The sequence below is a fragment of the Lissotriton helveticus genome, chromosome 3_1 (genome assembly GCF_964261635.1).
Source record: "Lissotriton helveticus chromosome 3_1, aLisHel1.1, whole genome shotgun sequence".
NCBI classification, from domain to species: Eukaryota; Metazoa; Chordata; class Amphibia; order Caudata; family Salamandridae; genus Lissotriton; species Lissotriton helveticus.
This window is the reverse complement of record NC_136061.1, coordinates 188,459,083-188,531,171: the sequence shown is the minus strand read 5'-3', so window position 1 is coordinate 188,531,171 and position 72,089 is coordinate 188,459,083.

Genomic DNA, 72,089 nt, shown 5'->3' with positions numbered 1-72,089 from the left:
CTGCGTAGAGGGTGTTTCCGTAGTCCAGTCGGCTCGTGACTAGAGCGTGGGTGACTGTTTTCCTTGTTTCGGAGGGGATCCAGCGAAATGTTTTTCTGAGCATGCGAAGAATGTTAAAGCAGGAAGAGGATACGGCGCTGACTTGTCTGTTCATTGAGAGTGAAGAATCCAGGATGACGCCAAGGTTCCGTGCGTGGTCTGTCGGGATGGGTGCATTTCCGAGGGCTTCCGGCCACCAGGAGTCGTCCCATGCAGAGGGGGATTTACCTAAGATGAGGACTTCTGTTTTGTCTGAGTTCAGTTTCAGACGGCTTTGTTTCATCCATTCGGCGACTTCTTTCATTCCTTCGTGTAGGTTAGTTTTGGCGGTGCTGGGGTCCTTGGTGAGAGATAGGATCAGTTGGGTGTCATCCGCGTAAGAGATGATGTTGAGGTTGTGATGGCGGGCGATGGCCGCGAGGGGGCTCATGTATACGTTGAAGAGGGTGGGACTGAGTGAGGATCCTTGTGGTACGCCGCAGATGATTTCAGAGGCCTCGGACTTGAATGGTGGGAGGCGGACTCTCTGGGTCCTTCCGGTGAGGAACGAGGTGATCCATTCCAGTGCCTTTCCATGGATTCCGATGTTTCTGAGGCGTTGTAAAAGGGTGCTGTGGCAGACTGTGTCGAAGGCTGCAGAGAGGTCGAGGAGGATGAGGGCGACTGTGTCTCCATTGTCCAGTAGAGTTCGAATGTCGTCTGTTGCTGCGATGAGGGCGGTCTCAGTGCTGTGTTTGGCTCGGAAGCCAGATTGTGAGGGGTCGAGTGATTTGTTGGCTTCGAGGAAGGCGGCGAGCTGGTTGTTGACAGCTTTCTCGATGACTTTGGCCGGGAATGGAAGAAGCGAGATGGGGCGGTAGTTTTTGAGTTCGGTGGGGTCTGCTGTTGGTTTTTTCAGAAGGGCGGTGAGTTCAGCGTGTTTCCAGTCTTCTGGGAAGGTAGCGGAGTTGAAGGAGCAGTTGATGACGTCTCGGAGGTGCGGAGCTATGATGGAGTCTGCTTTGTTGAAGATGTGGTGAGGGCATGGGTCTGTGGGGGATCCAGAGTGGATGGAATTCATCAGGCGTATGGTGTCCTCCGTGGAGATTGGGTTCCAGGCGTTAAGGGTGTTAACGAGGGGAAGATGGTCAGCTGATGGTAGGGTGGGTTGGCTTCCGGGTTGTTTGTCAAAGCTGTTGTGGATGTCAGCAATCTTGTTGTGGAAAAAAGAGGCTAGGGAGTCGCAGAGGGTTTGAGAGGGGGTGATGTCGTTGGAGTTGGCCGAGGGGTTGGAAAATTCCTTGACAATGTTGAAAAGTTCCTTGCTGTTGTGGGCGTTGTTGTCAAGTCGATCCTTGAATGCTGTTTTCTTGGCTTTTCGGATTAGTTGGTGGTGAGTACGGATGGCGCTTTTGAAGGCGTCCTTGGTGCTGGTGGATGGGTCTTTTTTCCAGGCCTTTTCAAGGGAGCGGCACAGTTTCTTGGACTTCTTGAGGTCATCGTTGAACCATGAGGCCTTCTTGATGCCAAGTTTGTGTTGACGTTTTTTCAGTGGTGCTAAGGTGTCGGCGGTGTTGGATAACCAAAGGGTGAGGTTGGAGGCGGCTTCGTTGGCGTTAGAAGAGAGGGCTGGGGAGGTTTGAAGGAGCGATGTGGAGATCTGCTCCGTGGTGATTTTGTTCCAGTTTCTTTGTAGAGTTGGTTGGAGGTGGATGATGGGTTTCGGCTTGTTGTAGGTGAAGTGAACGCAGCTGTGGTCAGTCCAGAGGAGATTCGTAGTGTGGCTGAAGGAGACATGGTTGCTGGAGGTGAAGATGGGGTCAAGTGTGTGACCTGCGATGTGGGTGGGGGAAGTGACCAGTTGTTTAAGTCCGAGGTTGGCGAGGTTGTCCAAGAGGGTGGCGGTGTTGCGGTCGTTGATCTTTTCAAGGTGGAAGTTGAGGTCTCCCAGAAGGATGTAGTCTTTGGAGGGGAGCGCGTGTGGGGTGATGAAGTCCGTGATGTCTTCACTGAATTTTGCGCGGGGTCCTGGTGGTCTGTAGAGGAGGGTGCCTCGGAGTGTGGTTTTGGGGTCGATGTGGATCTGGAAGTGAAGGTGTTCGGAGTTAGCGAGGTTAGCGTCAGAGCTGGTTGAGATGCGGATTGATTTTTTATGGACGATAGCGATTCCTCCTCCTGTATGGTCGGTGCGGTCCTTGCGTGTGATCTTATAGTCATCAGGGATAGCGATGGCGATGTCAGGGGCGGAGGAAGCGTTCATCCATGTTTCCGTTAGGAAGGCGACGTCAGGAGAGATGGTGTCTAGTAGGTTCCAAAGGTCAATGGCGTGCCTGTGGACCGAGCGGGTGTTGAGAAGGATGCATTCTAGGTGGTTGGGGTCGGGAATCTGTGTTGTGGTCGCAGCGGAGATGTTGTCGGTGCCGCTAAATTTGCAGGAGAGGCAGGAGAACGGTCCATGGGTGCGTCCAGGAGCGGCTTGGACGCAGGTGGGGGCGCGACCGGGGTTAAGGGCTAGGAGGGTGGCGGCATCGTAGGTAACGCGGGGGGGCTGGGCAGCGCGAGGGGCAGGGGGACTGGCGCTGGGCGCGGTCCAGGCGCGGACGGGCGTAGACGGGCTTACCTTTGGCGCACCTTCGGCGCGGCCGTAGCGCGTGGACGCTGCGCGTGGGGGCATTGGCCATAAATGGAAGGTGGGGGGGGAGGGGCGAGGGCGCTTCAGCTGGGAGGCGGGGCGGGCAAAGGAGGACGACACCAACAACAAAATGGAGGTGGAGGGGTCAGGGCGGCAGGAGCGCTAGGGGGGAAACGCAAATATTACAATAGTGTCACGCTACGGAGCAAAATGCTAATGAGATAAAGCGGCGAGATGAAAACACAATATGCAACAGAGTCACGCTAGCAATATCGCACTGTAAATGGGCAAATCGGTAAATTCAGCAATTAAATGGGCAAAGCGGCAGTTCCAGCACGCAGCGGTAATGAGGGCACACAGCAGGCAGTAATTATAATCGCAGACCAGGTTAGAGCGTAAGCGCTGCACACAAACGATGCCTCAGCAGCAGGGGAGCGACCACTCAGCTTGGAAGCAGAGAGTGAGTCACGGCGCTTCCTGGTGTGGGAGCGCTGTTTGTTGTCTGTGGGAGGGCGCTTCAGCTGGGAGGCGGGGCGGGCAAAGGAGGACGACACCAACAACAAAATGGAGGTGGAGGGGTCAGGGCGGCAGGAGCGCTAGGGGGGAAACGCAAATATTACAATAGTGTCACGCTACGGAGCAAAATGCTAATGAGATAAAGCGGCGAGATGAAAACACAATATGCAACAGAGTCACGCTAGCAATATCGCACTGTAAATGGGCAAATCGGTAAATTCAGCAATTAAATGGGCAAAGCGGCAGTTCCAGCACGCAGCGGTAATGAGGGCACACAGCAGGCAGTAATTATAATCGCAGACCAGGTTAGAGCGTAAGCGCTGCACAAACGATACCTCAGCAGCAGGGGAGCGACCACTCAGCTAGGAAGCAGAGAGTGAGTCACCCACTTGTGAGGGGTGGATGATGTTCGGCAGGACCCTGTTCAGTCTGTTGGCTAAGACTTTTGCGTAGATCTTGCAGTCGACGTTTATTAGCGATATTGGTCTGTAGTTCTGGGGATATTGTGGGTCTTTCCCCTCCTTGGGAATTATGGTGATGTTGGCCTCGCACATGGACTCCGTCATCCTCCCTTTCTGGATGCATGTGGAGTATGTTTGTGCCATCAGTGTCTTGATGTGTTCGCTGAAGGTTTTATAGAATGTCGCCGAGTAGCCATCTGGTCCTGGCGCCTTGTTCCGTTTCAGTTGGCTTATGGCAGTTCCAATCTCTTCCTCCGAGATGTCAGCTTCGAGCGACTCCCTTTCCGCCTCGTCTAGCTTCGGCAGATTGGTTTTACTGAGTAGGTCACGTCCTGCATCTTTGCTCAGGTTTTGATCCTCAGTGTACAGTTCTTGGTAAAATTGTCTGAAAACCTCCAGTATTCCTTTGTTCGTTGTTTGGGATTTGTTCGTGCGGTCAGTTATCGCTGCTATCGTGTGTTGCCTTTGTTTTGCCTTTAAGTAGGACGCTAGCTGTTTCCCTGCTTTGTTTGCTGCACATAGGTTGACTGACTTGAACTTCGTCAACCAGGAACCCGCTCTTTCGCTTAGGATCCTGTTCAGCTCGTATTTCTTTTTTGTGAGCAAAGTGAGCGTGTTTTTGTCCGTTATGTTAGCACAGTGACCTCTCTCCAGTGCTGTTATTTCCTCCTCGAGCTCACGGAGTTTCTTGTTCCGTCCTCTGTTCATCCTGGCCTTGATGTTTATCAATTTCCCCCTTATTGTCGCTTTGAGGGCATCCCATACGGTGTCTTTCCCTACCTCGCCATTGTCGTTGTGTTCGAGGTACTCTTTGATTGTAGCTTCAATTTCTTTGACGTTCTCTCTGTTCTGGAGGATGTCATCGTTCAGTCTCCACCTCCTCGTTGGGTTTTCATTGTGTTTCCCACTTAGAGTGAGTGTTATGTGAGCATGGTCTGAGACGGTGATTGTGGCTATCTCCGTGTCTTCTATGAGGTGCGTGTGTGTGTTGGACATCAGTATGTAGTCGATCCTGCTGTAGGAGTTATGTGGTTGTGAGTAGAAGGTGTATTCTCGCGCTGTCGGGTGTTGGAGCCTCCACGGGTCTGCCAGTTGATGTTTGGTGCATAAGTCTTTCAGGGTGTTGTTGTTGTTGTTGGAGTTGTGACTTGGTCTGTTTGGGTGTCTGTCTGTTGCCTGGTCCATCGTCTTGTTCATATCCCCGGCTGTGATCAGGAGGTCCTCTTGGGGGAGATCTGATAGCTTGCTGTCCACTCCCAGCCAGAATTGCTTGTCTTCCGAATTCGGACCATAGATATTGACCATGTGGATTGTGTCGCCTCCTCTCTGGACGCTTGCTATGAGCATGCGGCCATCTTCATCAGTGTCCACTGCTAGTGTTGTCATGTTGGCCTTCTTGCTCAGGATGGTTATTACTCCTCTTTTTTTCCCTTTTGCCGGTGAGCAGAGTACCTCCCCTATCCATCTGGCTTTGAGTAGTTTCGCCTCCTCTTTGGAGAGCTTGGTCTCTTGGAGCATGTACACATCTCCCTTTAGTTTGGACAAGTAGTCCAGGATTTTCCTGCGTTTGACTGGGTGGTTCAGTCCTTTAACATTCATGGACACTACCCTCAAATCAGTGGACAGGCCCGCTCTTGTTGGGTGTGTCATGGTGGTTTCGCTTCGTCGCTTGTGCTTTGCGTTCTGCGGCCCCCCCCGGGGTGCTGGATGGGAAAAAAGAAATAGGGAAAGTATAGGGTGCCTGTGGAGAAAGGCAAGATTCTAGGTCCTTTGTTCATGACGCAACCGGCGGCTCTGCCATGTACTGTCATATCCGCCGACTTCACTCCCCCCCCTGGCCCGACCCCCTCCCCTCCTCCCCCCCGTCAGTAGTAAACCGGGTGTGCGACAGCAAGGGTCCTCACACTCCCCCCCCCCCCAAATTCTTCCTGAGTCTTTTAGTCCTTTAGTCCATTGTACATTTCTAATTTGCGGATGGTACTGCACGCTTTCCAGTGGCAGTAGGACCCACCGTCAATCATGCAACAAGGCACATTTTGTACGCTGCTGGTGCGTCACAAAAAGTGACGCACCGGCTGTGCAAAAGTGGCGCAAGGGCTCATTTGGCTCATAAATGAGCCACTCGGTCTCTTTGGTGGACGGCAACCTGTGAGTTGCACCTTATGATCTGTGTGTCCTCTGTGACTGTTCCCTACCGTTATTGTATATTCGTTTCATAAACTTTTATTCGATTGCCACTTGTTATTGCAACCATAAAAAGTACAAAGGCATTAAAATTATACATTAATAAAAGACGTTTTAGGAGCAAAATCAATCATATTATATACAGGATAGAGAAAAAGAAAAACACATATGCTCGAGAAACATTAACTAAAATATGAATTACTCGTAATTACGTCGATATTTAATACAGGCTTTTAAAAAGTTGGCTATGTACTTCGCTATAAAACTTGACTCAAGAGATTGCAGAGATAAATATGCTGGGCGACAGGTTCTTAGACCTATTAGTCTTAATAAGGGCAAGATCAAAACCTTCCTAGGAAAAGAATACAATTTGCAAAAGAAAAGGATATGTATTGTTGATTGGGGGGAAATATCATCACAAAGACAGGAAATAATTGTGGGAGACCAGTCTTGGGCGTTTGGAATGGTTACAAGCCGGAAAAAGGAATTAAAACGAAACCTTGTAAGAAGTGCGGTACAAGCACTAGTCATCCCTCGAATAGACTACGGCAGCATCGCCCTCTGCGGTCTCCCCCTAACTACTACGGCACCCATAACAGCTTCTCTAAACGCCGCAGCGAGACTCATCACTGGATCAAAAAAACATTCACACATCTACCCTGATCTGAAATCCCTGAACTGGCTGCCTTTTGAAGCCAGAATACATCTGAAAATCGCCTGCATGACGCACAAGGCTGTCCACCTGAGCTCACCTGGATACCTCGCTCAGAAGCTGACGATTTCTGGAGGCTCCAGGAACACTAGAGGCACTAACAATCTCTTGCTAAAGCCCCAAAGATTTCGCAAGGGAAAAACCTATAAACGCTCCTTCTCAGGAATGGCACCCAGGATCTGGAACTCACTCCCCCCCGAAACCAGGCTCATCTCCTCCACCATACTTTTTAAGAAAGAAGTAAAAGCTATCCTCATGGCTAAATACACCTGAATTATTACTGGGTATGATATTTACAGTCAATGTACCATTCAGTTCTACTGATCTTTTGCATTTTTGTATGACTCGTATTGACCTTCCTGATTGTTTACGCTATTACTTATTTGTACCTGTATCATAATTGATGTATCTGTCTGATCTGACTATGCTGTTGAGTCTGACTATGCTCCCACATGTACCTTCCCCACCCCAATTGTTATGTACTCACATGCTATAACCTTCGTTTGTAAAGCGCTCTGATATCTGCAAAGATCTTGTATGCGCTATATAAAACTTTCAAAATAAATAAATAAATAAATAAGATACTTTTCATAGTTGTTCAAATGGAAGGTCAGATATGGTTGAATGCCCAAATGGGTCTGAACAGCAATAATTTGAGAATTTGTGGGTTTCACCAATTCTACCGAGCATGGTAGAGCTCTTAGGTGGGACAGACACAGCTTTTTAAGTTCTTTCCTCGATATGTCACCCATGCTGGGAGGGTCCTGGAAAAAGTTAATACGGTCCATATCCCGGCTGAAATTCCTAATGTATACTAGCCAGGGTATTTTTTCCCAGTTGTCGAGGGCTGTGCAGTCCAAAATTAATGCACGCGTTAAGTGGCACTCCTCTTTGGTCCATATACGGTGCCACAGAAGCATGGGTTGGCAGCGAATGGTGTCCGTAATAAAATCCATACCTAGTTCAGCTAGCGAGGCATAGGTTGGGGCACTATGTGGTAAGGCCAACAGATATTTAACGAACCCATTCTCAACTGTTTGGAGTGGGTTTATTGGTCCATAGCCCCAAACCCCTGCACCATACGTTGCCACACTGTGACACTTTGCGTGATATATTGTAAGTAGTTCTGGAGGAGCCGGTTTCCCCAGTTTCCTTGAGAAAGAAACTAGGGCTGCCGTAGCTCTCTGGAAAAGCAACTTTTTGCTTGCCACAGCCTGTCGCCAGCTCAAAGAATCGTCCACCAGGATGCCCAGGTAGGGATAGACGCGGGTTCGTTCAAGCTTAGTCTTTTCAACAAAAATGGGTTTAGGGCTCTTTATTTTTGGGCCAAGGTGCATTGCAAATGTCTTTTTTATGTTGACCTTAAGGCCGAGAGAATCCATATAAGAGCAGTACTTGTTGAGCTGTACTTGAAGTTGGGTCGACGTCCTGGCGAAGATGACAGAATCGTCCGCGTATAACAGCGTTGGTATGGGGCGGTGTTTAATTTGTGGAAGGTCCTGGCTCCCTTCTAGCATGGCTGCCTCCAGGCCGTTGGTGTACAAGTTGAACAGGAAGGGAGCCAGTACACAACCCTGCCTAACCCCTTTTGTAATTTGGAAAGGGGGGAGAGTTCTCCACTGATCCCGTACCTGACTCTTGCCGTTGCGTCCGAATAGAGTTCACGCAAGAATGCAATAAGAGCGGGATCAACGCCCATTTCCCCGAGCAAGGCCCAGAGTTTAAGGTGCTGTACACAGTCGAACGCTGCACTGAGGTCAACGTATACAAGACATAAGTGACCCCTTTTGGCGCTCACGTACTTCCCAATCAGGAGAGCGAGATTCAGGGCCTGCTCCACAGTCCCAAGACCCGCCTGGAACCCGTATTGAAGGTCGGTCAAGATGTTATTAGTTGCTGCCCACTCCTGGAGACGTTCCAGCAGCAAACGTCCCGCTACCTTGCCCAGGGAATCCAGGAGGGAGATGGGTCTGTAACAAACCGGATCATTCCGGTCGCCCTTTTTGAAGATGGGGAGGAGAATAGATGAAGACCATGAGTCAATAAGGTGTTGTTACCGCGGCCAGAACTTGGGTGAGAAGTGGAGACCAGAGCTCGATGTTATGTGTAAAAATGTCCACCGGCACCCCATCTGGACCGGGGGCCTTACCTGATTTTGACGCTTTTAGGGCCCTGACCACCTCTCCATGCTCAAAACAGATGTTTAATGGGAAGATCTTTGGGACCACTGTGGGGACTGCGGTGGAGCCCCCCTCTATTAGGTTTGTTTGGGATCCGCCAAAGATTCTTGACAAATGAGCGACCCATTTTCTGCTGTCACTGCTACATCAAGATGTTGAACTGATGACGAATCTGACAGGAAGGGAGATTTTACTACTCGCCAGAAGTGACCACTATCCCTTGTTCGGCAGCTATCATGGAGTTGTAACCACAGGTTCGCTTTAATATCTTTAGTTCGTTTTACCCTTTCGGCATTATAAAGTTTTCTTAGTTTTGCTATCTCGTGGGAGTTCCTCGGGGTAATCCGGAGAGCTGCCTTAAGATTTGAGAGTGCTTTCCGACACCCAGAATTAAACCAGCCCTCGGCCAATGGTTTACGTGCAACAGTACGAGTTAATTCCTCTTTTATTATTCCCAGAAACCTGCCGAAGCTGTCCAACACTGTTTGGGGCGATGAGCTGGGGTTTAAACAATCGTTTACAGAAAGGTTGGCTTTTTTAAGAACTTTCTCTGTTACTACGTCAGGATCTATTTTGGCCCACTTTACTGAGAACCCATTCACTTTGTCCATTTTTAACGATTCTTGTGTTAGCAGGCTTCTAGCATTTGTATGTAGTGAAACAGATTTTAATTGTATTAAAATTCTATTAGGTAAATGATCACTACAACTATCTGATCCTGTGGAAATTTTTGTCAATTGGCCCCTCAAGCTCTGTGAGCAAAGAATAAAGTCAATTGTGCTTGATAGACCCCTACCATGGAATGTTGGGGAAAAGTCAACTTGTGGATAGACCAGCTGGTTTGCATAATCCAACTCTAACATAAAAAGGCTCTCATTCAAGGAATTCCCGTTGGTGGTGTGTGCAAAGTGAGCCAGAGGACTGTCAGTCTCATCAGACAGTCCACAATTCCCATTTCTGTAATTGGAGCATAATGGGATATTGAAATCGCCTCCCCAGATAATATAAACAGGGAGAGACGATGACTTGTTCAGCTGTGACATTAAAAAAGTGGTGATTTCATTTAATATCCGCACACACTCAGATGGTGAAAGGTTGTTATATAAATTTACCAAAAGGTAAACGAAACTGTTGTTGAGGTAGATTCTTAGAATTTGGTAACAAGCCTCTTCTTTTAAGCTGGTAATTGTTGTAGAGGGAAGGTTGTTTGTTACATATACTGCTAGACCACCCTTGGGTCTTCCAAACAAACCCTGTGTTGCTGGGATAGAGAAAGTTTTGTAACCCACCAAATGGACAGGGACAGTTAACCAGGTCTCCTGGAAGCATACTATGTGGTTCTCGTTGGTTGTATCCGCCCATGTTTGTAGATTGATCTTAGAACGAAGACCAGCAATGTTCCAAAATAAAACAGATAGAGTCATCACTTTGGATGGGGGGGAGTTACGTGCTTGACTATGTGGAATAGCTGTGATAGCGTTATCGGTTATGGTCGTTTGCAGAGAGCTGATCCGGCTCACAATTGAGGAGGGAAATTTAAGACCCTCGGTCAGTGGGGACGACAGGTCGGGAGGAATTACAGAATCCTCCACAACATGTCCTGTAGGGACGTGGTGGGGTGGGGAGGGTAGGGGAAATTGAGCACAGGTGGATGGCAAGAGTAAAAAGTTGGTATTTACAGAAGGAATCACCAAAGCTCTCTCTGATGTCGGTGGAGGGCTGGGTGTCCTCTGGAGCTGGTTACTACGGTATGGAGTAGCTAACGGTCAATCGACCATTTCCAGGCAGTCGTATTTGTTTCTAGTTGGAATTCCTTGCCATCCCGCCAAAGGAACCTGTTCTCTACTGGGGTACCAGGGCCGGGGTTCCCACTCCCTACTGCTATTTCTCAGGGTAAGCCAAGATCCCTCATAGTTCCAGGGCCTCTCTAATGGCTGCTCCCAATTTGGAGCCGTTGAATACTGGTTGTTATGTATCGGGGGTAAAAAAAGGAAAGATGATAAGCGTCGATCCCCCCGTTCTTGGCTAGGGCTGGCCATGAACAGATATGATTGACAATGGCTGGCTCTTCGCAATTTACTATGATACAATCTCCCTGTATGCTTTTGGGTTCCGGCCCTATCCACGGAACTCTACGTACAGTGGAGATTCTGCTGGTATATGCAGATTGTGTTGGCGTATTGATATTAAGCCACTGTAGGACCTTGTTTTGAAGGGACCAAGATGGTTCCTTTGTAGTTTCCGGGAGCTCCGGGACCTCCGTGAGGATGACAGTATAGGGAGATGCTTCTCGTGGAAGATGAATGGGGCGTCTAGGCCTAAACCCCTTTTTCCCGTCACCTAGTACGTTTAACGTGGGGTACCGAGGTACTAGGGGTGGAATTGGTCTCTGGGTTAGTGACTGAGCGGGACCCTTATCAGGAATAAACTGGGTTGGAGCAGGTTGCGGGGGTGCTGGCTGCGTAAGAATGGTGCTCGAAGTCTTGTCCGTAATCTCACTTACGGGAATTAAGGGAGCAGGGGTTTGTGGCCTCTTAAGGTTTGATTGAATGGTTTGAGGTATTGTCACCTTTGATGATTTGGGTTCACAGACTTTTTGGCCCCCTTGAGTGCTAGAGCTTAGGGAAGTTTCCTTGCTAACCCCTATATTCGATTGACCCACACTGTGGTGGCTAGATGATTTTTGGGTCAATTTTGCAAGTTGTTTTTCGATAGTCATTATACTGCGTTCTAGGGGTTGAAGATGGTACTTAAGGATTTCCCTAAAACTTGCCAAGAGCTGGGTATTTGTACTACATAGGCTGCAGGTCTCCCCCACGTTAGCTGGGGTAATTAAATTAGCAGATGGATCTATTGGGTTAATAGATTGAATGGTCGGGTCGTTTAATAAACCCTGCGATGTTTGGACATTTGGTCTATTTTTGTTAGTTGTAGGAACTTTGGTATTTCTTGGATTATCTTTTTTCTTGTCTTTATTCTGCTTGGGGACAGCTCCCTCCTTCACCCACGTGTGCTGGGTCCCTGTACCCGGGTCTTGGGACTGTAGTAGCTGGAGGTCTGGGGTATTTTCCAAGTTACCTGTAGAATCTGGGTCTAGTGAGAGATTCGAGACAGACAGAGCGATTGATTTCGGGATTGAATGGATCTCCGCTAGAACATTTTGCTGTAATTGCAATGGTTGTATTAGCATTGGTATATCTGAAGTCGATTTTGGCGGAGATTGGGCTATGGCTGGGGGGCCCAATGATGACCTTCTGGCAATTGCAAGGTCTTGAGACACCCTTCGCTCAAGCAGGGATATGCTCTGGTTGATGACTTCATTAGTTCTTGAAATAAATTGGTCAATAGGGCCGGTGACCAGAGCATTGGTCATGGCCGTCTTGCTTCTACTCCCCCGAGTCATGGTATATAAACCTGGGACTCTACTTACTAGGTTATGTTAAACCTTCTAGCTGAAGCAGCAAATATCAAGTAAGTGTACCTGGTGGTCGAGAGGAATTTCGCCTGGTACAAGAGCCAAGGGAGATGGCCCAGCCCAGCCTGGAACAGTCTAGAACGGGCTAAAACGGGCCCGCCCTTGGCCCGGGCTTCGCCCGGCGTCCCGCAAGACGGAGCTAGTGAGACCTTTATGCGCCTCCTGGCGCTGGGTTGTGACGCTGGAGACCTCGAGGGCTGCCGGGAGTTGTAGGCAGCCCCTCGCCACACTCCACTCGGCGGCCCCGCTCTTGGTTGTAAGAGAGCAGCAGGGCGGCGGGAGGCAGGCGGGAGGAGCAGGGTCTCGACAGCCAGGTAGGAGCCTTGAAGTGTTCGGCGCGGCACAGGGTCAGTGGCACAGGGTCAGTGGGAGTAACAAACGGGCAAAACAGCGAAGCCCCGCTCGCCAAAACTAGTGAGACCTTTATGCGCCTCCTGGCGCTGGGTTGCGACGCTGGAGACCTCGAGGGCTGCCGGGAGTTGTAGGCAGCCCCTCGCCACACTCCACTCGGCGGCCCCGCTCTTGGTTGTAAGAGAGCAGCAGGGCGGCGGGAGGCAGGCGGGAGGAGCAGGGTCTCGACAGCCAGGTAGGAGCCTTGAAGTGTTCGGCGCGGCACAGGGTCAGTGGCACAGGGTCAGTGGGAGTAACAAACGGGCAAAACAGCGAAGCCCCGCTCGCCAAAACTAGTGAGACCTTTATGCGCCTCCTGGCGCTGGGTTGCGACGCTGGAGACCTCGAGGGCTGCCGGGAGTTGTAGGCAGCCCCTCGCCACACTCCACTCGGCGGCCCCGCTCTTGGTTGTAAGAGAGCAGCAGGGCGGCGGGAGGCAGGCGGGAGGAGCAGGGTCTCGACAGCCAGGTAGGAGCCTTGAAGTGTTCGGCGCGGCACAGGGTCAGTGGGAGTAACAAACGGGCAAAACAGCGAAGCCCCGCTCGCCAAAACTAGTGAGACCTTTATGCGCCTCCTGGCGCTGGGTTGTGACGCTGGAGACCTCGAGGGCTGCCGGGAGTTGTAGGCAGCCCCTCGCCACACTCCACTCGGCAGCCCCGCTCTTGGTTGTAAGAGAGCAGCAGGGCGGCGGGAGGCAGGCGGGAGGAGCAGGGTCTCGACAGCCAGGTAGGAGCCTTGAAGTGTTCGGCGCGGCACAGGGTCAGTGGCACAGGGTCAGTGGGAGTAACAAATGGGCAAAACAGCGAAGCCCCGCTCGCCAAAACTAGTGAGACCTTTATGCGCCTCCTGGCGCTGGGTTGTGACGCTGGAGACCTCGAGGGCTGCCGGGAGTTGTAGGCAGCCCCTCGCCACACTCCACTCGGCGGCCCCGCTCTTGGTTGAAGAGAGCATCAGGGCGGCGGGAGGCAGGCGGGAGGAGCAGGGTCTCGACAGCCAGCTAGGAGCCTTGAAGTGTTCGGCGCGGCACAGGGTCAGTGGCACAGGGTCAGTGGGAGTAACAAACGGGCAAAACAGCGAAGCCCCGCTCGCCAAAACTAGTGAGACCTTTATGCGCCTCCTGGCTCTGGGTTGTGACGCTGGAGACCCCGAGGGCTGCCGGGAGTTGTAGGCAGCCCCTCGCCACACTCCACTCGGCGGCCCCGCTCTTGGTTGTAAGAGAGCAGCAGGGCGGCGGGAGGCAGGCGGGAGGAGCAGGGTCTCGACAGCCAGGTAGGAGCCTTCAAGTGTTCGGCGCGGCACAGGGTCAGTGGCACAGGGTCAGTGGGAGTAACAAACGGGCAAAACAGCGAAGCCCCGCTCGCCAAAACTAGTGAGACCTTTATGCGCCTCCTGGCGCTGGGTTGTGACGCTGGAGACCTCGAGGGCTGCCGGGAGTTGTAGGCAGCCCCTCGCCACACTCCACTCGGCGGCCCCGCTCTTGGTTGTAAGAGAGCAGCAGGGCGGCGGGAGGCAGGCGGGAGGAGCAGGGTCTCGACAGCCAGGTAGGAGCCTTGAAGTGTTCGGCGCGGCACAGGGTCAGTGGGAGTAACAAACGGGCAAAACAGCGAAGCCCTGCTCGCCAAAACTAGTGAGACCTTTATGCGCCTCCTGGCGCTGGGTTGTGACGCTGGAGACCTCGAGGGCTGCCGGGAGTTGTAGGCAGCCCCTCGCCACACACTACTCGGCGGCCCCTCTCTTGGTTGTAAGAGAGCAGCAGGGCGGCGGGAGGCAGGCGGGAGGAGCAGGGTCTCGACAGCCAGCTAGGAGCCTTGAAGTGTTCGGCACGGCACAGGGTCAGTGGCACAGGGTCAGTGGGAGTAACAAACGGGCAAAACAGCAAAGCCCCGTTCGCCAAAACTAGTGAGACCTTTATGCGCCTCCTGGCGCTGGGTTGTGATGCTGGAGACCTCGAGGGCTCCCGGGAGTTGTAGGCAGCCCCTCGCCACACTCCACTCGGCGGCCCCGCTATTGGTTGTAAGAGAGCAGCAGGGCGGCGGGAGGCAGGCGGGAGGAGCAGGGTCTCGACAGCCAGGTAGGAGCCTTGAAGTGTTCGGCGCGGCACAGGGTCAGTGGCACAGGGTCAGTGGGAGTAACAAACGGGCAAAACAGCGAAGCGAATTGTATATAAATATATAGAGGGTTGCCCTAGTGACCCCACAATATCTGGACATTATACAAGTAAACAAAAGTATGGCATATTGTGGGAAAATATTGTACATTCGTTATTTACACAATGAATACTTATTTTAGTTACTGGTGTATCTGTCTGATTTCAAAATATATTGTTTATTTCGCTCATTCGCTGTGTAACAATCTTCACTCTTGGTACTGGCACCTGGAGTGTGTCTTTAAAATGAACATTTAAATATACAAATAAACACACACAAAAAAATAGTGAGTAATCAGCGAGCTTTTTCTTACAATAACATACATGTAACAACTAGAAAACCATTTAATCTTCCAGTTGGTTTAAGTGGTGTGGCTGCATTCCTTATGCTGCACCCCCTGTGATTAGCATTCACAGTCCCTGGTAGGCTAGCGCCCCCAGGGCACAAGTCCTAAAAAAAGAGGTGAGGGGACGTGTGACGTCACGACAGGAAGTGACGTCACGAAAGGTGGCTTGCACCAGCGGGCTCATGCCTCCCCTCGCTCACCCGTTAGATGCGATTGTTCCACGCTCCGTGGCTCATGCTGCCTCTCAGCCCCATGGTCACAGGGTCAGATTCCACTGAATGTTCTGTGTTGCGATAGCTTACTCTGAAATCACTTTTAAAGTGCTTGGCCTCTCTGGGACGAGATCCGATCTCGTCCCTGAGAGGCCAAAGAGTGAAGTCCAGTTGTTTGGCAGGGGGAACGGTGTCCACCCGGTAAAATAAGTGGGGAGACGCCATCCACCCGCGTGGTACCCCGGCTCGAGCCCTGACCGCCCCCAATGCGACCAGATTGCCCCACGTGGCGCACACTCAAGCTCATCTCCCTAACAGCTGTCCGGCTCAAGTGAATAAACACATTTGCAGCGTGATTCTCTGCTCTTGTCTAAGCATTGTCCACCCCTGGATACCCCCATAACCCAATATCTCCATGCCACGGGCGCACAAGGTATACCATTCTTCCACTGTCCTGAGAAGGCCCACTGTTACAAGGGCCAAAACGCGTCAACATCATCTTTGGAGGAGCCTTCAATCCTTAAAACTACCAAATAACAGTTTGGACACATACTAAAAGAAATAGAGGAGACAGGATTGTCCTCAATGTGACACCACTTAAAGGACTACCTCCTCTGTGGACTGCCTATTAAATAAGGAGTGTGGCCACACCAATCAAACCAACTGGAAGACAAAATGTTTTTCTATCTGTTACATTTATGTTATTGTAAGAAAAAGCATTAGCGATTACTCTCACTATTCTTTTTCTTTCTTGTTTGTGTTTATTTGTATGTTTAAATGTTAATTTTAAAGACACACCAGGTCCCAGTACCAAGAGTGAAGACTGTTACACAGCCGCTCATCCCCCGGCCTGATCAAAAGCAACCCTCGCCCCTCCTCACTTGCTACAATCCGGCCAGTAACCTGCACAGAGGTAGAACGAACCCTGACAAAAATGAAAAGCGGATCTCCTCTGGACCCGGCACCCATCAGATTCCTGAAAACCGTGGCCCCTGTCATCGTTCCCACGGTCACAGAGCTTATCAACAGCTCGCTTGCCCAGGGATCTGTCCCTGACAGCTGGAAAAGTGCGGTGGTAAAGGCACTTCTAAAAAAAACCCAGCTTGACCCAGCGGACATGTCAAACTATCGACCAATATCTCTACTCCCCGGAATCAGCAAGGTAGCCGAGAAATTGGTCAACGAACAATTATCTCTGTTCTTTGAGACCAATAACGTACTACGGCAATCACAGACTGGATTCCGCCCGGCCCACGGCACAGACACCGCCCTTCTTGCCGTTATCGAGGAGGCAAGGCGCATCCTGGATTCAGGAGGGTCAGTGGCAGTGATCCTCCTGGATCTCAGCGCAGCCTTCGACACAGTCAACCACCGTGTCCTTCTTCACCGACTCGCGGCAGCAGGGCTCTCCGGGACGGCTCTTAGCTGGATTGAATCCTTCCTTACTGGACGTACGTTCCAGGTATGGGACGACAATCATCACTCGTCCACCCTCCCCCTCACAAGCGGGGTCCCTCAGGGTTCCTCCCTGAGCCCGACGCTTTTCAATGCATATATGGCCCCCCTTGAGGACGTGGTGATACCATTTGATATAAAAATGGTAAGCTACGCTGATGACACTCAACTGGTCGTCTCTCTATCACAACTAATCGACCACCCAGAGAATTTGACCAACTGTCTCACAGAAATCCACAACTGGATGAGTGACTCATCATTAAAATTAAATGGGTCAAAGACGGAAGTGATGCTCCTGGGGAAACAATGGACGACCATCCCCCCAGCAATCTGGCCCGATGTGTTCGGAGAAATCCCCCTCCCGAAGCGTGAAATCAAGACCCTCGGCGTTTGGCTCGAACCAGAGCTCACCATGAAGACGCAAGCAGTCAAAACCTCGGGCACCTGTTTCGGGCTCATGCGCACGACTCGCAAGATTCTCCCCCTACTGCCTCCTGCTTCCAGGAAACTACTTATCCAGGGACTAGTACTGTCCCGCCTGGACTATAGCAATATGGTCTACCTGGGAGCCCCCGAGGCTACCCAGTCGAAACTGCAGCGGACACAGAACGCTGCAGCACGTCTGATCACCAACCTTCCCTCTAGAGTGTCTGCCAGACCTGCACTCAAGGCCCTGCACTGGCTCCCTGTGCGCCAAAGGGTGCAGTTCAAAGCCATGTGCATGTCACATAAGTTGATCAACGGATCTGGTCCCGCGATCCTCAGTAGCATGATCACTCCCTATAAAGCACCCAGATCCTTACGATCTGAGAATGAGCACCTGGCCAACATTCCTAGATTTAAAAAGGCACGCACAGGAGGTCGACGCTTCTCTGTCCAAGCAGCCATTGGATGGAATGCCCTACCACGCCCCCTCAGACTTGAACCCAACTATTTGGTATTTCGCAAAAAGTTGAAAACACACCTATTCCCTAACTAATTGTCTTTCCTCCCTTCCTCTCCCTCAACTGGATTACAACTCCTATAGCGCGGGGATGCCCTTGGGTCACCAGGCGCTTTACAAATCGTTATTAAATTAAATTAAAAAATGAGCAAACTAAACAATGTTACTATTTTGAAATCAGACGGATTCACCAGTGACTAATTTAAGTATTCATTGTGCCTGCCTGAGTCGAGAATGTTTGCTTGCCGTGCTCAGCAGCAAAAGTTTACATGTATATATCTATCCGAGTATCATTCTCATGCGTTCTTGTGACTTCAGGATCCTGCACTAGGGTTTCAGTTTCAGCATATGATCCCCATTGGAGACCTGTATGCGAGAATCTATAGATGTGTATATGCTTGAGCAGCTATGCACATTTGGGCCGCTTTGGGACACCCTTGTCGTCCGACTCTGTAATTGACAAATACAGTTTTCTTTTGTTTATAAACACTGTGCAGACTCCACATTGGCATGAGGGCAGGCTTTCCTTAACAGACTTGGCGTGAATGCCCATAAAGTGATTACGCTTAGCTGGGGCCAGGGAGATGATGCTGGACCGAACTCCACACATTGACCCAAAGAGCCGAAGGTGAGTAGGAGCATCCTTGGGGGAACTTGGGGGAAGAATGGCCCGGCATTTGATTCGCTCATAATGTGAGACAGCCCTAGCGCACTTCGAAGCTATCTGACAAGTGAAGTCTGAGGGCATTTACTGACTGCAAGGATTTACCAAGAATTTGTTTTCTGGGCAGGTGATGTGGGTGGGGGGGGTGTTGGCAGGACACTAGGAGTTAAAAGTGTGCATGAGACTCACAGTATTAGGCAAGAACTCTGGAACAAATTTGGAAAGAGGGGTCGAAGCAAGAGAGTGCTTAATACCCTAGCACAGTTCCTGTAGAATGAATACATCAATGAAAGAGGGATGTCTAATAGCCTAGCACAGGTCATGGAGGATGAATACGTTAATGAAAGAGGGATGTCTAATACCCTAGCACAGGTCCTGGAGGATGAATGCATTAATGAAAGAGGGGTAGCTACTGAGCCACAGTGGAACCTCTGCACGCCTCAAAGGGCCGGAGATGTCAAAAGCAAAGTTATCTGTGTACAACGTGAAAGGCCTTTCCTACCTCCGCCCATGAGAACAGATGGATAAGACCCCCACCCTGCTACCTCACCTTCTCTCCAGGATGAGCTAGGGCACGAGGCTGGCAGACACCTTCATCTTTCCAGGAGTGTGAATGAGGGCGTAGTGGGGGAAATGGGGGCGAAAATGTCAAAGCTCAAGCCAGCCCCAGCTAATGGGACTCCCGGCTATGCGATTTACCACCAGTGTTGAAAAAGCATATGGGGGGTATATGCAGGGCTTTAAGTGGGCCGGGCCCTGCCGGTGCTGAGCACCGCAGTTTTAAAAAGCAGGTGCCGAGACGGGTCACTGTCGGGCTCTCCATTTTCGCCTTCAACCTCGCTGGTAAGAAAACTACACTCTACAGCAGTACCATCCTTCACTGCCTTTAATGTAATTTCAAAGAGACTCGTTATACTTTTTTTCAGCCTCATCATTTCAGAACAGAAGCATTTTCAACATTATATATAAAAAAGCCATAGTTGTTGTTTATTTATCTTATGCAACTAACAACCATTGACAAAGCCAACAGCCCTGGCTGGTTGTAGGTGTAATGTTACTTGTTTAATATATTTCTGGATGCAGTGACAGAAGCAGCAAAATACTAATGGGGTGGCACACTATGCTAAGCACTGATATTCAGCTTACGTATTTCAAATTACATTGGCCACGCCCCTTTAAGAGACCCCCCCCCCCCCCAATTTTTTTTATCCCACTTAAAGCATTGAGTATATAAAACAGTGGGTTGAACTCACTAATGAAGATGGGTTGACACCATTTTCAGAAGAAGGTACATGTCACCAAGCATGCAAAAATAATAGGAAAAAATTAAAGAAACCCGAAAACAAGGTAGAGGATGAACTATGGCCGATTTTCCAAAATTGGTTTGAGGAAGCCAACAGATACAAAAAAGAGTCTCAGATGTAGGGCATGAAAGTGACACACGAGAGACTTAAATACCAAATAACTCACTTGAGAGACAGGGTTAATGCTTGTACCCCTGTTGCTCCGCCTCGTTATTTAGTCCCTCAAAATGTCACCTGAGAAACTAGAACTATCAGAAGAAAAGAAGGACACACGAGATGTTTTCAGTTCCTCAGTACCAGCGGTGAGAGCAGGCTCGCGCCAACGCTGCTACCAGGAAAAAAGCAGCAGCAGTGATACAGCCAGCGAAAGGGGCACCAGCGAAAGGGGCACCAGCCAAAGGGGAACTGGTGAAAGGGGAACCGCCGAAATGGGCACCGACGAAAGGGGAACTGGCGAAATGGGAACCGGCGAAAGGGGCACCAGCAAAAGGGGCACCAGTGAAAGGGGCACCGACGAAAGGGGCACCAGCAAAAGGGGCATCGGCGAAAGGGGCACCAGTGAAAGGGGCACCAGTGAAAGGGGCACCGGTGGAAGGGGCACCGGTGGAAGGGGCACCGGTGAAAGGGGAACTGGCGAAAGGGGAACCAGTGAAAGGGGCACCGACGAAAGGGGCACCAGCAAAGGGGGCATTGGCAAAAGGGGCACCAGTGAAAGGGGCACCAGTGAAAGGGGTACCGGTGAAAGAGGCACCAGCGGAAAGGGCCCTGGTGGAAGGGCCACAATCGAAAGGGGCACCAGAAAATGATGCTCAGGCAAGAGCACCAGACTAAGTGAGAGATGACAGCACAGTGTGTGTGAGAGAAGAGTCTCTCACACCCACCCACTCCTCAAGAGCCGTACTGCGGCGATGTTAGGGATTGAAGTCAAAGGGCAGATAGCTAGACTATAACCTGGGACTGTGGGACGGTCTGAGGCATAATGAAGAGACTTGAAAGAAACACCCAAAATGTTCAAAATACCTCTTTATTGAGAAAGGTAGTGATAATTCCCAAGAAGCCCCATGCCATCCATGTGCCTTGGTTCCGCCCCCCCCGTGACTATCAAACAGCAGTTTCACAAATTCATCTGAAATACGGTGAAGTCGCGTCTTGTCAGTCCAAGCGGAGTTAAAGAACAGTTGTTAGAAAAGCGTAATTGGTGTCGACAGGCCCAGCTGATGCAGCTGCTCCTACAGCTGCACAAAAAACACTGGTAAATACTGACATGGAGGAGGGTCAGTCTAGACTGACTGGACCAAAACTAGTAATTGTAAACTGAATAAAGATGAATATGCTGCTGATTATCGTGATCTCTTGAAAGAGGTATTTGAACATTATTATTGCCCAACCTGCTGCGCATGCCTATGGTGCTGTGGCTGCTGCTTTTCTTCAGAGTGTTCTGCCCAAGGTGTATGAACAGCTTTGCGACATTTTCAGCTTTGCGCCATTTGTAGTAGGTGGCAAACCAAGGGTCTTGCTGAATTGGTTTTGTTAGCAAATTATTGTCTTGTTATACAAGAGAGGAAAAAAGGAGTTCGATGAATCCAGATTGGCGTGCAACCATTTCAACAAATTCCCAAAGGGAGGGAGTGGGGAACAGTGGAGATAGAATAATCAGGGTGGGCTGGGAGGCAGGAGGTGAGAGCGGAGTCAGGGGAGGTGTTGAGGAGATTCAGGTCCACCCAGGGGTTCCTCATGGTTCAATTTTGGACAGCTGGGATATTGGAAACATGATTGGCCGAACTTACCCCCTTGCATTCAATATCAACCCAAACAACCTGAATTCACCAAAGTTCCTCAGAGCCTGTACCCCGCCTTTTAAAATAACAAATGACAGGGGTCTTCAAACCTTTTAATGGCGTGCCCACCAAGGGAAAAAAAATCATCAGGCCCGTTCAGAATTTTCACAATTATTTTATTACATATGCAATGTTTAATTTTGTCTAGGCTTATATAAAAATTGCAGTTGAGTCCGGTTACCATTTAAAAAAAAAAGTTTAAAATGCTTTATTAAAACTAAGGAACTGAAGGTAATTACATCAAGCGAATATATGAACATGCAATATGAATAATATAACCTTCTGATAATAGAAGGAAGATAAACGTATAATAATTTTTACAAATTAAACATATTTTATAACATAGATTATGAACATAAAAAACGTTAATTGAAATGCATAACTGTAATGCTAAAACGAGAGCATTTTATTTATTTTATAAGGGTGAAAGGAAAGAACAGTAAAGAAAGAAAAGGGAAGAAAGAGACAAGGCTGAGACAGGGAGAGAAGAAGAAAAGGAGAGGTGAAAATATAATGTACTGTAAGGTTAAACAAGCGAATAGCTAACAACTATGTGGCACTATAAATGGATAATAAATAAACCATTCTAGTTCTGTTACCATTTTAAAAATGCAATCTCATCTATGATTGCCAAACTTATTCTGTTCAGGCAGGCCTTAATAACGTGTACAAGCATTCACAGTGTGATTATTAGAAGTGGGGTTTTTGAAGAATATTTGGAGTCCCTGCCCTTTTGACACATACTCACAGCTGGGATACAAATGACAAAAGATGTTAGTGATGGCCCATTACAGAGGGACTTGCTGCCGCTCATGTTTTTTCAGCTTAAAACAAAGTAAAACAAAGTACTTTTATTAGAATGTTTCTTTTGGCGAGACCCTGGCACTCCCCTTGTGATCACTTGAGGCACCCCTAGCGGGGGCTCATCCCCCAAGTTTAAAGACCTCTGGCCTAAGGGGAGCTAACTGCTGTGCAAATGCTTTAATTCCAACAGAGCAAATGGGTTGTATGCACAAGTTGTCATTAATGGACAGCCCACCTCAGGTTTAATTTATACTGGTGCTAGCCAATCTGCTCTAGATACCTCTGAATTTTCTTCCACACCTCTCTCAATCTTGTCAATTGATGAAGTTGGCATTTATAACACCAGCATCACCCACCAAATCAACAATCCTGTCTCCAAAGCCCTGGGTCCCATCACAAACCAGCATACATTTTTGTTAAGCTCTACCTCTCTCACCAACATTAAACTGTGCTGTGAATTGTATCAACAATTGTGTTTATTGGAGTGCGCCGAAAAACAATAAAAATGCAGTTTTACCTATATTAGGTGAAACCAAAGAATATACTGATGATGCGAATTGTAAACATACCATGCCAAAATCTCTTTCTCTGACAAGCTTGATAAAATGTCGTCTTGGCGGTCTGGACATGCTAATGATACAAGTTTTTTTTAACTGTCGAACCAGTAACGATCAACGTAAAAGCCATCATAAAACTCCTCATGTTCCTCAATAACCTCTACGTCTATAGACAGAAGCAGATCTTCAACATGTTTCTAGTGCTTTTATAAAACAAGGGTACTCACACTAAGTGTATGCAACAACCTAATTTTGCTAATCAAAAAGTCTGGCAAACATACGTACAGATTTGTTCAAGACCTATGTGCCATCAATGATGTAATACCGAAACTGTCTGGTTTTCCAAACCCGCTATCCCAGTCACTGCTAATTGGTTCATGTTGGTGGACCTTTGTTCCTCTTTCTTTTTGATCCCAAGATACCCAAATAATCAATATTTCTTCCCAATCTCATTTTGAGTGAGGGGCAGTTGACATGGTCCTATTCGTCCCAAGTTTTTACCGAGTCACCTTCCATCTTCTAAGCTCTCAAGAAAAATCTGGACATCATTGTCTTTCCACGTAGTATCCACCTGAGTGTATTATGCAGCTTGTTTGTTGGTTGCTTCTGAATAATTGGACCAGTGTAAGGTTGACTCCTTGTATATCCTCACTGAATTAGCAAAGTGGGGTCACAAAACTTCTAGAGAGAAATGACAATTTTATCGTTCTCTTTGTTGGCTATCAAGTTCAACTTGGAAGAGGCACCTCTCCACAGTCAAGCCATTTGGAAGTTGCTCAGACCAGTCACTATCTTTCCAAAACCTGATAATGAAATACACCCCTGTAACATTTCACTGATACAATGAGGCGAAGCAAGCCTTTGTAACTCTGAAACAAGAATTATCATTCACTCTGGCACTGGGAACGCCTGCATTTAATACACCATTCATGGTGCTCTGCCATGATGATATTGAGGCAGGACTGCTACCATGCTTGCGAGCTTTGGTGGGGATTGCCCACCTTGTGAAGGCTTCCCAGAATTTAGTCCTCGGTTCCAACTTTATTGTTGCCGTGCTCCATGCTGTAGTTGCCAGATCACAAAAAGCACTCTTTTACTGGATCATGATCTGTAAAATTTAGCGTAATTCAGTTCAGCAGTTTTTGCAATATTGATGTTCTATTTTACTATGGAAAATGAGTGACGAAAACGTGTTTTGTGGCCCGCCTATTTTTCTGCCCTCGCTTGATGAATGACCCCAAAACTTTCCAGGAAGGAGTGGAGGTGGATGAGACTTTGTTTGGAAAGTTTTGTGAAGATTTGTCAAATGGCGCCTAAGTTATAAGCAAACCAAAAAATGCTTTCCCTATGGAAATGCAGACCTGACTATCCAGTGGCAACTGCCACTTTGTAATTCGGAGGTTTAAATCGAGCTAGTCACTCCAGGTAAAGAATGCGCGATTGGGCATCTTGAATGTAGTCATTTATGTCTATGAGTGGTAGCATTTCCCTGACTTGTAACATAACAGTATTTCCAATGTTTATCCGATATGGGTTTGCCCAGCTCACGCTCCCAGGCCTGCTTAGCTAGACATTCGTGAACAGTTCTAGATTTGACTATCTCATCACGGATAAATGGTACTACCCCCTTCACCTTGTTAGATCAGTTTGGTCAACACCTCCAATTCCAATGGGGGCTGAGGGAATCCGGTCAGCTCTTCACGTTCTTCCTGATGCAATCTATGGTATAACAATATCGCAAAGGCGCCAGTCTCACCTTTTTTCTTAACTGCCTGTAAACTAATAAATTGCCCTCCTGAATACAGGTTGCCCATAAGCACAATCCCAAATCTTTTTAGTATGTTCAGAGGTGATTGTTCTAGTGGAGGGGGGGGCAATGGCAGTATTGGACTGTTATCCATATCCAATAAGGGAGAGTATAGTATGTATGTTCCTATTAATTTCACAAACTCCCACCATGCTCCGAAAGTGACAGCAATCACATTGTTGCATTGTCGTATAACGACAGACAATCAGGCTTTCTTTCTAGAACTGTTGGTGACAAATATGATCTAGCCAGTGGCCCTTCGACTTTTTCATGAGTTAGTGTCACTGAATCTAAGAACCAGTGCTTAAAATGGGCAGGTACTGTCTGGTACGGAGTACCTGCAGTTCTTTAATTTGAAAGGGAGTGTACCTGCACTTCTCAGCACTGCTGTTATATATTTAGTAGGTGAGTACCAGCACTTGACAAAAGCAAACGTGCTCTAAACAGGGAGTACCTGCATTTCTATATGTCCAATTAAAGCACTGCTAAGAACCAGTATCTAGCATGATGAGCCTGCGCTACCAAGTAGTACAAAAAGGTATCCGTCACTTTCAATCCCCCTTTCGTATTCAGTTGGGTGAGTACTGTTTATTGAATACGGGGATGTGTGGGCCCCATATCAGTTTTGGTTAATAACTGATAGGGGGCCTGATTTAGATCTTGACGGACGGGTTACTCCGTGACAATGGTGGCGGAAATCCTGCCCACCGAAATATAAATCCCATAGGATGTAATGGGATTTATATTTTAGCAGATGGGTTATCTATCAATATTGTAATGGAGGAACCCGTCTGCCAATATCTAAATCAGGCCCACAGTTATCTAAAACACTCAGGGCATTAGTCGGGGGTACATGCGGGCAGATGGCGTCCTCCCACTATTTTCACACGGAGGTGACCGCCCACCCTGTCAAGAAGGGCCCCAGTAAAATCTGTTGAACTCGTTCCCTGTGTAGGCGGTGGGTGACATTTGAAAGTGGTGGGGCGCAAAGTGATTTGCATACAGCACCGTAGCGAGCGAGCGCAGCGAGCGATCCCGAACCCCAAAAGGGAGTTTGGGGGGGGTTACCCCTCCCAAGAAACTTTTGAAAAAAAAGAAGAAAAATCGTGCATTTTCAAGCAAATTTGAGAAAGCAGGAAGGTTAATAAAGCAATTGTGAAAGTGCAGTTATTACATAATTGATGGCATTACATAGGCAGCTGCTTATTCAGTATAACCACAGAGCTTCATACATTCCGCCCTATTACGCTCAGGTGCTGAATTCAGACTATAAGACTTTCATGAAAATCTCAGCTCTAAGAGTAGAAGAAGTTGCACAGCAGTTGGGAAACAGCCTTCACAAAGCATTGGGAACCACGCCTTACCTTTACCACGTTTCCATTAGAACGCATGTGACTATCACGCATGTCTTTCCACACAGATGATAGTGTTTAGGTGAAACAAAATGTTCTTAATATGGCATTTGATCAGTAAAATCTGTGCTTTGTTTTTTGTCCCCATTGGTGAATGCATACATTTTGAGCATATATACGCAATCATTTGCAAAACAAAACAAAGCCAGAACACAAAAATATAGACAAGAAGTTTTGAACAATTTTATCTGTGCACTAGTGTCAGTTGTGCACCGGCATGTTGCCCACACTCCTTGTTGTAATAACCGCGATGTAACGTACAGCGATCTAAGTGATCGCCTTGTAACGTCACATATTCCTTTATATTATAGCGCTACTCATCCCAATGCAGAGTGTTAGAGTGCTTTACACAACATACACATTATCCATTGAAAATAAATAATGTAAGTCTGCAAATCAATGTTCAAGATGTTTTACATGAGACAGTCAGGGTTGCAAGGTGTAGGAGTTAAATGCCCTTCATATCTCACTGTGGTGTACTACAAGGTTTACAATGTATGAGCTGCAGGTAACAAAAGGATCTCTGTGCTCAAAACAGTAACCCACTTTACTATCTACATAAAGTAAATCTGTGAGCTGAATGATGTGCTTTGCAGGAGACAGCTGTGTTTTAAAAAAAACATATTTTATTGCATTTTCAGTTGGCATATGCTATATCATACACATATCAGAGCACTATTGCATAATTAAGTGGTACATCTATGCTCACAACATTGTATAAGATTCACACCATGTGTGTTGCGATATCATGAATAACAAACCTGAAGAAGGTAGTAACAAATTGAGGTTCAACAATCCGCAACCTCCCCTTCCTACCCCTCAAGAACAGTGGGTGATTATGTTTTGCAGGAGAGACATTAACCTTCTATACTACTTTGATTCAAATATGGGACTACACAAAACACAGATCTCTCCCAAAAATGTGTTAACCTCCAGAGTTATCTCACCACTATTATGATTCCCTGAGATCTACTGGACACCTCGGTAGCAGATGCCTAAACCCCATAAAATATTTTAAAATGCAGACTTTGCAACCAATTCAGCAGAACAGATCTACTTCCATGCTTTTCCTTGTTGCTAATTTCTTTATGGCACTGACACATACTGACTGAGTTGACAGGCGCCACAGTTAGTTACTACAGCAAATGAATTTGAAAATACCTGATAATCAGCAAGCAACACTCAGCAAGCTTGAATGTAGGAGGACTGTACGGCCCATGGGTCGAGACTCGAGAGAGACGACGAGAGAGAAGCCAGTGACAGTGTACCGCTTTTGGCCGCCATAAGTGTGGCAGGGTATGCTCAGACGTGAGTCCCTTGCTCACTTTGCCACTGAATTCAAGCAAGCCGGGCTGAAGACGGCTGGAATGAGAGAAACCGGTCCTCGGAAGCTTGTTTCCGGTCCAGGGAAGACATGGCTTGGCAGTTCGGGCTGGACTGTTCCCATGAGGCACAGGGTCAGACTGATTTGCATATAGCCATGTCTGAGCTGGGGTGGCAGAGTGGGCTAAAGAACGGTGATGGATTAAACCCAGATCTTTTGACTGGGTGTGAGTGTTTGATTGATTCAGATGCTCCGTCCATCACCACCCCCTTTTGTACCGCTAGTGACAGGGCAGAGGGCACACAGGCTGGCTCATGTGCACGCACCACAGTCCACGACTCCAGGTCCCTGCGGCAGAGCCTGGAATTCTCGATCAGGCAGGACAGTCTGGGAGCCTCTTGCATAGCACAGAGCCCTTGTCCCCCGGCACTTCCTGGATCCCTCCCTTCTACCTCTGCCGTGCAGCACAACCTCAAAGCCCTTCAGCCCAGGTCGCCCGCCTCTTTCTACTTTGCCATCCCTGGAACCTGCAAACCCGTAGGCCTGTGGTCCGGCCGGCAGAGCAGCAAGACTTCGACCCACGGTGGAACCTGGACGTGTATCACAGCCTGACATGTTTGGCCTGTAGCATAACACGAAGCCTGGTGATGCAGCCAAGCCTGAAACCACTGCCCTGCAGCACGCCCAGCAACCCTGACCTGAGGTTGCTGGAGGGGTATTCGGGATATCAGATTGTGCTGAATGGAAGATAAGACTGGATATCAAGCCCAATTTGACTGGCGTATACAGCCTTGAAAAAATGTGAAATGCCCCTGGGTTCACGTGTGACAGTGGCAGAGGGTTCAAAGTAGGAGGATCACATGTTATGCAGGGGGATCCATGTGGAATGGGCATGTGGAGACCAGGAAATGGCGGATGCAAAGGCTGTCCCACCGCCTCCATTTCACACCAGGCAAACAGCAAGGCCACAGCACAGCATCAACGCAGACCATCACCCCTCTGAAGCTTTTCGTGGTAGACAACTACTGGATTGTGTTCCTCTCCTCCACTTTCCCCCATCACTAGCCCCTCAAAATGGCGTGACATTGTAACCCAATCCTTCCTTGGTGAGAGCGAAAGTGGAGCCCCAATGCCAGAGAATAACCACAGCCACATTCAGGACACTCACAGTCACTTTTAACTCTGCCAGTTCTCAAGCATTTCATAATTACCATTCAAAAGATACTTTGGCTGTCTCCATATGCTGAACAAACAGATCCGATTTGGAATGTTGCCTTGATCTGGTTCGCAGATTAGCCAGTCAACAGTAAATAGATTTATCTTGAGTGTTTGATGCCTGTAAGGGGGAGGGGGGTTACTTCAAAGGTTCAGACAATCTTAGCGAAAATGACAGTAGAAACGGCAGACTTCTTTACCTCAGTGATGAAGCACCTCAGGCTCTATTATGGCCTTTACCCACACAAGCGGGTTATTATTAGCACCAATTAGACTTTTATTATACATCACAAACATGGCTGGCTGGGTCTCCTCGTCTGATTTTTGACCCACAGAGAACCGGGGGCTCTGCAGAGGATGTGTCTGTGAGAGCAAAGATGGGGGAGCCGGAGGAGCATTCCCTGTTCATGTGCTTTTAGATGGAGTTGAGTCAAGTGTGCGCAATAATTAATAAGTGCATACAATAGAACAAATAAAATGATAATGTAGCCACTTCAGAGGCTGCAAAGTCACGGATTTTCTAACTGACTAACTTTCTGGTCTGAAGTCAAGTAATTATTGAACAAGGATGTTCAGCGCTTGCAAGCGGCTGGAAGCAGGATATTTCCGGTTTACAAAATAATTGCATACAAATTATTTTGTTAAAGTACTATTAAAAACGTGTTATTGCACACCATGCCAACTCAATTGCCCTCTCTTTAATGATCTAAAATAAAAGAAAACTTTACATGATACCTCCATGATCACAAGACTAGAAGTCTGCATTCACATTTATTTACTTATCGGCATACCGCTAATACTCCATTGACCGACCGTTTTGAAGAGCTAGAGAGGTAAACAGTCTGTTAGAAGGGTGGGAAGGAGAAGAATAAATGCCAACACGCAGAATGTTTAAAATACAAGATATTGTGCAAGCGATCAAGTGGTTTAATGTCGGTTCCTTGGTTTTAGCGCTAATCAACGTAACAAACAAATCAACCTAGCACGATTAGCCCTGCCCAGCAAGTGTTTCTCCGCTTAGATATTTTTAGACGCTCCTTAAGAAATATTAGATGTATTTGAAATATGGACCTCACAGTAAATGTCTTTAGCATGCCAAATGAATGCATAAGCGGAAACACACATCATTTTCTCAAAAAATTTGGAGAAAACAAAATATATAACTTACATAGTATATACATTAATACAGGTCAAGGGATGCTTTAGAGCCATGGTATTATGTAATAATCACGGCACCCCGAACAATCCACCTCCAATTTCCTACTTTCCCGCCAAGGCAATGAAGCGCCCGATTGATCAACGAATGCAGTTCAAGCTGCGATTGGTCCCGCTGCGGAATGTGTATTTAATGTTTGCTTGTATAAACAGAGAAAAGCCTGCGCTGAGGAGACAGCTGGAGGCACGGTGTGATATTTGAATGAAACCTACAACTCGCTGTGAAACCGAGAGGCCTGGCCTGCACGTTTGTGGAGCTACAGGCAGGTCAGTCGGTGCGGCTTAGTCCCTGATGCTGCTGTGCAGCCTGAAGACCTCGCCCTGTTAAAGCCTAGTCTTGCAACACAGCCCGAGCCCATGCGTAACTGCACTACTTCGAGACAATGCCCTGCAGCACAACCTTGAACCTGAGGCCCTCGCCCGGGGCACACTTGGAGGCCCTTGTCCTCAGGCACACTTTAGAGGCATTTGCCCCGCAGCACTGCATGCAAACTCAATCCTGGGTCATGATAGTTAGGACCCTACCTGGAGCGCTAGCCCTGCAACACAGGCAGCCTGACGCTATGGCTTCCAAGCATATCAGCGTCAGCGGATGGATGTGAGGCTTTGGATACGCTCAATGCTGTGAGAGGGAAGGCTGGTCCCAAGTGCGATTCGGTGCTCGGCGGGGAAAGTTTACAGTTAGGGCAGAGGGCAAACTCCTTCGCTGCAGGGGCATAGACGCTGGCATAGACGTCAATGTACGGACACAGTAGACACCCAGGGTCGAACTGGCATTTATCAGGTAGTGCCTGGCGAGTCCCAGAGCCCCAGAAAGAGGATCATCTGACTTCAGCAGCAGCGTCGCGCAATGGCCAATCACTGCATGACTACATGAAGTCACACACAGTGATTGGCCATTATGCAGTGCGGCTCACCACCCAAGCGCGGCATCCAATAATGGATTGCCCTGCCCTGCTGCGCCGTGACCGGCCAATCCTGGCGCTGCATGCAGCGCCAGGATTGGCTAGGGGGGCACACTGCTGCTCGCCCTGTGTCGCCCTTTCTACTGCGGCCCGGTTCAACCAGCACCCCCCTGGTCACTCTCTATGGGGGAACATGACTGCGCATGCTTGGGCAAGTTGCAGCCCAAAGCTTCACTTGCGCATTTACAATCATTAACACGGATTACCTTGGCTGTCTGCTGTCACTCAAGCTGCAGACCAGCCCCCCTGCGCAGCGCACTCCAGGATACGTCGGGTGCTGCCCGGATTCCCGGCGGCGCTCGGTGCTTACATTTTATTCGTGTCAGTGTTTATTTTTCTTGATTTTTCTTGCAGCCGCGGGTTCTGGGGCTAGTGGGGGTCTGCCTGTACGCCCCAATGGACGCACCGCGGCAGATTTTCAGACATTAGGACACATTCACCTGTGTTGTCTGCTTTCACTCTTCGCAGCTATTTTTGGGCGGTGAGGGGGCTTATCAGATTCCAGCTGGGCACATAACAAAGGCCGAAGTTAAGGGCCCATTAGGCCTTCTTTTGTTCCAGTATCCTGGTGGAGAGCTATCTGGAGCCTCACACCTAGATACAAATGCAATGGAGGGAAAACAAAGGCACACAGCTTATTATTACTTCACAAGTACTTAAGAGGCATGCTTTTTACTTTGTTCAGTCGCTGTATATAAGTTATGCATGCACTGTAAGAATGTCACATGTGTTGGTCTGTACCAGTAGTTACACAAATAACAATGTAAATACCATTATTTTGTTTTATTTCTTTTATTGCGCTAATTATCCTAATGCAGGTTATCCGAGTTCTTTAGTTCACAGGTATACATTATACATTGACAATAAATCAGATAGGTGTTTATATCAATTTACAGGATGTATTATATAACACAGTGAGGGAAGATGTAGGAGTCACGTCCTTCATGGCTCTTCTATGTTAGAAGGATTACAATTTATGAACTGCAAGTAACAAAAGGATCTCTGTGTTATAAGAAGCAACCCACTTCCCTACCTACATTTGATAAAAATCTGTCATTTGGATGTTACATGAGGTTCTTTGGCAGGAGATGTATTAACTCTCTATGCTACTTCGATTCAAAACTGGGACTAGACAAAACACAGATCTCTCCAGCAAATGTGCTAACCTCTAGGGTTATCATCCCATTATTATTATTTTCTGAGATTTTAAAATGCAGACTTTGCAACCATCTGAGCAGAACAGATTTATTACCACGTTGCTCCTTGCTGCCAATTTATTTGTGGCACTGTTAAAAAAACAAAAGGGCAGATTTACAAGCCCCTTGCACTCCTTTTACGCCGCCGTTGCGTCACTTTTGTGACGCAGCAGCGGCCCAAAAGATGCGCCATGGTGTGGGGTACTTACAACGTGACGCATCTGGGAGATGCGTCACATTGTAAAGCCCTGTGCCAGAAGGAGGCGTTCCTGCACAGAGGGGGGCGTTCCGGCGGAGGAACGCCTCCTAAAAGTGGCTGAGTGAAATCTACAAGATTTCATTCAGTCACTTTGGGGCACATGCTGCCTCAAAACCTGCGCCTGCTTGAAGCAGGCGTAAGGATTGACGCAGCATTAACATGATAGGGCCCCCCAGAGCCTTGCTGGAGCTGCATTGCGCTTGCGATGCAACTCCAGCAATGCGCCGCCTTTACGGCACAGATGCGTCACGCATTTGTGCCGTTTTTGCCCATTGGTGCGCCGCATTGTAAATTCTCAACAAAACAAAATGCCAGTGCTGCTCACTTTTTTAACGAATTTCAATACACAGTGATTGAAACAATTGTAGCATTACCACACAACTAATTGTGACTGTATAAATCTTTTTAATTTTTTCACGATTTTTTACAATTTCAAAACAATTCTATTTTAGAATTCCTACAAGGGTTAACCTTAAGGAGAGGAAATATTTAAAATCTGTGGTTTGTTTGGGTGAATAAATACAGGTGTGTTTTGACACCCGGAGGAAAAATGATAAATAAAGTTTTAGGTTGAAAGGTGTTGGAACTGCAATCACACATCAGATTCGTCATCTATCATTAGATTGAAGCAAACATCCTATGCATTCATTCTCAGTCGAAAGAAATGTGTTATAGAGAAATGGAAAAAGAAAAAGAAGAAAAAACGTGAATGGCCTCACCAGGGTTCGAGGGAACCGTTTCTTAATCAATATGGTGGGGTACTATTTTACTCATTAAGTTCATAGATCTAACAATTATATGTCAGGCTATCAATACTTTTTACAATCTTGATATTTCACAATGTTATTAACCCAAGATTAGCCTGAAACACAGAAAGAGAGATGGTCGACGCGTTTCGAAGCCCCTAAGTCATGGGGGTTCTCATCAGGACCTTGGGGGATCAGTCCTGCAAGAGAATAAAACAACAGTTCTTACTATACTATCCCATGAGAGAAACCTTCAACTTTACAACGGACAAACTTCCTCAGCTGAATTACCTTGTCTTCTACACAATCCTGTGTTACTCCTAGTTTCAATGCACTGTGACACGTTTCACAGGTTCCAAATGAAGTTCAATTAAAGTCAACTATGGTAAAGTATTTTTCCCTCGAAATCAACAACAACTATATTCGTTTATATTTCGCAGAAGAATCATGAAACAAACATCGGTCGAGTGAGCACCTGTTCCATCTCAAGAAGGCCCCCCCGTTGGGAAGGTAAATATATACGAAGGAGTTAGTCTCATTCTGATTTACCACAATATGTATATCACAAAGTATCATACAACAGCTTGCCTTTGTCCCGTAGACGACGACGGCAACCTTATACAATTGACAGTGCGTTGTGGACTTTAATTGAACTTCATTTGGAACCTGTGAAACGTGTCACAGTGCATTGAAACTAGGAGTAACACAGGATTGTGTAGAAGACAAGGTAATTCAGCTGAGGAAGTTTGTCCGTTGTAAAGTTGAAGGTTTCTCTCATGGGATAGTGTAGTAAGAACTGTTGTTTTATTCTCTTGCAGGACTGATCCCCCAAGGTCCTGATGAGAACCCCCATGACTTAGGGGCTTCGAAACGCGTCGACCAACTCTCTGTCTGTGTTTCAGGCTAATCTTGGGTTAATAACATTGTGAAATATCAAGATTGTAAAAAGTATTGATAGCCTGACATATAATTGTTAGATCTACGAACTTAATGAGTAAAATAGTACCCCACCATATTGATTAAGAAACGGTTCCCGCGAACCCTGGTGAGGCCATTCACGTTTTTTCTTCTTTTTCTTTTTCCATTTCTCTATAACACATTTCTTTCGACTGAGAATGAATGCATAGGATGTTTGCTTCAATCTAATGATAGATGACGAATCTGATGTGTGATTGCAGTTCCAACACCTTTCAACCTAAATCTTTATTTATCATTTTTCCTCCGGGTGTCAAAACACACCTGTATTTATTCACCCAAACAAACCACAGATTTTAAATATTTCCTCTCCTTAAGGTTAACCCTTGTAGGAATTCTAAAATAAAATTGTTTTGAAATTGTAAAAAATTAAAAAGATTTACACAGTCACAATTAGTTGTGTGGTAATGCTACAATTGTTTCAATCACTGTGCATCAAAATTCGTTAAAAAAGTGAGCAGCACTGGCATTTTGTTTTGTTGAGAATTTCATACGGCGCGGCCTTGCTCCGCTATAACCAAACCCTTGTTGTTTTCATGCATTGTAAATTCGGCGCATCAATGGTGGCGGAGGCATGGCGCACAACGCATCCCTGCTAATATGCAGGGATGCGCCACTTCTTGTAAATCTGCCCCAAAATGTATAAGTTAAGGCCTAGATTTTGCATCAGAGTTGCGTCACTTTTTGGCACAATCCTGATGAAGAATCTCATTTGTTAAATATCATAATGTGCTTGAATATACTCTAATAGAACTTCTAAACATGAGTGAGATTTTAAAGCCTGTTGTCATTTCTTTATGATGTCACTTTCTGTGTGGTCATCGTTTGTAATTCCACTTGTGTTGTCACACACCATGATGTAATTTGCATAATGCCTAACTTAGTTAGTCACCCCCACTTCTTTCTTTAGGACCTGTGCCCTGAAAAAGCTTGTTCGAGGTTTAGTAGCTTAGGCAGCATCACAATTTTAAGGAGAGATATTTGTCTGAATAGGGATGAAATGAAATGAAATGAAAAAGAAACTTGCTAAAGCGCACTGCGGCCAAGCGGCTTCCTGGCGCTGAGGATGGGAACCAGATTCTACAAAGCATCCGAGAGGGCTAACAGGGGAAGGCCTGGGAAAAAAGAAAGGTTTTCAGGGATTTACGAAAAGAGGGATAAGTAGGAATAGAACGAATGGACAACGGAAGGCTGTTCCAGAACTGGGGGGCCAGAACCGAAAAACGGGTGCCACCAGTTCGGGATTTACGGAAACGGGGTACTTGGAGAAGAGAGAGGGATGAAGAGCGGAGAGTGCGAGCTGGGGTGTAGGGAGTGATTAAGGAGACAATAAAAAGGGGAGCAGAATGGGTATAAGCCCGGAAGGCTAGACAGGCCAGTTTAAAAAATGATCTGAAGTGCACAGGGAGCCAATGAAGGGACTTGAGTACAGGCGTGATGTGAGAGGATTTGGGAAGGTGAAAAATGAGACGGGCTGCCTGATTTTGAATGGCCTGTAACTGTCGTGTTTCAAAGGCCGGAATGCCCACGTAAAGGCCATTCCCATAGTCAAGGCGGGAGGTGATGAGGGCCATGACAATGGATTTGAGGGCGTTCGTGGAAAAAAAACGGGATATTTTTTGGATGAGACGGAGGGATAAAAAACAAGATGAGACGACGGAACTGACTTGGGCATGCATGGAAAGGTCATTGCTGACCTTGATGCCCAGGGTACGGACGGAGGGAACTGGTAGGGGAGGGGGGCCGAAGGAAAGGGGCCAATGAGTCGGGGACCAGGGATTGGAGGGACCACCCGTGAGGACAAGCTCCGTCTTATCCGGGTTCAACTTAAGATGGTTCATGCTCATCCATTCCGAGATAAAGACTAGAGTGGAGCTGAGAAAAAGAGGGGAGTCAGAGGTAGAAAGATCAAAGATGGGCTGGAGATCATCCGCGTAGTTATACACGGAGACCCCCTGCTCGCGGAGAGAAAGAATGAGAGGATAGATATAAAGATTGAAAAGAAGGGGAGAAAGAGAGAAAGAGAGTTACCTTGGGGGACCCCACACACAAGAGGGCGGGGGGGCGGAGAATCCTGCAAGATGAACGGCCTGAGACCTGCCTTGAAGGAAGGACGCTAGCCAAGAGAGTGCCACTCCCCTGATATGGTCAACACGTGATTTAATCCCTTCAACTGCTACCCCAAAGGCTTTCCTCAACAGTGATGTCTCTGGTGACATAAACACCAAGATATTTTACCCCGTCAGGGCTCCATTTTGGTGCGTAATCACATTCCTAGGCATTGTCATGTCGGTCAGAGGAAATATTTCAGACATATTCCAGTATATCGCTGGAACAGAATAACTACCAAATCGAATGTCTTTGATAACACATATGATATGATGATATCTTCGTACAGGGATACCAATAGAGGCCCCAGCCTGACATGTATCCCTCTAAAAGTATAGTCCTTGCTTAGCCAGCATGCAGATGGCTCAATGGATAAAACAAAATCAAGGCTTTTAACAGGGATCCTTGTTGTGTGCCGCTGTCTATTGGGTTCAGAAAAGGGGGTGGTGATGAACAGAGTGTCTGAATTAAGCAGACCACTCTTACCCAGTCCAAAGATCAGGGCTTGATCCATCACCGTTATTTAGCTCACTGCCCCATCCCAGCTCAGAACCTGGCTATATGCAAATTAGTCTGTCCCTGGCCCAGTGCATCATGGGAACAGGGCAGACCAAACTACCAAGCCAATTCTTCACCAGAAAGGAGACAAGCTTCCGGGGACCGGTTTCTGCCATTTCAGGCGTCTTCGGCCCGGCTTGCTTGAATCCTGATGGAGCAGTGAGCAAGGGACTCATGTCTGAGTATACCCTGCCACATCTATAGTGGCCAAAAACGATTCAGAAAAGGGGGTGGTGATGAACAGAGTGTCTGAATTAAGCAGACCACCCTTACCCAGTCCAAAGATCAGGGCTTGATCCATCACCGTTATTTAGCTCACTGCCCCATCCCAGCTCAGAACCTGGCTATATGCAAATTAGTCTGTCCCTGGCCCAGTGCATCATGGGAACAGGGCAGACCAAACTACCCAGCCAATTCTTCACCAGAAAGGAGACAAGCTTCCGGGGACCGGTTTCTGCCATTTCAGGCGTCTTCGGCCCGGCTTGCTTGAATCCTGATGGAGCAGTGAGCAAGGGACTCATGTCTGAGTATACCCTGCCACACCTATAGTGGCCAAAAACGATTCAGAAAAGGGGGTGGTGATGAACAGAGTGTCTGAATTAAGCAGACCACTCTTACCCAGTCCAAAGATCAGGGCTTGATCCATCACCGTTATTTAGCTCACTGCCCCATCCCAGCTCAGAACCTGGCTATATGCAAATTAGTCTGTCCCTGGCCCAGTGCATCATGGGAACAGGGCAGACCAAACTACCAAGCCAATTCTTCACCAGAAAGGAGACAAGCTTCCGGGGACCGGTTTCTGCCATTTCAGGCGTCTTCGGCCCGGCTTGCTTGAATCCTGATGGAGCAGTGAGCAAGGGACTCATGTCTGAGTATACCCTGCCACACCTATAGTGGCCAAAAACGATTCAGAAAAGGGGGTGGTGATGAACAGAGTGTCTGAATTAAGCAGACCACTCTTACCCAGTCCAAAGATCAGGGCTTGATCCATCACCGTTATTTAGCTCACTGCCCCATCCCAGCTCAGAACCTGGCTATATGCCAATTAGTCTGTCCCTGGCCCAGTGCATCATGGGAACAGGGCAGACCAAACTACCAAGCCAATTCTTCACCAGAAAGGAGACAAGCTTCCGGGGACCGGTTTCTGCCATTTCAGGCGTCTTCGGCCCGGCTTGCTTGAATCCTGATTGAGCAGTGAGCAAGGGACTCATGTCTGAGTATACCCTGCCACACCTATAGTGGCCAAATCGATTCAGAAAAGGGGGTGGTGATGAACAGAGTGTCTGAATTAAGCAGACCACTCTTACCCAGTCCAAAGATCAGGGCTTGATCCATCACCGTTATTTAGCTCACTGCCCCATCCCAGCTCAGAACCTGGCTATATGCAAATTAGTCTGTCCCTGGCCCAGTGCATCACGGGAACAGGGCAGACCAAACTACCAAGCCAATTCTTCACCAGAAAGGAGACAAGCTTCCGGGGACCGGTTTCTGCCATTTCAGGCGTCTTCGGCCCGGCTTGCTTGAATCCTGATGGAGCAGTGAGCAAGGGACTCATGTCTGAGTATACCCTGCCACACCTATAGTGGCCAAAAACGATTCAGAAAAGGGGGTGGTGATGAACAGAGTGTCTGAATTAAGCAGACCACTCTTACCCAGTCCAAAGATCAGGGCTTGATCCATCACCGTTATTGGGAACACATTAGACAGTATGGGGCAGATGTATCAAGATTCTATTTTGCGATGCCTAAATAGCGATTTTTAAGGAATCGCTATTTAGAACTCGCAAAATGGAATGTATGAAAAAATCGCTAATATTTTGCGATTCCTTACACTTCCTTATTTGCGAATTCGCATATTGGGAATTCGCAAATAAGGAATAATTTCCCATGCATTCCTATGGGCCAGGAGGCCCATAGGAATGATTTTGAACTAATTCTCAAATTGCGAATTCGCAATTTGCTAATCGCAATTTGAGAATTATTTCAAGGGTGCAAGGGTGTCTGAAAGACACCCTGCTGCACCCCTGAAATGTACATATGTGTGCATATGGCGCACATACATGCCCCATGGGCATGTGTGCACGTCACATGCCACCTTAAAAAATGCAAAATTGTGCATTTGTTGAGGACTTCGCAAATTACCATCGGGACCAGGGTTCAATTCCCGCCTCGGCGGGTCTTGGGCTCAAAAATTCCACGGACATGATAATTCTCGCCTCGGTGCCTATTCCAATCATGGGTCCCACTCTGTGACTCTGGGCAATAGCTTGCTTAATCTCCACAACGGCCCCCACAACGCTAAGGATGCCTGGCCTCCACCTTGGGGGTGCCCAGGAGTGGACACCTCACAGGGAAAGCCAGGATGGGTTCCACAGCGGTATTCGTACAAGCGCCTTGAGACCCTTGCGGGTGAGTAGTGCGCTATACAAGTATCAATTTACATTACATTTACATTTACATTTAAAATTCGCAGCTTCATACATAGCATTTAAGGAATCGCAAAATTTGCGATTCCTTAAATGCTATGGCAAATGAAGGAATCGCAAATCTTTGCAATTTCTTAATTTGCGAATTTTTGATACATTCACAATCATGCAAAATGACCATTTGCGAGTCGCAAAGGCCGAAATTCTGCGAATTTCGGCCTTTGCGAGTCGCAAAACGGTTGATACATCTGCCCCTATGCCACTCACCCTCACTCATGTGTATGGACTTGTGTAAGGTAGGCTGACTAAAGGCAGGAAATATTTCCACAACACGTCCTGCATATACAGCCATTACAAGGTATCAAATCTTATGCCGCATCAAGTAGCAGTGCCACAGCCGAAATCTCAGGATCCAACCTGTCCAGCACCGCCATCAACATCTGCAAGTTAAATGTCGTTGCTCAAAGAGGTGTAAAACCAGATTTCTGCAGTAGTACAAGCCTCCTCAGCAACTTCTGGAGTCTTTATGCCAGTAGTTACACACATTTTTTCTTGTCTACTTTTAGTAAAGACAGTGGCCTATATAAGTCTCATTTACTAGGATCCCGTCCTGGACTTAAAAGAACTATAATGATCACTTTCAGCATAAATGGGGACTGTTTGCTCAGTTGACCGCTGCATTATAGAACACCAATAGTTGTGGGGCCAATACCTTAGAGAATTCCCAATAAAACTCACCCGATTGGCCATCTCATCACTTAACCTTCCCGGTTCCCAGTGCCAAAATTGCTATTTTCACACTTCTTCAGGAATTAGAGAGTTTAACAGTTCTTGAATCTTCCCCTCATCCCAAGCGAGAGCTACATTATCAAGGAAGCTTGCTATTTTGTTAGTGTTATAGAACTCTCTAAATGTATACAGCCTGTGATATCATTGTTGAAACACAAAAAATACCTGTCAATGCCAGTGTAATTTCCCCATCCTCTTTTTAAATGCTAGTCACCTGTGTAGTGTTCTCGTTTACCTTTGGGAACTAGACAAGTAATTACCCCGTTCTGTCACCCTCCCCAAAGGCACATGCTTGTTTCCTCAAGTACAACACTTCTCTTCTGCTACTTCTCTGAACTCTCCAAGAGTTTCTTGTAGCTTAGCCAGTACTTCTGGCTCCCTGTGCATCTCATATTCTACTAGTAGCTGTTTGGCCTCCTGCTGCAACTGTCTCAACTAAGAGTATACCACTCAGAGAATCCATGATTCTTTAGAAATACACACCCCTCAAATAAAGGCTTTGAATGCCTCCCACATCATCTACGGAGCCCTCATTGAGCTAGAAGTAATACACTATGCCAGTGCATCTCTCAGACCATAAAATAGGATCTCTATGTTCGCCCCCCTCTTGTTTCCAGGTTGTAGATTGTCATGCCGTGCCTGCAGTACTGAGAGGACTTCCAGTCAGTGGTCTGAAAGCGTTCGCTGCAAAATTTGTGCTTCTATATTCATTCTCAATAATGCTGGGATGCTAACGAAAAGTCTGTGTGAAAGCTAGTGTTGTGAACTGAATAGTAGTATGTGAAGTCTCTCCCATCAAGGTGCACCACCTTCCATACATCTGTAAGTGTCTAGTGTCGGTGGGAGGACTGAATTGAAGTAATCTGCCCACATTATAGGATTCTCCCCATAACGACTGCAATGTTCCAGGAGGTCATCAAAAAACTTCTGTGTCATCCACATTAGGGCGATAGACATTTAACAGCATTGGCATATCACAAAGTCACCCCACCACTAGGACCCATTACCCCTGTGTTTCACTCTTCCATTCTTTTTTAGGTCGCGCCTGCGATGCAGGGGCGAAAGCCCCTGCTGTCGCAAAGCGATCTATTGTAATCATTTTAGTCCTTTTCCCGTTCAAGGACTAGGCAGAGACAACAGACTGTCACGCGCACGCAGCCGGCCGGAATCGGATCAGGTCACGCGCTCCGATCCCGGCCGGCTGTTCACAACACATGCACACGCAGGCACACACGCAGGCACAGGCAGGCACACAGGCAGGCACACAGGCAGGCACACACGCAGGCACAGGCAGGCACACACGCAGGCACACACAACACACACACACACAGACAGACGCACGCACACACATTCCCCCCCCTCCCCCTGCGCTCCGATCCCGGCCGGCTGTTCACAACACATGCACACGCAGGCACACACGCAGGCACAGGCAGGCACACAGGCAGGCACACAGGCAGGCACACACGCAGGCACAGGCAGGCACACACGCAGGCACACACAACACACACACACACAGACAGACGCACGCACACACATTCCCCCCCTCCCCCTGCGCTCCGATCCCGGCCGGCTGTTCACAACACATGCACACGCAGGCACACACGCAGGCACAGGCAGGCACACAGGCAGGCACACACGCAGGCACAGGCAGGCACACACGCAGGCACACACAACACACACACACACAGACAGACGCACGCACACACATTCCCCCCCTCCCCCAAACTCACCGGGCTCTTTTAGCGTGTTCCGTGTCTGTCTCTCGTCAGCCAGGGGTAAGTCTCGATCAACGATCTCCCTTCGCAGCGCTGGTCTTCACCCGGGCCCCCTCCTGGGACCCGGGACTTAAGATGCCGCACTCTGCTTCGGCGCCGGGGCTCGGGGCTCGGATCTCGCATGCGCGGGCAGCCCCCGCCCTCACTCTCAGCCCGGGCTCTTTCGGTTTCGTAGGTGAGCGATGTCATCGCTTTTTTTCACTCGGTAGCGTTTGAATTTTTTTTTATATTAAAGCCTAGCGCCTTCTTCTCTTTGATGCACTGTGAAATTCAATATACACAGATATTTAAAATCTCTGCAGCGTCAAATAACGTAGGTTAGCGGATAGGCGTCGATGAGGCCAGATGGCTTTTGCTGTTAGTACCAGTTCAGACACTGCACCTAAAATTCGTGACTTTCTGGATAAATAAATCAATTTACCTCCTCATGCCTATAAATATATACATATATATGTTTAATAACAGTGGGAGGTATAGTGCACTTCGAATTACATTTTCTTTCCTCATCCTGGTCCGTATTAGTTGACTTTAGCCGAATACCACACAAGACACTGCTCCGTGCACGACCGGTCACGTTCATGGGTGCACGTTCATACAATTTCTCTTATTTTTTGTGTACCCTTTAAGAGAATTGATGGGGAGCTTTTCCGGCAGAGTCTTGGTAGCCAATCCCCTGGGGTTTATTTCTCTGGCTCGCTCTAGATTTGCCACGGTAAAGGGCACTCTCCAGAGAGAGGAAAGGACTGAACTATATGGGCACACTGAGGGGGGGTGATCTTTGGTGGGAAGGACCAGAAAGTTGATAGAACAGTCAAAGTGCATTAAAGAAAGAGTATAGAAACTGCGCTAGTGAGTGCAATGAGGGCGTGGTCAGTGAGTGTGGGGGAGGGGTCAAAAACATGGCTGAAAAGAAAAATGATGCTGTAGCTATTTTGTGTTTCCTGTCACCCTCAGGTAACTGCTTATAAAATAACATACTTTAAAATAAAAACAAATGCAGGTTAAACTAATTGGTGGGAAATTAACTTTTACTTATTAAACCTCTACTGGTTAATATAGTCACTGCCAATGTCTGTGTGTGTAATCGGAGAGCCGCTGTCTGGGTGTGTAACCGGAGAGCCACAGAATTAAATCCAGTTTGGTGCTGTGGAGAAGGGTAACGTGTATTTTTAGTGCTATGTGGTCCCAGCCTGTAACAGAAAGCACCATATAGTCATTATTTTAGCCTTGCATTATACACAGTGTGAGGGAGGCTGCTGCAAAATGTGCAAAAGTTTTAGGTCTAAGCTAAGGTGAAACAAGCAGTGGAAAATCCAATAGGTTTCACCTAAGGAAAATCTATTGGCTTTGTCAATGTTTTTAACATGGTTTAAAGTAAAACAAACATTGGCATAGCCAATAGGTCTCGCTTTTGGGACCCTATAAGTATTTATTTATGCAGCACAATATCCTTGGTGCAACAACATCAACTGTTGCATGGCTAAACACTTATAAGGTCCCGAAGGCGAGACCTATTGGCTATGCCAATGCTTGTTAATTCTTTTTATTAAACAGCAAAGAGACGACATTCATGGTCACAATCCAATGAGATAAGTCGAATTTCACAATAACATACATACATAGTGCCGTTGTACAGTATAATGCTTTGAATGTTATTGTGACATCAGCTATGTCGTATTGGGATCTTCGAGAGAGGGGACTGTTGGTGGGACACAAATATTGCCACGATAATCATTCCACTTGCTCCATATTTTTTAGGGCATCCTCTAGCTACATACACAGTTTTTTCCCTTGTCATACACCAATCCATATCAGCCTTCCATGCCTCCACGTTGGGCGGTACACCTGCACCCCACAGCCTAGCCAGATTCCTTTTGGCTACCATCAAGCCCAATGTGACCCATATTCTGTCTTTACTATTTAAGTCGGTGGGTTCCCAAACGTTCAAAAGACATTTTTTGGCCTCAAGTCTCACATCCAGTCCAAGGACCTCTCCAAGACAGTCATGGATTCCCTTCCAGTATTCATGAATGTACGCACATTCCCACAAAATACGCATAATGTACCCACTCTTCCATTCTTGTACAATACATATCAATGATTTATTTATTCAAATTACTACTCCGCTAGATTAAGTGGAGTATCAATGCCTTCCCCATGATGCTGCAAAATCAGGCTGAGGTTGTGCATGTGTCTCCTGTAACAGGACAATGTCCACCCTGTGCGGTCAAAGTATGCCACTATTTCACAGGCCTTTCAAGGATTATTAATGCCTTGTACATTCTAGCTAAGGCATTGAAGAGTTACCCATTTGCAGTTGGTGCCCGTCTAGGTGGGGTCAAATGGAAATGAAATGTGTTTGACCAGTGTCTATATACAGCTCCTATTTTGTGAGGTGTCAAGAACATAGAAAACAAAAGTTTTCCAGTGGTTTCCCATTCTGCCCTTTCGAGTTCACTCCCACACCAGCCCCAATCGCTGGTGGATTCCCCATCCCCAGTTAAACGTTTAACAAGTAACCACACAGTGTTATCATAATAGAATATTTAAATACAAGCAGAGGATCCTTAATTATTGGACCTGTCTTTTAAAGTCGGCTGAGGGTTTTCTGAGGCAAATAATAAAATCTTACCGGCAGGAGAAGTATTTAGGCCAATGGGTTGTCACTCTCCAAGCTATTAAGGCCTCTCTGAATATTCCATCAACGTTCGATCTGCAAAACATGTCTGTCTCACAGCAGAAAAAAATATTAAAACGACTGACAAAAGAGAGCTCCTTGAAGGGTAATCTAGATAATGTGGGTAATAGAGACCACCTGCAACACCTATTGGAGTCAGACTAAGGTGGACCTATCCAGCCATATTAGCGCAATATAAAAAGCGGTTACTTCAGGAAGTGGGCCTTAATGGTCTGGCTGGGGCACGTCCCAGCTTTTATAAAGTGAAAGCCAGTCAAACAGGTTGGGGCAGAAAAATTGGTAGGTATTAACCTCTTCTGTCCATATTATCCATTGTCTGTTCCGCATATAATCGTATTTTGCATAGGTTTTAATAAAATAAGAAAAAGTCTTCTACTTGCTGTTTTTAGAATTTTACAGGTCTGCCGTATTAATGATTTAATGACAGCAATTTTAAAGTGTACTAATATCAATCAGTCAATCAATCAGGGGAATTATAAGCACACTACTCACCCGTGAGGGTCTCAAGGCGCCTGGGGGTCAGCAGATCCGTATCAATCGAAGAGTCAGGTCTTCATAGCCTTCCTTAAGGTGTTCAGGGAGGAGGCATGTCTGATATTGGTGGGGAGCTTGTTCCAGGTCTTGGCCGCGATGTAGGAGAAGGATCTTCCCCCCACTCTGCGGATTCACAGGGTTTCGGCGGGGAGGATGTTGGTGGAGCAGAGGTTTCGTTTGGGTATGTGGGGGGTGATTCTGTTATTGAGGTATTGGGGTCTGGTGTTGTGTAAGCATTTATAGGCATAGTTGAGTATCTTGAAGGTGATTCTTTTCTCTACGGGGAGCCAGTGGAGCTTGCATAGGTGTTGGCTTATGTGTTCGTATCGGGGGACCCCCATGATGAGTCTGGCAGTGGTGTTCTGCATAGTCTGGAGTTGTGGAGTAGGGATTTGTTGATGCCGGCGTAGAGGGCATTTCCGTAGTCTCAGGTAATGAGTGCGTGGGTGACGGTTTTCCTTGCCTTGGGGGAGATCCATTTGAAGGTCTTAGGAAGGATGCGGAGGGTGTTGAAGCTGCTGGAGTTGACGGCGATGACCTGTCGATTCATGGAGAGGGAGGAGTCAAGTACGATGCCGAGGTTCTTGACTTGGTCCGTGGAGTTCGGGGGGGTGCCGAGGGCGGTGGGCCACCAGGAGTTGTTCCATGCCACAGGGGTGGTTCAGAGGACGAGGACTTCAGTCTTCTCCGAGTTGAGTTATAGGCAGCTGTTGCTTATCCAGGCTGCAACGTCCTTCATTCCTTCCTGGAAGTTGAGTCTGGTGAGGGTGGGGTCCTTGGTGAGCGAGAAGATAAGCTGGGTGTTGTTGGCGTAGGAGACAATGCTGAGGCCGTGCTGTTAGACGATGGCGGCAAGGGGGGTCATGTAGATTGTTGAAAAGGGTTGGGCTGAGTGATGATTCCTGTGGGACTCCGCAGTTGATTTCCGTGGGTTCGGAGAGGAAGGGTGGCAGTCTGATCCTTTGGCTCTTGCCGGTGAGGAACAATCTGATCCAGTCGAGGGCATTGCCTTGCATGCCAGCGTCGTGTATTCTGGTTGCGAGTGTGCGGTGGGAGACTGTGTTGAATGCTGCTGATAGATTGAGTAGAATCAGGGCTACGGTGTGGCCTTGGTAGAGGAGGGAGCGGATGTTGTCGGTGGCAACGAGTAGGGCAGTCTCGGTGCTGTGGTTACTTCGGAATTCAGATTGGGAAGGGTCAAGGATGACGTGGTCTTTGATGAACCTTCTCAGTTGTGCGTTGACTGTCTTCTCGGTGACTTTAGCTGCAAAAGGGAGGAGCGAGATGGTCCGGTAGTTCTTGAGGTCAGTCGGGTCCGCCGAGGGCTTCTCGAGCAGGGGCCTGACTTCTGCGCGTCTCCAGTCGTCGGGGAAGGAGCCGGTCTCGAAGGTGGTGTTGATGGTGCGTTGCAACATGGGTGCAATGGTGGTGGCGGCTCTGTGGTATATGTGGGGTGAGCAGGGGTCTGCAGGGAGCCCCAGAGTGGATGCTTTTCATGGTCGCAGCGTTCTCCTCTGTCGTGATGGGTGTGCAAGCGGAGATGGTGGTTTGGCTGGCGTTTCCACTGGGCGGGCTGGCTGCGGGGTCAGGCGTGTGGTCATTGAAGTTGTCGTACAGGTTCTTTATCTTTAGGTGGATGTAGGATCCAAGTTTCTCGCAGAGGTCCTGGGAGGGGGTGATGTCCGTGGCTTCGCTGCGGGGTTTGGTGAATTTCTGGATGATGCTAAAGAGTTCCTTGGAGTAGCTGGCATTGGCAAGGATTGTGTTGTGGATGAAGGTTCTTTTGGTGGTTCTGATGCGTTGATAGTATTCCGTCATAGCATCCTTGAAGGTGGTGTAGTTATCGGTGTATTACTGTTTCTCCAGTTCTTCTCCCGGCATCTGCAGGTGCGTCTGGTTTCTTGGAGATTGGGGTGAACCCGGCGGCTTTCCTGGGGCGTTGCTTATTGGGATTACGCAGTGGGCGAGTTTGTCAACGCAGTTATTGATCCAGGTGTGGAATTACGTGGACGCGAGGTTGGCTTTGTTTGGAGCGGGGGGGCATTGTTGTTGAGGGTGGAGTTGAGTTGTTCCTTGGCGACTCTGCTTCAGTTCCTACGCAGGGGTGTGGAGCAGGTTCGGGTCGGGTGGCTTGGGTTTGTTGACCAGGAAGTGTACGCAGTGGTGCTCAGTCCAGGGGGGCTGCATGGTGTGGCTGAAGTGGACACTGTTGCCTCCAGCGAAGATGGGGTCGAGAGTGTGGCATGCCTTGTGGGTCGGTGAGGTGACAAGTTGTTTCAGTCCGATGTTTGGCAAGGGTGTTGCGGAGGGTGGCGGTGTTGGGGTCGTTAAGATTGTCAAGGTGGAAGTTCAGGTCTCCGATGAGCATGTAGTCCGTGGTGGCGATGGCGTGGGGTGCGACGAAGTCAGTGATGGTGTCGGTGAAGAGTGCTCGGGAGCCAGGGTGTCTGTAGGCGAGGGTGCAGCGGAGTTTGGAGTTAGGGCTGGTCTGGACCTGGAAGTGCAGGTGCTGGGGAGTCTTCGCCAGAGGTGGTGAGGCGGAAGGAGTTTTTGTGCGCAATGGCCTCAGTGGTTGGGGCAGTCCTTCCTCTGGATCTTGTACCAATCTGGGATGGCGATGGCGATGTTGGAGGCCGAGGAGGCGCTGGACCAGGTTTCTGTGAAGAAGGTGATGTCGAGAGAGAGTCCAGGAGATTCCAGATTTCCGTGGCGTGTCAGTGCAAGGAGCGCAAGTTGAGGAGGATGCATCTTAGGGCGTCGGGGTGTTGGCGGCTGGAGTGGTGGCAAAGGTCTGGCGGCAGTGGCCGCAGGAGAACTGGCCGTGGGTCATGTTTGGCGTGGCTTCTGGCAGTTGTTGTTTCTTCTGGGGTTGAGTGCGAGGAGAGCGGCTGTGTTGTAGCGGTGGATGGTCCGAGATCCAGGGTCCCTGGTTTCGGATGGGTGCAGACAGGTTGCCCTTGGAGGGTCAGCGGCGCCCTAGTGGCGCATCCGCTGCGCGACCATGCAGCAGCCACCATTAAGTAGAGGAGGGATGAGCAGCTTAGAACGGGTGTGGGCAGGTGGGAGGGGCCGCAGGGGTAGCAGCGGCAGGAAGAGGAAAGCAGGGAAAACAGAGCGGGCAGAAGCGGGCACAAAACCAAAAAAACAATAACAAAACAATTACTAACAATTACAAAGCACAGCTGACCCACCAAGGAAATGGAATCAGGCAGAGACAGGAACGGGCACACACGGAGGTGACCTGGCAGACAGCGGCCTCGAACACCTCCCAGGAGGAGGCTGGAGGGCTCAGCTGCAGTGTAGGTGGAGTGGAGATGCTGGGGGAGAGCAGGCCTTAGACCGAGAGTCAGAGGTCTTACTATATGAGATTGTGTTTTGCCGTACAGAAATTCCAGTCAGCAGTTTCGGAGCTGCTAGTTGATTTGAGTTGCTCATAGCTATAGATTTATATTTATGGAATGTGATCTACCAATTTATGAATTGTATTTAAAATAGATTTAAATTACTAGTGGTATAGTATATTATAAGGTATGACGTATGAACTAGATGATCCCCCACTGTATTCGCCTTGCATAATCATATTTTGTCCATGCTTTTTTAAATAAGAAGTTGAGGTCTGCTATGCCCTGCAATGATTTATTTTGGACAAAAACAATTGGATTTTGCACAAACAAAGTTATTTTAAAATTTAATAATGCTATTGTTACACAGTAGGTAAATTCATGTTTGCAGTTTTAGAATGGTCTGTCCTTATATGTGTATTGGTATACACGTATATGTATGGTAAAATAACTTATTTACTATGAATGGAGGTTTTAAGAAACATGACGTATTTGTAGCTTTAAAGAAATGTATATAAAATGAAATGTTTGTTTTGCCCTACTGGCAAGTTATCAAACAGTTAAATAAAAGAATAAAATAAAAAATAAATTATCACTGCGTATGCCCTCAACACCTGGGGGTGCATGGGAGCACATGTCCAGTCTGGGGTGCTACAAACATTTCTGTGTATAGTACGCTATTTGTGGACTCCATTAGTAAATTAAAACTGCTTTATGCAGTGGGTTGAAGTGTTGGCGGTCCACCAGTGTGTTTATTGTCAGGATTGCATCCTATCATATGCAATGCAATGGTAATCCTGCATCTGAAACCCTGCTGTCAACCTTTTCCCGAGAGCACATTGCTTCAATATCAAACTTTCATTAGTACCTGACATAAGCAAGTACCGTGTACATTACAAGTCATGTTTCATTGTCACTACATACAGGTAAGTGTCTGTTGTCTGTTGTCTTCAAGCGGAGCTGGAACTGCTATGTCCTCCTGGGCCTAGGTCTGCAGTGCTACTCAAGGAATTACGACACCGCCTGTGGGCGCTAGAAGAAGTGCACCTTCCCACAGCATTCCATGCGGAGCTTGCCTGGGAACAGTATGATGGAGCATTTTCTCACTTGTTTTTTGGGTTCCAGGAAGGATTTCCTTGTCTCCTGCACCATCTGAGTGAGATCAGAATAAAATGCCAAAGGTGTGTCCTTGTATCACAAATCAAGTTGTATTCTACTGAGGCGTAGGACAGTGTCCCTGTCCCTTTAATCAAGTAACCAGTTATGATTGGTCTGGGAATTTGCCCATGTGTAAAGATGCTCCAAGCATATCATGTAGGTATAAGTATATTTATTGTAGAACAAGCAGGTACATCTTCACATCTCCATGCCTTATCTGTAACTGTCTCTCGCAAGGATCTAGAACACACACTCAAGAACACACAGCAGTAGTAACCATAGTAATAGTTACTAGGAAGCTGTGATGCCACAGCTCCTCTCTTTAATAATAAAAAAAACCAAAATAAAACAATATAACTAATAATTACAATCCTAACAACTACTTGACAGAAGCTACATATGTAGTTATGGTTTTGTTGAACTTTAGATACAAAAATGCCTTATACAAGAATAATGTGTGATAAGAACATACTAAATGGAAGTGGATACTCTACCCCCCTTCTTTACCCCAAAAAAATAATTACATGGCATCGTTCCTATATCGCATCGGTAATCTTATTGTTCTACCAACACGTGTAATTCTTTCAGAGTTACTAGAAGATTGCATAACCTTACAAGAAGACTGAACATCAACACTGGGAGCAATGTTGACAGATTGTGAATTAATATTATCATTATCTTGATCACAACTTGTAGTATCTGTAACTTCATCCCACATACAATTCTTTGAAGAAGATAATTTGCTTCCACCTTTTTCTATTACATCACTACACTTAGACAACTTGTTGTAATGCCAAATTTTACGCTCACTCAATTCAGCAGATTTGGAAAAAGGTTTTACCACACACAAAGGTGCAGAATATTTACTTTGACTTTCTTCACTTTAGAACTGAGTTTTACTTTTACCCAATCACCTTCTTTGAGTTTAATGTCACAAGTGTTGTGCGATTTATCAAAATTAGCCTTACAGGTTTCATGCATTTTCCTTAGATTTGATCTAACAACAGCTGGTGACCATTTTACATAAGACTTCATGGTGTTCCAAGCAACATTATGTTTGGAAAAAGGTTCTCAACCTCGTAAGATTCTAAAAGGGCTGTAACCAGTACCAGTGGGTGTACTCCTGTAAGCCGACAGCGTACTAAAAAGTTCTTCTTCCCAATTTTTCCCAGCACTCAATGATGCTTGTACACTGCCCATTATAACTCTGTTGAACCTTTCCACAATACCATTGCCTGCCGGGTGATATACTGGGGTTTTCTTTCCAAAAATGCCATACCTCTCCAAAAATTGTGTGTATTTTTCAGATGAAAATTGTGGTCCATTATCACGTAGAATTTTCTTCGGAATTCCTTCACGCAAAAACACACTTTCTAAAAATGTAATGACTTGTTTTGTGTTGAAATGTTCAGTTATTTCTATTTCTGCCCACTTAGCATAATCATCAATGACTACCAACACATGTTTGTGATTTCCTTCATCATCATCAATCGGACCTAGCCAATCAATACTAAGATTTTCCCAAGGCCGATCACCAAGATGTCTTGTGCCAAGAGTAGGTCTAAACACCCGTTGAGTTTTATCTGAATCTTGGCATATTGAGCATTGTTTGACAAACTTCTCTCTGTTTCGGTCCATGCCTGGCCACCAATATAGCCTTTTTACTCTGGACTTTAGTTTATTGATGCCCAGATGACCTTCATGATTTAACTCCAAAATGTTTGATCGTAAAGTTGTAGAAACTACAATTCTTTCTCCTCTGCATACAAAACCAGCATTGTCAGTAGATAGTTAATTTTGTATTTCCCACATAGCTCTCAATTCTCCTTGGCTATCATTTATTATGGGCCAACCATGAGTTATGAAGTTTGCCGCTTTTTTTAATCCTACAACATGTGCATACTCATTGTTCCATTCCTCTTTGGAGAATGCATTTGTATTCTCATATACTACTGCCACATTAAAATCTTCCCAATCATTTTCCTCAAAAGGTTCATACGGTAAAGGAGATCTACTTAAATAGTCTGCCACTTGATTCCTTTTCCCAGGAAGATATTCAACCTCATATGTAAAATCCAATCGTTTTAAGTTCATTTTGGCTATTCTTGGGGTCGCCTTTAATACACCATCAGATGTTAAAACCTTAAGCAATGGTTTATGATTCATACGAAGGATGAATTTTGTGCCCCACACAAACTACCTGAATTTTTCCATTGACCATACTGTAGCTAACATTTCCTTCTCTATAACAGAATATTTTTCCTCTGTTGGAGATAATGAACGAGAAGTAAAGGCTATAGTTACTTCTTCTCCATTGTCGTTAGTTTGGGATAGAACTGCTCCTAAACCCTTTCCGCTTGCATCTGTGGTGATAATACTTTGTGCTAGGTTGTCAAAAGCATGGAGAGGGAAGACTGAGATAAGATCATTTTTTATTCTCGTAAAATCCTCTTCAAGTTCTTTGTTGCAAGTAAATTCTTGTTTTAATTTAAGTAATTGTCTGAAGTTGTAAGTCTTTTTGGCAAAATTCTGTACAGATTTAGAGTAGAATTCAGCCATACCAAGAATTTACCTAATCTCATCTTTAGACTTAGGAACTGGTGCATTTTTAATGGCTTCAACCAACTTCTTTTTTGGAGAAATACCTTCCCCACTTACTTCGTGTCCAAGATACTTTACAGACTTCATCCTGAACGTACATTTTTTTAGTTCAGCTGTTAATCCTTTTTCTGATAAAATTTGATGGACATTCTTTAATCTTTCGTCATGTTCATACTCATTGTGTCCCATAATGAGTATGTCATCTTGGAAGTAGGTTATACCTTTTAACCCTTTAAACAATGTGTGCATTAATCTTTGAAACACGGCAGCAGCAGAAGCTAAGTCAAAGGGCATTCATACAAAACGATAACATCCAAAAGGAGTTAGGTAAGCTGTTAAGCTTCTGCAGCTGTTGTGTAACTGAATTTGGTGGTATGCAGATGTCAAGTTTATTGTCGAAAACCACTTAATCCCTTTAGTTTTAGCTAGTAATTCGTCAATTCTAGGTAAGGAGAATTTTTCCACAACTATGTTCTTATTTAAATCTCTCAAGTCTATGCATAGGCACAACCGGCCATCAGGTTTGCGCGCTATGACTAATGGAGCAAGCCATTCTGCACTCTCTACGGGCTCTATTATTCCTTTTTTTCCAAGATGTCTAATTCAGCCATGACTCCTTCTCTTGTGCTCATAGGTATATTTCTGGCTTTATGGCAAACTGGTACAGCATCGTCTTTAAGTACAATTTTATGTGCAAATCCACTCAGTTTTCCCACATTGCCAGAAAAGACATTTGGAAATTGTTTTACAATATTCTTAACAAGATTGTCATCAGATTCATTAAGAAGCATAACCTGGTCATCCATTTTGGGATTAAGGATAATCCCAAATTCTCCTTGATCAATCCATCCCAATACAGATGGGCCTTTTTCTGCAACCTATAATTTACCCATGGCCTTTCAGTCTTTGAACTTGAATTCAAGTTCTAAATACCCCACCATAGGTATCTTTAAACCAGTGAAGGTTACTGGTTGGATATCATAAGGTTTTAGTTTTTGCTCAAGAACCTTTGCAAATTTGCTTTCCCACACACTACGTTGAGCTACGTGAGCCTTTGTCGGGTACTATTTGTAAATCAACGCCACCTATGTTTACATCACAAATTGGCTTTTTCTTGCCTGAGCCATTACCAGTTAACACAATGTTCTCATCATCATTAATGTCATATATGCATAATAAGCTGTCATCACTATATCAGTTTTCATTATCTACTTGCTTCTCAACCTTGTCATTTATACATCCTACTACTTTTTTGTTACCTTTCTTAATTCTTCTTCTACAGGCTTTTGTAAAATGACTCATAATACCACAATAACCACATCTAGATTTCAATGCAGGACACCATTTTTCAATTGCATTATGTCCTTTGTACCCACATCTATAACATGTAAGTTGTTTTTCATCTTGGTAATTTCTTTTAAAAGTAGTACTTTTCTTATTGACTTCCTTGTAATTTCTTTTGTCAAATTGTTTACTGTCATTCATGTTACTAGTAACTCTACTAACAACATTGCTTTCTTCATTTCTTTTAAGTGCAACTAGTGCACATCTTTTTGACATTTCACCTTTCTTGACTAAGGCAATCATTTCATTTAATGGTGCGTCTCCACAAACCCAAAGTTTTTCTTGGATGGCTGCATTATTGGAATGCATAACTAACTGATTTTTGATTAAACTAATTGCCAAATTCACAATTAATAGATAACTTATTCAAAGAAGACACATAATCTTCAACAGATTCTGATTTATGTTGTTCCCTTTTAAAAAATGCGTACCTGTTGATTCCTACACAAACAGTAGGTTGGTAATGTGCATCAAGATCTTCTAATGCTTCAAAAAATACATTGCCCCCTGATCTTGCCTTCTTTTCCATCTGATAACTATGCAGTAACATTTTCTTTTTCCTAGATGCAGAAAATTTGTCCTCTCTCCTCTTCTAAAGCAGATACATAATTTAGGAAGTACTCAGTCTAACCATTTCAATACAGGTTCTCCTGGACAAACAAGAAAAGGAACAGGAGAGACATAACCTTGAGTAGCCATTTGAGTGTGATACAGTTGTAATGCTAATTGTAGTGTACTATCACTGTACAAATCACTATTCTATGAACAGGCTGTAAAATGTAGAAAAATAAGTTAATAAATTATGTACATAAATTTAAGGCATAAAATTCAAGGCTGTATATAACAACTAGAATTGACTGAAGATTGCTTAAAACGAGTTAAAGTATTCACAAATATAACTGGTGTGCATATCACTGTAGGGTTAAATTATTTGTAATCAATTCTCAGTTAACACTGATTGAGAAGAAGAAGAATGTTTAAAATTGCCACACCGTTTAAAGTTCCCTCCGATTGCTGTTAAGATGATTATTTCGTCATAAATGTGTTCCGATTTTGAAATGTGGAGGAAAGAGTCTCTTGCCCGATGTTGCTAGGAAATCCAAGTAAATGAGGAAACAAAATGGAGCCACGGAAAGGTCACGTTGCGTGACACCACGTGATGATGTATGCTTGGTCTCACGTGATGACGTGTGCACGTTTGTTGGAGATCCAGTAGAACTCGTCGTATCCTCTTACGTGCATCTTAATCGCGGACATCGTCACTGGTTGCAAAGAAGAGGCTGACGTCGTCTGGAATGGCTCCAACACTTGCGTCTCTTCTCCTGGAACGATGCTGCCAGACTCAAGGACTCAATGGAGGTAGAATGCCACCATCGCTCGAAAAATGCGGTGGTGAGGAACTGCAGCAATGGTCAGACCTGGTAGGTAACAGCGGCCAATTTGAACACGAAGAAGTTACCTATTTCCAATGAAAGAGCAGCTTCTTCCTCTACCTTCTTAATAATTCCTCAATTAGCCGCTCAGCTTCCAATTCTTCTATAGTATTTACTGAGCACGAATCCGATGGTAGTATGCTGGAGTGTTCCCAACAACCTTTCCAATGTAACTCAATAATAAACAAGCATTGGAAATGCAATAGGTCTCGCATTAGGAAAGTTTGAGCGATTGGTATTGTAAATGACACTTTTTTTATTTGTGTTGGTTTTGAAAATAGCAAAATTAATAGCTTAGTCAGTTACAATGTCAATAGTTTTAACTTTTGCAAATGTGACACCTATAGCATTTGTAATGCAATGTGTGTTGTATTTACGTGACTTAGATGTATTGATATCACAAATAACAATGGCTTTTAATTTTGTAAATAATTATTACTTAAATAAAATGTATTGTAATTTATAATGGCAATAGCTTAAACGTTTGTAAATAACTTTTGTGAAGATTATGTTCAGTGTATTTTATTGTGACGAAAATCCAAGAACATTGCATTTGCACCTACACCTACACACACACACACACACACATATAGATGTGGTGGTGGTGGATCTGGGGGATATGGTGGTGGTGGATGTGGTGGTGGATGTGGTTGTGATGGTGGTGGGGGTGGATGTGGTGGTGGTGGTGGATGTGGTGGTGGTGGATGTGGTGGAGGTGGTGGATGTGGTGGTGGTGGATGTGGTGGTGGTGGATGTGGTGGTGGTGGATGTGGTGGTGGATGTGGTGGTGGATGTGGTGGTGGATGTGGTGGTGGATGTGGTGGTGGATGTGGTGGTGGATGTGGTGGTGGGTGTGGTGGATGTGGTGGTGGTGGATGCGGTGGTGGATGTGGTGGTGGTGGATGTGGTGGTGGTGGTGGTGGTGGTGGATGGGGTGGTGGTGGATGGGGTGGTGGTGGTGGATGCGGTGGTGGTGGTGAATGTGGTGGTGGTGGATGCAGTGGTGGTGGTGGATGCGGTGGTGGTGGAAGTGGTGGTGGATGTGTTGGATGTGGTGGTGGATGTGGTTGATGTGGTGGTGGATGCGGTGGATGTGGTGGTGGATGCGGTGGGTGTGGTGGGTGTGGTGGATGTGGTGGTGGATGTGGTGGTGGTGGATGCAGTGGTGGTGGATGTGGTGGTGGATGTGGCGGTGGATGTCATGGTGTATGTCATGGTGGATGTGGAGGTGATGGTGGATGTGGTGGTGGATGCGGTGGATGTGGTGGTGGTGGATGCGGTGGTGGTGGTGGATGCAGTGGTGGTGGAAGTGGTGGTGGATGTGTTGGATGTCGTGTTGGATGTGGTGGTGGATGTGTTGGATGTGGTGTTGGATGTGGTGGTGGATGTGGTGGATGTGGTGGTGGATGTGGTGGTGGATGTGGTGGATGTGGTGGTGGATGTGGTGGTGGTGGTGGATGTGGTGGTGGTGGTGGGTGTGGTGGTGGATGTGGTGGTGGATGCGGTGGTGCTTGTGGTGGATGTGGCGGTGGATGTCATGGTGGATGTGGAGGTGATGGTGGATGTGGAGGTGGATGTGGTGTTGATGGTGGATATGGTGGTGGATGTGGTGGTGGATGCGGTGGATATGGTGGTGGTGGATGCGGTGGATGTGGTGATGGTGGATGCGGTGGTGGTGGTGGATGCGGTGGTGGTGGTGGATGGGGTGGTGGTGGATGTAGTGGTGGTGGGTGTGGTGGATGTGGTGGTGGGTGTGGTGGACATGGTGGTGGATGTGGCGGTGGATGTGGTGGTGGATGTGGTGGTGGATATGGAGGTAATGGTGGATGTGGTGGTGGTGGATGTGGTGGTGGTGGATGTGGTGGTGGAAGTGGTGGTGGATGTGGTGGTGGATGTGGTGGTGGATGCGGTGGATGTGGTGGTGGATGTGGTGGGTGTGGTGGTGTATGTGGTGGTGGATGTGGTGGTGGATGCGGTGGATGTGGTGGTGGTGGATGTGGTGGATGCGGTGGTGGTGGAAGTAGTGGTGGATGTGGTGGATGTGGTGGTGGATGTGGTGGTGGATGTGGTGGATGTGGTGATGGATGTGGTGGTGGATGTGGTGGTGGATGTGGTGGTGGATGTGGTGGTGGATGTGGTGGTGGTAGATGCGGTGGATGCGGTGGATGTGGTGGTGGATGTGGTGGTGGATGTGGTGGTGGATGCGGTGGTGGATGTGGTGGTGGATGCGGTGGTGGATGCGGTGGTGGTGCATGTGGTGGATGTGGTGGTGGTGGATGTGGAGGTTGATGTGGTGGTGGATGTCATGGTGGACGTGGAGGTGATGGTGGATGTGGTGGTGGATGTCATGGTGGATGTGGAGGTGATGGTGGATGTGGTGGTGGATGTGGTGGTGGATGTGGTGGTAGTGGGTGTGGTGGATGTGGTGGTGGATGCGGAAGTGGTGGATGTGGTGGATGTGGTGGTGGATGCGGTGGATGGGGTGGTGGATGTGGTGGTGGTGGGTGTTGTGGATGTGGATGTGGTGGTGGATGTGGTGGTGGATGTGGTGGTGGATGCGGTGGTGGTGGATGTGGTGGATGTGGTGGTGGATGTGGTGGTGGATGCGGTGGATGTGATGGTGGTGGATGCGGTGGTGGTGGAAGTGGTGGTGGATGTGTTGGATGTGGTGGTGGATGTGGTGGATGTGGTAGTGGTGGATGCGGTGGATGTGGTAGTGGTGGATGCGGTGGATGTGGTGGTGGATGTGGTGGTGGATGTCATGGTGGATGTGGAGGTGATGGTGGATGTGGTGGTGGATGTGGATGTGGAGGTGGATGTCATGGTGGATGTGGAGGTGATGGTGGATGTGGTGGTGGATGTGGTGGTGGATGTGGTGGTGGATGTGGTGGTAGATGTGGCGGTGGATGTGGCGGTGAATGTGGAGGTGAATGTGGAGGTGATGGTGGATGTGGTGGTGGATGCGGTGGATGTGGTGGTGGATGTGGTGGTGGATGCGGTGGATGTGGTGGTGGTGGATGCGGTGGATGTGGTGGTGGTGGATGCGGTGGTGGTGGTGGATGTGGTGGTGATGGATGTGGTGGTGGATGTGTTGGATGTGGTGGTGGATGTGGTGGTGGATGTGGTGGATGTGGTGGTGGATGTGGTGGTGGATGTGGTAGTGGATGTGGTGGATGTGGTGGTGGTGGATGTGGTGGATGTGGTGGTGGATGTGGTGGTGGATGTGGTGGTGGATGTGGTGGTGGATGTGGTAGTGGATGTGGTGGTGGTGGATGTGGTGGTGGATGTGGTGGTGGATGCGGTGGTGGATGCGGTGGTGGATGCGGTGGTGCATGTGGTGGATGTGGTGGATGTGGCGGTGGATGTCATGGTGGATGTGCTTACTAAAACTAGTGACAAACGACGGAAGTAGGTAACCAGCACAAAAAATGCCCGATTTCAGTAAGAAAGAAAATACATAGAGCCGACATAACATGGCATGTGCTTTACAATCACAGCAATGGCAAATGCATTTACGGAAAGATGTGAGTCGAGGCAAGGGGGTAATAAATGAGTCACTTCTCCAAAGAGTGTAAGTCTCTCCCAGTGAAGGAAGTGCTACTGCCAGCTGCTGTTCAGTCAGAAAATTGGTTGTGATTTTGGAACCACGCACGCCTATCTCGTGACGACCGCCTATGCTAAAAAGCACTTAATTTGCATAAACACAGCCAGCACACGAGTAGTCAAGCTCACAGCTCGGTGCATTCAAATAGACTTCTCATTTAATGAAAAGAGTCGATTCCAAAATAGAAATCCAAGACTGGAATGGTAAACTATTTTGAGATAATAATGTGACGGTTCGATAACAGAATGATTGGAAGAAACTCGTCTTGATGGATTTTTGGCATTAATGGCGGTTCATTTCTCTTCCCTCTCGCGGTCAAACCTCACTTTTGCATTGAAGGAAATTACAGCTGCAGCAGCTTTAGAGCATGGCTTCATGAAGTATAAACTGCCCTTTTCTCTCAGAATGCGCAAAGAGGAATTACTATCAGTAATCATGCCACAGGTCCCACATGTCAGAGTTCATTGCCCACAAAAAGGATTCCACAAAACAACGGTACACTAAACTAAAATGGGATGAAATCGATCAAACAAAAAAATACCTCTAGCAGATCAGTGCGGTTCTGTTTACACATACTGTGGCACTTTAAAAAAAAGATTTTCAGGGCCGTCGGAGCTTGGAAACACGAGCGCTCGTGAAGCCACTATAAGCAGCACGGCACATTACGTAGGAATAAAAAGAAATGACAGGGCTGTCGGAGTCCTGGGATTGAAAACACGATTGGATAAAAAAAAATGTATAGGGCCGCCTGAGCTTGGAAACACGAGTGCTTACTAAAACTAGTGACAAACGACGGAAGTAGGTAACCAGCACAAAAAATGCCCGATTTCAGTAAGAAATAAAATACATAGAGCCGACACGATAACATGGCGTGTGCTTTACAATCATAGCAATGGCAAATGCATTTACGGAAAGATGTGAGTCGAGGCAAGGGGGTAATAAATGAGTCACTTCTCCAAAGAGTGTAAGTCTCGCCCAGTGAAGGAAGTGCTACAGCCAGCTGCTGTTCGGTCAGAAAATTGGTTGTGATTTGGGCACCACACACGTCTATCTCGTGATGACCGTCTATGCTAACAAGAAAGGAAACAAGACGAAGGGCATTGCTGTGGGGAGGGGGGAGGAGAAATGCGACACGGCGGGCAGGGGAGGGGGCGGAGCGGGGAGAGCGGCGATGAGGGTGTGAAGCAGCCGGGGCCTTTGAAGTGAAGCTAAGCTTCACTTCAAAGGTGTGGGAGGAGTGCGGCTGAGGGAACAGATGGCGATTTGATGATGTGCACGCGCATTTTAGGTCAATGCGCTTGCGCATTGACCTAAAAGCGCACGGGCACAGCACCAAATCGCCCAGTTGGGTAAAGTCTGTTTAAGTCGCTATAGTCTCGCTCTGCTCAATGCGCATGCGCATTGAGAGGCGAGACCTAAAAACTGTCCTTAACTGTAACTCGCCTTAAGGTATCCAGTTTTCTTAAGCAGTTTCTTCTTCTGCTTGTTCATCAACTGCTCCATAGTCCTATTTTTTTTTTAAAGTTCTTTTGGACCAAAAATTTAGTCTTGTAGGTTCTTATGTTCACATCCCTTCCGAAGTCGCCAAATTGTAAAGATGCTCCAAGCATATAATGTAGATATAAGTGTGGAATTTTAGTTCGTGTACTGAACATCATCTACTTATTAAGAAAGAAGGAAAAAAGCACCGGGTTATGTGCATGTATTTACCTGGCACTGCTGAACGCTAAAAATAATAAGGTCAATGCCTAGATAGATTTTTGGTGAAATTATTTTTCTTTTATTTTATTTTATTTATAGACTTTTTGTAGGATATTTGAAGCAATTGATAAATAACTGTATATTCTTTACATGTGTATAATACAAATAAGTGCTGTACAATCAAAATATAAACCATAAGATAAATTGTTCCAAATAATACAGAATAAATTCCCCTTCAACGCGTTTCGGCGCTTAGCCTTCCTCAGGAATTCTGTATATGTGAGTTGATACTACAAAAAGAGAATCATATTTACAATTAGTCTTTGACCATTTGACCTAAAAAATCTCAAGCGTTCATGCAATTACATTATCAAAAAATGACAGCGAGTCTATACACTGATTCAGTCTAGAGGGACTACTCTGTCATCGTTAGGTCCTAGCTCAGTCTGACAATTCTATTAATATTACATACTTTCTATGTGCAACCTTACTGTACATATATATACATTTCTTCTCCCACTGACATGCTATACAATTATACAATATATACATTGGTTAAAACAATCACAGATAGAACAGAAATGTGAATTTAGTAATTCTAAGAGGGATCACTGATTACGTTTCTGCGAGAACCAAAACTGTATGTTACCCTGGTGAGTTATTGGTCCCCTAGTGCACATGAGGGGAAACTAGTTCTAAAAAACCCCAACTGCTAGGCCCATGTAAAGGCACTGATCCAATTACGAATTTAAGAACATGTACTGACAGCATGAATGTGTCTATCAACATAACTGTTTACCTTAAGGCAAGGCTAGACAATGCCTTGAATAATCTCTTGGTCCTGGAACTCTCAGTCGGATTCTGACAGGTTGGTGTTTCTATAGTGATTTCTGGACAATGAAAGAGAAGTGAGCTTGTACAATGAAAGAGAAGTGAGCTTCATCTACGCCATCTTGCAGACTCACGTATGAGCATACACGACAGCCATTTTAGGTACCATGGTCTCCCTGTTCACGATCGCCCGTCAGCACACTTCCCTGAACCTTGCAAGCCTTCCCCGCGCCTCCTGGCTGCCCCCGCGCTCACATGCACAAGTCATGAAACCCCCCCCCCATGACTCTGTCTCAGGGGATCACACCCCGCGCCTGACCAACACCTCCTTTCCGTCCATGAATACCCCTCCTTTGATGACCCCTTCCTCTGAACCCGACTGCCTGCACGAACCGCTGGTCATCCCTTAGCCCGATGATACAGTTTATTGCCCATTACTGTATGCACTCGCCTTTCCTGAAAGGAGCCACTATTGATCACGACCTCCCCATCCCATGAGATTCGATCAGGCGCACACATTCCAAAGGAATCGGCAGAACACTCAGCTGCGTGATAGTCCCTCCCAATCATATGAGGGGAAAGGGCTTCTACTGTTGTCATGTGTTGGAATGGGCCGGAACTGGGGGGGGTGCCGGTGATGTCGTTCTCATACTTCACAATGTCCCTGTTGTAATAAAGGACGTTCACATGTCTTAAACCAGTGTATAAAAGACCAGGTCTCAGAGAGGTTGGGAGAGCACCTCGAGACGATACCTTGTTGTCTGATCTGATGTGTTCTACTTCGACGGAATAAAACTTGTTTCCTGTCTTCCTGTCTCCAGCGCCTGCCTCTTCATTGAATAACTTCGTATGGTATTAAAGGCGTTTTACGTCGGGCAAATTTAACTTAGGAAACATCTACTGAGATCGCCTGACCATTTTTGAATTGATCTTTATCAATTGGCGTCCCAAACGCGGGGCCCATCAGCGACACGTGGATCCAGTGGGAGAGGTCCCGACGACAGAGTGAACAACTGCAACGATCGGAAGAGCTCCTGTCCGATAGATCCTCGTCTGACAGCCGATCATCTGAACTTCACTGATTCCGAGCAGACCTCTCCCGAGTGATCTACGGTCCTGACTGGGAACCACCAGGAGTGCCGCGATAGCAACAGAGAGTAGAGGACGATCGGGCGCTGGAAGCGGAAGACGAGAAACTGTCCATGCGGTCCGGGTAAGGTCGTGACATACGACAAATTGCGAAATTGATTGATTGATTGTTTGAAAATACTAGTATTACTTATTGACTGTTTCTGAGGAATTCTCTATTTGCAAACAAGCACAGAATCGCCATACTCTGTTTAATCTTTGCAGATAGTGAAGGGTAGGCAACGCAAGCCTTTAACACGTCGTGCCTACTTCTCTCCTCATTGATTGATTGATTGAATCGAGCATTGGATTGTTCGAAGTTGGTTCTCTTAAGGATCTTCTCTGTCTGCAAACGGGGAAGAATAGGAATATTCTCTCTCCCTTTGCCGACAGTGAAGGGTAGGTAACGCAAACCTTTAACACGTCGTACCTATTTCGTTCCTCATTGATTGATTGTTTGCCCGAACATTGACTGTTTTGGGAATTGGTTCTTTTCGGAGGTATTCTCTATTTGCAAATAGCGTAGAATAGAATATTCTGTCCAGTCTTTGCAAGTAGTGAAAAGATAGGTAGTGCAGGCTTTTGCCCCCCATTGTAATCCGTCATGCCTATCTTCTCCCCATTGGTTCATAGTTGGGTCAACCCGGACCGCTTATTAGAGATGAACCATCCAGCTCCACTGGAAGGCACCCCTAATAAGGACATGTTTACTAAGCAAGGACTAGTCGCTATAGCTTATAGTAAGTTATGGCATAAATATACAAAAAAGGATCCTAAAAATCAATGGCCACTGATAGGTTCATTTGATAAAAATAAAATAAAAACACTAGAAGCAGCTGTAAAAATAAACAAGGCAACGCCCACTATGCTTGATAGTATTGGCATGTGGCGCAAAGAAGCAGAACATCGCAGGAAAAGAGAGGAAGTGAAACTAGTAAAAGAGTTACGAAAAACCGCCCATCTGGCCGCAAAAGAACTAGATGAAGAAATAAGAAGAAGAGAGGAAGTTAGACAAACGCAAGAATCAGGACTGGCAGGCCAATGCCCTGTCAGGACCACCTCTGCGCTCTACCCGGAGATACCCTCCAAACAGCGGGCAAATGACGAGTTACTGCTCGGTCCTCCAATTATCTACATGCCTCCTCCTTATGCTCCCAGCCAGCCTCTAGCACAACACTCACCAGTTCAAGGTGCAGGTATAGGTGACCCTAGCGCTAGTGCCCCGGCTCTTACGGCCTTCGCACCAGCCGCATTGGTAACAACAGCAGATGAACATGAGACTAGCAGGCACCTAACAGCCAGACCAAATAGGTTGAGCAAAGATGAGCGGGATGGAATCGACAAGATAGCAAAAACATTGGTAGAACGGAAGGAGAGCGAAGAATATACGATGAATATGCACAATTCACATGCCGGTAGTCATAGACGGCATTTCATTTTACGGTTCAGCTACCACACCCTGAACGCGTATGAGGATAGGTACCAGAATAAAGGTCCTGCTAAATTGACGGCTCTATATAGAAGGGTCGATGTTGGAGATGGAACTGAGAGCGATGTGACGGACCTCTTCATGCAAACGCTTGAGGTCTTCCGCCACCTCGCGGAACAGAAACCAGAGGTCAAGATCACAGTCCCTGAGACGATTGAGCCCTCATTAGAAGCAGCCAACACGATGATGCCTATCAGAGAAGCCGCCCCCTATTGGGTTCCCCCAAGAGGTCAGGGAACAAACGATGATATCAACCACGCAGATGCAAAAGGGAGGGTTGTGTACAACTGGGTCTACCAACCATGGGATCGGCAAGATATTTTAACTTTTAGACAAACCCTGCCCGATTTACGAAAAAAAACCTACAGCATTTTATACAGAACTAGGCACAGCCTTGGGCTCAACCATAATGACTCTAGCGGACATTGATTTGTTTTTCGGGTTGTGTCTGCCGGCTGATGTGTGGAAGCAAATCCGGAAAGCCGACCACACGGACCTGTTCGGACACACCTGGAAACAACTCGATGACCTAGATAGGCAGCGAGAGCCCGGAAAGAAACCTGTAAATGACATACTGGAACTCCCCGACAAAATAGTGCAGAAGCTAAAGACGTTGATCCCAGAAAAGAAGGTAGACTGGTCGGTAGTCACGGCTTGTCGCCAGAAACCTCAGGAAGATGTATCAGATTACTTCTCACGATTTGAAACAGTGTTCTCCGACTACAGTGGCCAAGATATGACCACCGCAACCGGACAACACCTATTCGTGCAAAACTACGTAAAAGGGCTATCGCAAGAGGTCTCCCAAAAGTTACAGACTAGCGAGAGTAGTTGGGGAGCCTCTAAACCTGCAGCTATCCTTCAGATGGCTCAGTATTACGAACACCAAAAGAACGAGAACGAAAGGGCAACTGAGAAAAAGAAAAAGGACTTAAAGGAACGAGTAATGATTGCCCAATTGCAGGGAGTGACTACAGGAAGGGAACGGTATAGAGGGAACTACCAGTTGAATGCCCCTAGGAATTCGGCCCCTAGAGACCGCAACCCCACACCTGGCGCTCCACGAACTGACCTCGATGAGGACCAGTGTGCATTTTGCAAAGAATTTGGGCATTGGAAGTCTCAATGCCTGGCTCTTCGGGAAATGATTAAAAATAAAGAGACAAGGGACATGACAAATGGCTCCAAAACTGGAGGGCAGGGACGAGGGCAGACCCGCGACACCACCAATGACCGATCTGGCAGACCAAACACATTTGACCGCCCCCGACAGAATCAGTGCCAACAGTCCGACTGCAACAATGCTCACGACTCTGCATAGGACTGCCAGGGGCAAGGGAGGGATCCAGTCGAGCTCTGTGTTGACCAGCAAGGTCCTTACGTCACTGCTAAGGTCCTGGGTACAAAGTCTCCATTTTTGGTAGACACTGGAGCGACACGTAGTGTATTATCAAAACGACTGATTCCAAGGGCACCCTTGTCTGGCTCACACATTACCTCGATAGGTTTCGATGGAACGCCCTCCACTAATCCCCTGTCTGTACCTATCTCCTTTGACCTAGGAAACAATCCCACTGACACAACATTTCTGCTCTCCTCCAACTCCCCTGACGCCATTATGGGTATTGATTTACTGAAACATTTCCGAGCTACTATTAGGTGTTCCCCGGATGGAGTCCGAGTCATCCTGTACGACAACCCGAGCATGTCCAGACCCTACCCCGCACGACATATGTACGCCATAACAGATGCTGACCTATCCTTGCTCGATACCCTACCCCTGTACCTATGGGCCAGAAACGACTCGGATGTAGGACGAATGATGATCGATCCTGTACACATAACTGTTCGACCAGATGCAATACTCCCGAAACTCCCACAGTACCGGATATCGCCCGAAGGCGAGAAGGCATTGGTAGCAATTATTCAGTCCTTGGTAGATGCAGGAGTGGTAGAGGAAGTGGTTAGTAATGTCTGCAATAGCCCTATCCTACCCATTGTCAAGAAACAAGGTGAGGGAGATGAGAAAGCGTACCGCTTCATCATCGACCTGCGAGAAATCAACAAAGTGGTGGTGCCACAGTACCCCGTAGTCTCAGACATCGCCACCATTCTGACTCTCATCCCGTCCACTGCCACCACCTTCACCGTTATTGATCTTAAAAATGCATTCTTCTCTATCCCCATCCATCCAGACAGCCGTTATCTCTTCGGCTTCACTTTAAAAAACAGTTCGTACCGATTTTGTAGAGCTCCCCAGGGCTACACTGAAAGTCCCAGCATTTACAGCCAGGCCCTCAAAAGACAGCTGGACGCCGTCCAGCTACCAGATGGAGTGGTGTTGATCCAATATGTTGATGATATCCTTCTGGCGGCCGACACCACTCCACTTGCAATCACAGCCACTATCCAACTCTTGCACTTTCTTGCGGAGAATGGTCACAAAGTCTCCAAAAAGAAACTGCAGTTCTGCCAGCCCCAAGTAACATACCTAGGCCATCTCCTGTCCAAAGAAGGGAGGAAACTTACGCCCGACCGAATCCAAACCATCCTAGACACCCCCGTTCCAAAAACGCAGAAACAAGTCCGCTCATTAGTGGGCCTTACTTCTTTCTGCCGACAATGGTTACCAAATTTCAGTCTCATTATAAAACCCCTACTTTCCCTGTTGGCCAAGGATGTTCCGTTCCCACTCCCTTGGACTCCCGAATGCCAAGCATCCTTTAAGGAGTTGCGGGATGCCCTTTGCTCGGCACCCGTTCTAGGAACACCAGATTACTCCAAGCCCTTCTCCCTCTTCACTCACGAAAGGGAGGGATGCGCATTGTCCGTTCTAACTCAGCCCATCGGCGCCAAACAACGCCCTTGTGCCTACTTCTCTGCCACTCTTGATCCAGTCGCCAGAGCTCTACCTGCCTGCCTTCGAGCAGTAGCCGCTGCTGCTGTCTCTATCCGCCAGAGTGAGGGAATTGTGCTTTCAAACTCCCTCACGGTATTAGTGCCCCATGCAGTTGACACCCTTTTGAACCAGACTAAGACTCAGCACCTGACTAGCGCACGACTAACAGGGTACGAACTGACTCTACTTGCACCCCACATCACCCTGAAGAGATGCACGACATTGAACCCTGCTACACTGTTACCCTTGCCCGAAAATGACCCCGATGTACCCCCTATACACGACTGTGTGACCCTCACGGACGACCAGACAAGGAGTAGAGTTGACCTCCGAGACATTGCTTTTACAGATCCTGATGGAGAACTATGGGTAGATGGCTCTTGTATCAAACTCCCAGACGGCACCACTTCTGCTGTCTATGCGGTGACGACAGCTCGAACAGTAGTTGAAACAGCTCGCATCACACAACGATCCGCACAGGCGGCAGAACTAATTGCCCTCACACGAGCATGTATCATAGCAGCAGGAACCACGGCAAACATTTACACGGACAACCAGTACGCCTTCGGGGTGGTTCATCATTTTGGGCTACTATGGAGGGAAAGGGGATTCCTGACGTCCCACGGTACGCCTATCCTTCACGGAGATTTAGTCTCCGCCCTGATTGAAGCAGTTCTTCTCCCCAGACAATTAGCAGTGATCAAATGCCAGGCACACAAGAAGGTGACAGATTTAGTTGGACAGGGAAACGCACTAGCCGACATCACTGCCCGAACCACAGCTGAGAATAGGACAACGACACGCATGTATGTGACCAGGTCACAAGCAGAAAAATGGACTGACGCTAGGGAAACGATCAGGGACATCCAATCGGCCAGCACACCACCTGAATTGACTGAGTGGGCGCGGGTGGGTCTAAGGGACGATGAGGACTGCTGGCGGACAAAAGACACGAACAAATGGTTGCTGCCTGATGCATATTTGATCCCCATACTGACAATGGCACACTCCCCTGCACACATAGGCTCTGCCCCCATGATTGAACTCATTTCCAAAGTCTGGCACAACAACAAGATCCCCGACTCGGCCAAACGCCTAGTCCAGCAGTGCCTTATCTGCTTACAACACAACCCCGGGAAAGGAACTGTGGTACCCCGGGGAGGGTTTGGGATCCCCGACCACCCCTTTGAGGTCCTCCAGATGGATTACATCCAGCTAGAGAGGTGCCAAGGCTTGAAGTACGTTTTAATCATTGTATGTGCCTTCAGCAAATGGGTGGAAGCCTATCCGACCCGTGATAACACTGCCATGACTACTGCCAAAGTACTACTGAAAGAGTTTTTCCCTCGCTACGGCCTTTGTCGAATTTTATGGAGCGACAATGGCCCCCACTTCATAGCTGAAGTTATCCAACTAATCCTGAAGGGGTTGGGGGTAAAACAAAGGTTCCATGCTGTCTTCCACCCCCAATCCGCTGGCCTGGTTGAACGACACAACGCTACACTGAAACTGAAACTGTCAAAAATAGTGTCCACCACAGGACTTAAGTGGCCAGATGCCCTTCCACTGGCACTACTATCGATGTGCTCCACTCCCACTAAGCACCACTTGACCCCCTACGAAGTCGTGTTTGGGAGGCCTATGAACCTCTGGACTGCCCCCAAACCGACCTCCATTCACGACGTCCCCGACGTCCTGCTGTCAGATTATTTATACAAGTTAACTAAAACATTGTCTGTCATTCATCAACAGGTGCAGCAGGCCATCCCCGATGCTTCCAGGGGTCCCGGTCACGATATCCAACCGGGTGACTACATCCTAATCCGGAACTTTCAACGAACGAAGAGTCTGGAACCCCGGTGGACGGGCCCCTGGCAAGTACTGATCACCACTCGGACGGCTCTTCGAGTGGAGGGGAAAAAGAACTGGCTACATGCGCACCACTGCAAGAAGATTTCCTCGACCCTGGCCACGACAGACAACGTCAGCACCCAAGAAGAGCTCCTGAACAAAGACCGACCATCACTGAACTGCTATCCTGATACTGAGGCACTTGAACTTGCAAAACACTCTGATCCCACTGTGCCATCTCGAGAAGGGTATTTCCTGCGTCGAAAGGAGGGAGCTTCGGCTAAGTAGGCCACTGACTAAGTTAAAAATCTCAGAACGGTGACCCAAAGCAACCAAGGGTTACCCGGAGAGAAGCTAAACAAAGTTTGTGGTTCTGCCCACTACCGAGCACCTTGAAGATGAAGATGATGGAAGCGCCAGATAAGAAGATGATGGAAGCGCCAGATAAGAAGACGTCGGAAGCAACAGGAAATACCCACTACAGGAACCCAAAGATTGACAATTTGCACAGATCAAAGACAATCACTTTCTTCATTGTCTTCCTCTTTTGCCTCCTCCTCATGACTTCCTTCTGGATCTTGGAGGAAAGCACACCCGCTCACCAGATGATGCCAACCACTGTCCAGCCAACCACGAAAGAGCACCACCTGATCACCCTTTCACCTCAGCTCCGAGAAAGGCGTAGGGAGTTCTGGAACAATTCCTTCGTACAACTGTTGCACCAGCACAACCTTGCTGCAAATGCCACGAACTGCTGGATCTGTGGGTTGCTCCCACATGCTACCGGACACTCCATCCCCTTCATCCCTTCTCCTTTCTCAGTTCACGGCTCCTGCCTCGCCTGGTTGATCCTCATGCAGGAAAGCCACAAGGACAACGCCACTTCTGGTCAGACAGTGTCACACTTCTACTATGGGTTCTGGCTGAACAAGACAGGAAAACCCTTTTGTCCTGCAATTTCAGGTTCAACCTTCCTTACGAACATCCCTGCCAAAGAAAGGGTCGAAATGCAAGTGCTCCACAATCCAGCCAGACCCACCTTCTCCCACCTGCGGAAACGAACGGCTGCCACCCTGACCGTGGCCCTGTCTGTCATCAACGTCACAGGACTCGTATGCCTCGAAGGACAAGGAACGCAGCTGGTGGGTCACAGTTCTTGTCGCATCACCAAAACATTGGTCTCAGCTGACCCCCCCTCCTTTGTTGCTTCCCCGAATATGTACTTTGTTTGTGGCACCAAAGCTTACACTTGGCTCCCAAGAGGCTGGAGGGGTACATGCTACATCGCCTTCGTTCTTCCTCCCACGTATGTGGCTCCAGCCAACCACCACCGGCAAAAGCGCGCCGGAGATGTTGAACAAGCCGACTCCACCGGAGCACAGTTCCTGGATGCAGCGAAGGGACTTGTTCCTCTGTGGGGACCAATGGCAAATAGCCGCGCTATCCGACACCTGACTCAGGCATTAGAAACAACCATTAACATCACCACTGGCATCCTCGCCAACAACACGGCTGAGCTTCAGGCCGTCCGCCTGGTGGCTCTTCAAAACCGTCTGGTTCTAGATGTGGTTCTGGCCGACCGCGGAGGTGCATGCTGCATCATCGGCTCCAGCTGTTGCACCTATGTGCCAGATAACTCACCTTCAGTCTACAAAGCAATCGAACACCTCCACAGACTGTCCTCAGAGGTTCACCAGGAGCAGGAAGGATGGTTGCTTGGAGGCTGGTTCTGGGACACTTTGAAGAGCTGGGGATGGAGATTGTTCACGTTTTTATTGATACCAATCATGATACTATGTGGGTGTTGCTTAGGTATTCAATGTTTACCTCCTTTATGTGCACTCATTTCTAACTGTATGTGCCCAAAGACTTTGAACTTTAAACCTGAGCACATGAGTCCCCTATACGAGATAGAGGTGCGTGGTCTCATGAGGATTGATCCGAACTGACAAGCTGGCGAGACATGTTAAAGGGAGGACTGTGGAATTTTAGTTCGTGTACTGAACATCATCTACGCCATCTTGCAGACTCACGTATGAGCATACACAACAGCCATTTTAGGTACCATGGTCTCCCTGTTCACGATCGCCCGTCAGCACACTTCCCTGAACCTTGCAAGCCTTCCCCGCGCCTCCTGGCTGCCCCCGCGCTCACATGCACAAGTCATGAAACCCCCCCCCCCATGACTCTGTCTCAGGGAATCACACCCCGCGCCTGACCAACACCTCCTTTCCGTCCATGAATACCCCTCCTTTGATGACCCCTTCCTCTGAACCCGACTGCCTGCACGAACCGCTGGTCATCCCTTAGCCCGAGGATACAGTTTATTGCCCATTACTGTATGCACTCGCCTTCCCTGAAAGGAGCCACTATTGATCACGACCTGCCCATCCCCTGAGATTCGATCAGGCGCACACATTCCAAAGGAATCGGCAGAACACTCAGCTGCGTGATAGCCCCTCCCAATCATATGAGGGGAAAGGGCTTCTACTGTTGTCATGTGTTGGAATGGGCCGGAACTGGGGGGGTGCCGGTGATGTCGTTCTCATACTTCACAATGTCCCTGTTGTAATAAAGGACGTTCACATGTCTTAAACCAGTGTATAAAAGACCAGGTCTCAGAGAGGTTGGGAGAGCACCTCGAGACGTGGATGTGGTGGTGGATGTGGTGGTGGATGTGGTGGATGTGGTGGTGGTGGTAGATGCGGTGGATGTGGTGGTGGATGTGGTGGTGGATGCGGTGGTGGATGCGGTGGTGGTGCATGTGGTGGATGTGGTGGTGGTGGATGTGGAGGTGGATGTGGTGGTGGATGTCATGGTGGATGTGGAGGTGATGGTGGATGTGGTGGTGGATGTGGTGGTGGATGTGGTGGTAGTGGGTGTGGTGGATGTGGTGGTGGATGTGGTGGTGGATGCGGTGGTGGTGGATGTGGTGGATGTGGTGGTGGATGCGGTGGATGGGGTGGTGGATGTGGTGGTGGTGGGTGTTGTGGATGTGGATGTGGTGGTGGATGTGGTGGTGGATGTGGTGGTGGATGCGGTGGTGGTGGATGTGGTGGATGTGGTGGTGGATGTGGTGGTGGATGCGGTGGTGGATGCGGTGGATGTGATGGTGGTGGATGCGGTGGATGTGGTGGATGCGGTGGTGGTGGAAGTGGTGGTGGATGTGTTGGATGTGGTGGTGGATGTGGTGGTGGATGTGGTGGATGTGGTAGTGGTGGATGCGGTGGATGTGGTGGTGGATGTGGTGGTGGATGTCATGGTGGATGTGGAGGTGATGGTGGATGTGGTGGTGGATGTGGATGTGGAGGTGGATGTCATGGTGGATGTGGAGGTGATGGTGGATGTGGTGGTGGATGTGGTGGTGGATGTGGTGGTGGATGTGGCGGTGGATGTGGAGGTGATGGTGGATGTGGTGGTGGATGCGGTGGATGTGGTGGTGGATGCGGTGGATGTGGTGGTGGTGGATGCGGTGGATGTGGTGGTGGTGGATGCGGTGGTGGTGGTGGATGTGGTGGTGGTGGATGTGGTGGTGATGGATGTGGTGGTGGATGTGTTGGATGTGGTGGTGGATGTGGTGGTGGATGTGGTGGTGGATGTGGTGGTGGATGTGGTGGTGGATGTGGTAGTGGATGTGGTGGATGTGGTGGTGGTGGATGTGGTGGTGGTGGATGTGGTGGATGTGGTGGTGGATGTGGTGGTGGATGTGGTGGTGGATGTGGTGGTGGATGTGGTGGTGGTGGATGTGGTGGTGGTGGATGTGGTGGTGATGTGGTGGTGGATGCGGTGGTGGATGCGGTGGTGGATGCGGTGGTGCATGTGGTGGATGTGGTGGTGGATGTCATGGTGGATGTGCTTACTAAAACTAG